Genomic DNA, 53060 nt, shown 5'->3' on the forward strand with positions numbered 1-53060 from the left:
TTAGTGGTTAAAACCCTCTACCCACTTTCCCTAAAAATGTGGGAACTTCTTTCCACTCCCTCAATCTGGTTAACAACCTGATTCTCTTATCACTTTTTACTCTAACTAATTACTATTTTCGAATTAAATAAATGTATATAGTTTTTTTATTATTAGAACCAGTTTATGAGTATTTATATAAAAATAATAATTCTTATTGCAAAATAAATAAATAAATAAATAAATAAATAACCTACAATATTAATATATGTACATAGATAGGGTGATGACTAAGATAGTGATGACTTGATGGTTAAACTTAAAGGTCCAAATTCTAGCCCATCAAGCTTTTTACGAACAAACTTGAACATCATACTTAGCAATATTTCACAAAATAACTCTAATATACACTAGAGTCTATTCTAAATGTTGAACAATGGACCGGACAAAAGTGAGTATTCACAGCTGCCTCTCTTTACTTGTTGCTTACCTGATAACAAACAAACTGATGTTAGTGAGATATCACGGTAAGTAACTCGTAAAGAAATGAATGCTAATTTTGTCAAGGACCATATAAATTTCCTTGACGACATCTCATTGCTTGAAAGTGCTTATCATATTGAAAGCAAAGTTATTTTGGAAGGTGTGACAAAGTTGGATGTGGACCAAAGACATAGGTCGGTGTAATGCTAGAATTTGGAATGAAAATGTGAAACCAAAGACGCATGTTTGTGTACTGCTAGAATTTGGGTTGAAAAGGTGAAATCAAAGACGTAGGTTGGTGTACTGCCAGAATTCGGAGACATAAGGGTTAAAGCCAAGAATGTAGGTTAGTGTACATCCAGAACCTGGAGTGACAAGTTAAAACCAAAGACGCGGGTTGGTGTACTGCTAGAATTTGGAGACATAAGGGTCAAAGTCAAGAACGCAGGTTAGTGTACTGCTAGAACCTGGAGTGATAAGTTAAAACCAAAGACGCAGGTTGGTGTATTGCCAGAATTTGGGTTAAAAAGGTGAAACCAAAGACGCAAGTTGGTGTACTGCCAGAATTTGGTGACATAAGGGTCAAAGCCAAGAACGCAGGTTGGTGTGCTGCCAGAATTTGGTGACATAAGGGTCAAAGCCAAGAACGCAGGTTGGTGTGCTGCCAGAATTTGGTGACATAAGGGTCAAAGCCAAGAACGCAGGTTGGTGTTGTTAGGTATCAGTGGTTACAATACACCTAGAAGGGGGGGTTGAATAGGTGTCGCGGTTAGAATTACCGCTTTTCGCAAATCAACACTTAATGCTGAATCAACCCTACTTAATCGATTAAGGAAAGGAAGATAATCGATTATATGCACAATCTTAATCGATTAACAAAAAGAACAGTTTTAAACAGAAACAGTTTTAATCGATTAACAGAAACAGGATAATCGATTAACACAGCAATATTAATCGATTAAACAGAACCAGTAAGCAATTACAGAAACGATTAAATGCGAAACAGATAACCGATAACAGAACGAATACAGAGCTTACAAATTTGTATATCAGAATAGCTTGCAATACAACAAAAGAACAGAATGTATTAGTTGAATCAAATATACAAATTAATCGATTGAAAACAGTAAAGAGAGAGAGAGAAACAAATCCTGCAACTCGAATTTTTATCCTGGTTCGTTTGCTGTCCACTGCAAACTACATCCAGGCCTCCCGGCTGACTTGGGAGATTTCCTTCACTATAATCGAATCAATGTAATTTACAAACACATTATCCAATTACAACACTTAGCAAATGACAAGAAATCAAAGAAACTATTCAATGGTTTGACTCCCTTCCTACCGACAAAGAAAACGTTTCTTTCGGCGTAGCCCCAGCCAAAGAATCTCTCGTTCTTTCCTTTTCTTACACTCTAAGCTATGAAGAAACACTCAATCTCTAACGGTGATAAGACACCACGAGATTCCCTTTACAACAATTATACAACAATTACAAGAGTAAAATAAAGCTATTTCTAAGCTCAAATATAACAAGAAGGCTTTACTCTAATGCACATCTAACACAAACTCATGTGAAATGACAAGTATTAGTTATGAAAACAGAAGTTACAGAATCATAAAACTTCATGAAAAAGCATCAAAATATGCATGAACATGTGAGGGAAAACATGAGAGATTATAACATGAAATGCACTCAATCCTAAAGCAAGGAATCTCTCATTTCTAAACTCACTAATGCACTTAACAAATAGATGCAACAATTAACACGTAAAATGCTCTAACTCTCTAATAAATGCAACATGCAACTTATGAGATTAATTCTGAAAACGCAGTTTATAAAGAATCAGTCCAGAACCCCAGATAATCGATTAACAGACAATTTTAATCGATTAACGGGACTAAAAATTATAACTGATTCTGTTTTTCAGTTTTTCAGTTCCAACAACTTAACAAACATTTAGGTTAATCGATTTACGTAAAGCCTTAATCGATTAACAGCATTTAAAAACGTGTTTCCAGTAGCAACCACTTTTCACAGCAGTTGGGCTAGTCGATTAAAGGTATGGTTAATCGATTAACAGTAAATAAAATGTGTATTTTCAAATAGAAAACATCGAATATGTTATGCACTTAGATAATACATGTTTAACACTTAGTTTTATGCCTAGAATGCACATATACATGTATTTATGTAATGCATGAACATATTATGAAATGACATATCTCATGGATGAAATGATTTAAAAGATATATGCATATGAGACATGTATTAGGTGCCCTAAGCCTTCGACTCAACTTAAACTAGAATCTAGTCTAAGCCTAGTACCAAACAAAGACTTAAGCACGTTGATTTGTTGGTGATCTTCAAGCTCTTTTAGGCACAAGTTGTCCTCATCAAAACCATGACATTCAAGGAGAGCTTTCCAAAGTGTTCCTCTTGACATGCACACTTTCAATTACATCATGCATGACCTCACTTGACTAGGCCCCTGAGCACTTTTCAGAATAGCCCACAATAGCCTGGTCAAGTAGCTCACAATTTGCTTTGGTGAGTCAACAACAAGCAGCTAACTTAGCTTCTTGGCCAAGGACCAAACCCATGTTGAAGGGTTTGGTGCGCCCATCGTGGACAAAAAGAGGGTTAGGCGGTTACCTGGTTGCCTATAAATAAAGTTCCTCTTCCACCATTTCACAGGAGATAACACACATTCTACATTCCATTCTTCACTTCTTTTCTCCACAAAAACTTCTCTCTAGGATTCTGGTATTTGGGGCCAAAGTTCCAAGCTAGTTTTTAGGTAAATTCTTATAATTTTCTCTTTGAATTCAAGAGGAGAAAGGAGTTGGAAAATGTGATACAAAAGTTAATTTGGTAATCTCATTTGGGTCCAAAAGCATCTCATCCTTTGATAGATGGCTCATGCTCCTACACATTGATTTGGATTATGGTGAAATGTTATTTCTTTTCTTCATTTGTATCACCTTTTGATTTCAAAATATTTAAGTTATTACTTTTGGTTAAGTTTTGATTCTTTAAGAAGTCCATAATGCGGTTTTAGTTTGATCACCTAAAACTTGATTTAAAGATCCAAAAATGCTTCTTCTTAAATTGCTGACAAGTGAACTAAAAAGTATAACCTACACCTTTGTTCACTTTACATATCAAAGCATCTATTTTAAGCAACTTATGTTCAAAGCTAAATAATGTTAACGGAGCTTGAAGTAGTGTGTGACAACCTACTCTGACGAGTGGCAGTTAATTATTATTTACTGTATTACATAATATTTGAAAATCATCTTATCATAATAGACTTATCTTGATTACTCATGTTTAAACCCCAACTTATAACACACTTTTTAGATAAATTTTGTGTGTTTAAATATTATGAATTTTGATTACCTCGGTTCCAAGTTTTCTCTGAATTTTGTAGGAAAAAGAATTAAAAAGAATTAATTCAATGATTGCCAATAATTCAATCCAAAAGATCAAAAAGAATTGGTCAAAGCAAACAAGCTAAGCATGACATAATATGTGCTTAACTTATTGCCAAAAGATTGTTTCAGCTTGAAGAGAGGTAGCTTAACTTCTCTTGAAGGAACCCAATGGAAGGTGTGCCAAGTAACTTGCATAAATTAAAGCTTACATTGCCTTGAAGAAATCATGTTAAAAGTGTCAAGTAACCAGATAAATTAAATTCAAGAACCAAGGAAATAAGGTTGCTTAGGCTTGAATAAAGGTAGGTTATCTTCACTTGAAGGAACCTTGGGGAAGCTAGGAATGACCAAAAATGGGCTTAGCCCTTGGCTAGCCACCAAAAACTCATCATGAAGAAAACTTAGCCAATGTCACTATGCAACTAGCCTTTACGTGAAAACCAAGCTTATGACCTCATGGATGACTCAAGCATGACAAGGCAAGTATGAGGTGACATCTTGCATGAAGCTTAGCCCATAATAGGTTGTCCAAGTTGGAGAAATAAAACCGCCTAGCCAGCTGCATGGTGGGCATTGGGCGCATTAAATGAGCATGGTGTAATAGTTCTTCTCTTTATGTTAATTCTGATTTTATTATTCAAGTTATGTGTTTCTACTCTATTATTTCATTTAATCTACTCCTAATTCTTTTTTAGATTGATCACCTAAAATATGTTTTCAAAGATCCAAAAGTCTTTTGTTGGATGAAATAACAAATATTCGCATGCTACATTGGTAGATTTAAATATTTACCATTTCCAAGCATCCATTATAAGCAACTTGTTTTCTAGATGATCAACATATGGGAATCCAGAATAAGTGGTGACAGCCTTATTTCTTTTAGAGGATACTTGATGGGTGATAATGTATTAAGCAAGGTTTGAAAATCATCCACCTGATCTAAGAGGAATGGTGAGTTAAGAAATGATGTAGGGTGGATGGAATCATACCAAAATAACTTGTGTACATTAAAATCATGTTGAAACTTAAGAGTTAAGAAACTTTACATTCTAACCATAATTTCCTCTTGAATTTGTAAATAGTTAGTTACTTTACTTTTCCATGTTTGTTACCTTATAAAATCACAAAAACATATTTATTTGCTAATTTTAACTTTTGATAATAGATACAAAGTATGATTATATTTATATTAGGTAATTCTCTATGGTTCGTCATAACCCTATACTATACTACAATTGAATCTTAAAAGAGGTCCAAAAGTAATATAGTAAATAGACGTATAAATATTTTTGTTGAAAAGTTAATATATTCCTAAAACAAAAGTGCAATATAATTAATGGATTTTAAGTTTGTGAATAGGAACAACATACAAAATTGCAATTCAATCAATGAATTGTAACTTTGTGAAAGAGTGATATAATTGACAATAACATCTAACTGCTAACTTTTAGTCATCTAATTTCTGCTACTTACTCTTTCTTTTCTTTATTTACTTACTGTCATTTAAATTTCACTACTAAATATTAACTCTTTATTTTTATTTATTTACTTTCTGTCATTTAATTTATGCACATACTAACAATTTATTCATTCTTTTATCATTCTACTTCATTCTTGATACCAACCTTTCGTAAGAAATGATATGGTTAAATTTATTCTTTATACCGACCTTTCATAAGAAATGGTATGGTTAATGGAAATCATATATGGAGTTAAAATAAATTTAAATAAATCACTCTAATTTTGGAAACTGCATAGTCAGATAAAAACCACAAATTAAACTGTGTGCGTAGAACTCTCTCAACAATATCAAAGACAATATTACTTTTATTGTAGTTCTATCTTCAAAAAATATATTTTACTCTTGGATTTGGGAGGCTAATGTTATAGGGTGTTACACTAAAAATTTAGGCCACTCGTGGATATGAAGTGATGTTGATGTTGTGCCCCTATCACTCACTAGAATTCGTTGTGGTGACTTCATATCCTAGAAAAGGTGAAGTTTCTATGTTGGCTCTCTACTCACCATTCTTTGCCAACAAATTACCTCTGCTTCAGGAGGAATTTGACGGATTCACCTATAAGTAGTCAGTATAATAATGCTACTCAAGATCTTTGTCACACTTTTAGAGATTGCAAGAACTTTGGTATCTTATGGTGTCGTTTGGGATTTATTGCTCCAAGTTCTTAAGCTAAACATTCATTTATTTATTGGTTGTTGTAGAATATGAAAATGCGGAACAAAAGGCTCTTTTTGGCAGGTTTATGGTGGATATGGCGGTGGAGTAATAATAATATATTTGTCACTTCTTCTTGGAACATATCCTTTGTTGTTAGAAATGTCCATCATGATTTTAGAGATTTGTGTTCTACTCAATCTTTTTCGCATGAAGTTTCTTTGCCTAGTATCCAATGGTGTCGTCCACCACCAGAGAGAGTGAAACTATAAGTGGATGGAAGTTGTGGGATACATGCTCAAACCATTGGAGGTGGAGGGATTATCTGAAACCCGAATAGATAGTGGCTTTCAGGTTTCTCTAGTAATTTTGGTATTGAGTCTTTTTTACTTGTAGAACTTCTAGCTATAGAATATGGTCTTCAATTGGCTTGGAATCAAGGTCCTCGTTCTGTTAACTTGGAAAGTGATTGTCTTAAGACGATTCACATCATTTCTGATAGGACAATGATTAGTTTGCAGTATCTTACTCAAGTTATTCAGAACCTCAATGATTTACTTAAAAGATATTCGGATGCTCAAGTGAAACATATCTTTCGAGAGGATACTAACATATTGGCAGACTATATGGCCAAACTCAGTTTAAGCCCTAATGATACAATTACATTTTGGGATATCTTGCCAACATGAACTCTAACCATCTTGCAGATAGACCTATCCCCTGCTCTTTAATTTCTATATTTATTTCCATTCTACCAAAAAACTAAAAAAATTGTTAGTTTTGTTTGAATTATAAAAAAAACATTATTTTTACAAGGTAAATTTGAAAAAAAAAGTATAAAAATTATTTATGCATGAAGATTTGAGTTCTTCTGTATACAATATTTTTTTATAAATATACTTCATTTTAACATATCATTTACTTTCTTTTTACAAGATTAGAATCAATTTGATAATAAATTTTTTTTCGTAACAATATAAAATTATAATATAGATACAAATAAAAAATTGTTATAAACAACATTGCACAATTTCCAAACCTTGTCTTAGGAGCTCAAAAGTAAAAGCAGCTTATAAGGATCTCATTGGAAATAATTTGTGAATTGTTGAACCGACTTAACATTTGTTCGAAACTTGACTCGCTATTTAACTTGATAATCTTAGTTTATGAAAAAATGAGTTGAACTTGAACAAAAAACATAGGTCATTAAATATAGTGCTGAACTTAAACAAAATACAATTTGTTTCGTTATGCTCATGAGTTGACTCGATTATATTCATATATATACACGAATGTGACTCAAATGAGAATTATTTTCATATAAAAATTATGATAACAATAAATCATTGCCAAACAAATATACACGGATTAACGGTCATGTGATCACTTAAAAAAGAATATATGCATTTATCTTTTAATCTTAACAATTCTCATATTATAAGTTATTCTCGAGTAAGTCACTATCTATATATATGGACAATGTTCAATACATGAAATTTAATTCGTAACTACATTTTTCTACATATATTTGTATAATTCATCGACACCTTATAGACCCTTTAAATTTATGCTAATGAGAAACATAAATTTGAGTTTGTTAACTCACTTGATAGTTCATGAACTTTAATTAAGTCGAACTTGAGCTGAAAAGTTGTATGACGTTGAACTCGACTCGAAACCAACTCGAGCCAAACCTTAACCGGTGGAACTGAACTAAGTCAAGTTTGACTTGACTCGTTTCCACCCCTAACCAAATGATTCATAACCTTCTAACACCTCACACATGAAAGAACATGAAACCAAAAAGAAATATATATTAAGGCTTTCATGTTTCCACCCCTAACCAAATGATTCATAACATTCTAACACCTCACACTTGAAAGAACAGGAAACCATAAAGAAATGTATATCAAGGCTTTCATATAACACTACTACATTTTTTGCCTACAAAATGTCTCCGCTTTCGAAAGATTTAAAATTGTTGTCTTAAAGTATAATAGGCTACAATTTTTTATATTGTTCTCATACTTATTAATTTTTTTACGTTTTTGGTCTATGATAACACCTCCATTGTCAACGATTTCAAAACTGTGGTTTTAAATTACAATAAGTCATAATTTCTAATACTATTGTCTATTTGTTATATTGAACCATGATATTTATGTGTGACCCTACCATTTATAAAAAGTTGTTGCTCATTCATTGCATTTGACCACAATTATTTTGTGTAACCATATCATTGATAAAAATTCATTGATTATTAAATTTAATACATTTGATTTGCTCAAAGTGCTATAGTTCATTTTATTGGACCGTGATTTTTTATGCATGACCCTATAATTAAAAAAACCATTGTCTATTGAATTTTATCATTTAAATAAAAGAAAACTTATTTGTGATTATTCCTCTCATCCTCCTATGGATCCTTTGTCCCCAAATGTTGTGGTTGTTCCTATCTCAACCAATTAACTTATTCCAAGTCAATTAAAAGTTATACATCATTCTCATGACTATTCCAAACAAATATAACGGCGTTTTCACAATCCCATTCCATCCTCTCATGGTCGTTCTCTATCTCACTCTTCCATTCCAATTTATTCTTTTTCAATGCCATTCCCCTTCTATACACTATTCAAGAGGTGTCAAACAATTAATTTGATATTTCAGTGGACTAAGGGTCAAGCTTTGCAGGTAGAAGTGAATACAAATATTCACATGAAGGGTTCCTCTTTATATTAAGCTTGGGCTTGTGATGGTTATTAGGGGTGGCAAAGTTATCCATAATCCAAAATCCATCCAAATTCATCCGTTAGAACTAATGGATTTAAATGGATATAATCCAATGGATGGTGTTGATAATGGATAGATTCAAATCCATCCATTATATCCAATGGATATCCATGGTTATATCCATTTGGATGGATAATCAATCCATCCAAAAAAATAAAAATAAAAACAATTTTTTTTTCCAATTAATTCAATATTAATATAAAAAATCTCTCACATTTCTAAGCATAATCTCACACACATTACAAAAGTTGAAAATTGCAATTGTGATTTTAAAAAGTGCTTATCAAAAAAGTATAAAGATTTCAGCCTTAGTGCTTTACCCCAACATCTTAATGCAAAGTATAAATATATCATTTTGGTTATTGACTAATGTGATAATATAATAACAAAATTAAATATTTCAGGATGATGAACTGTTGCATACAACTTATGGAAGTCCCAATTATTAGGGGTGTAAGCGGTTCTGGTTTAAACCGTAAAACTGATGAAACGGAACCGAACCATAAAATGCAGTTCGGTTCAGTTTTTTTTATTTTGAACCATTTAAGTTCAGTTCGGTTCACGGTTTTGTAAATTTTGGAACTGTTAGAACCGAATCGAATCGCATATTAAAAAATAATTTATTTTATATTTGGATGATTAAGCTTTAAAGTTAGGAATAAAATATGATTAAGAATTTATGATTATTAATAAAATAGTCTATAAATAAGAGGCAAATAGAAAAAATAAATTAGTAAACAAACCTAAATATCTATTATCTCTATTATTCATTGAGAAGATAGAAAGAAAACTAAAAACACTAGTATACATTTTGTCACTATTCAGAGATGAAATTAATCAAATAAAGAAATTAAAGAACTAAAATAAAATAAAGAAAGAACTCGAGGATATTACTAATGATGTGGAGTATTAGGTCTTACTGTTGGATTAAAATATTGGTACCAAGTTTGTCATTCTTAAATTTTGTTGAACATTTTAGAAGATTTTGTGGACTAAAATTTCAAGTTTGTAGTGCGTTGAGTTGTTGAATTATTATTGTTTTACTAGAAAAAGTATTAAATATTTTATCATTGACGTGTTTAGTATTCATTTAGTTGACTTTATACTTTGCAAATTATGTTCAACTATTTCTTAAATGATTTTCTTTAAATAAGTTAAAAAATTGCGGAACCGAACACTAATGACGGTTCGATTCCTAAATAAAATTTGCGGTTAATCGAACCGAACCATATCTTTGTGTTCGGTTCGGTCATTAAATTGCGTCAAAAAAAACCGAACCAGATTTTTACACCCCTACCAATTATGTTGCACTAGAGATTCTGGCTACTAAGAGTGCTTATAAATGTTTTTCACAAATTCACCTTTTTAAAATTGCTTATCAAAAAAACACTTTTTAAAACTTAAAAGTGTTTGTTAAGAAAAATATTTTTTAAAATTGATATTTAAAAATGTTTTATTAAATAATATTAAAATAATTTTTTTTCGTTAAATTGTTTTATTAAAATGTTTTGTTCAAATTAAAAAAAAAAAGTGGGTTGGATATCCATCCATCCAATCCATTAAAATGGATACATGGATAGAATGGATGAATTGAAATTCATTGAATATTAATGGATTGGATAATTTAAAAATGTGATGTAATGGATTTATTTGGATTGATGGATAGTTTTTTATCCATCCATTAGGATCCAAATCCAAACTCATCCAATTGCCACCCCTATTTGTGAGTTATGAGTTATGACTTATTTTTATGATATAACATAAAATTTAGTGAATTGGCTGTGCTATTTTAAATTTTGATCTTCTATGCTTAGAAAATGATATGAACCAAAGTCAATCTGAAAAGGGCTACTTTCTCGATTGGATAATCTTTGCTCAATATTCACAATAAAAAATAGTATATAAATGATTGATGAGTTTCAATTAACCACTGATTCAAAAAAATATTAATCATTATTTCCTATTTATTAACCAAATATAATAATTATTTATTAAAAAACATAATGTGTTGCACTCGTTTTATTATTTGTAATCATTATTTATTATTTGTTATTAAAAAATCCTAACAAAATTATCAAAACGATACATAAAATTAATTTTTTATTAGTTATTTAATTATTATTAGAAAAGACAAATTATTTTTTATCATTATAAAATAAAGCAAATTTGAAATAGTATAAATAAGAAAAGTGAATATTTCGATGAATATATAATTAAATAAATAAAATGGAATAAAAATGGAAGAACAAACCTCCTGAAATACAAGAAGGTGGAAGAACATACCTCGTGCAACACATTCTCCTAAATCAATGTAGAGTACATAAAACTGAGAAAGAGGATACAAAGATAGTTTTGCGGATGAGTGTGATGGTTATAGTTGGGGCTTCGAGGACATGAGAGTGACGATAACATGAGTGGAGTGGCGTGACGAGCTTGAATGGAGCGGCAAGACGAGCTTTAATCAAGTGGTACCGCTAGTCTACAACAACACTTTAGGCTATGTTTGAGAATTACGAGGGAAAGAGAATGAGGGTTATCAAGGGACAAGGATTTGGGGGGTTTATGGGAGGAGACTAAAGTAATGATAATATAAGAATATTTTTTATTTTCCTTTAAACATCTAATACAAATGAGAAATGTAAAAAATATAATTATGAAATTTTACTAAAGACATCTAAGTACTTTGATATATTTGTCTCTAAAAATATCACAAATTAGGGAAACATGAAAATGAGTATGATGAAAGTTGTAAAGCGCTTCAGAAAACCACCAAAACTCTTCCATCTCTTTCCCCAACTCCCAAACAAAGAAGTCTCTTTCTAAAATCATTCCTTCCCTTTATTCCCTCCCTTCATTCCCTCTCTAAAAGTAGATTCCCACATTAGGAGTTATAGACTTTTGGTATATGAAAAGAATTTTAGGAATTCAGATCATCTCTAATATTGGAGAATGGATTGGGAAGATAACACATGCAGTGTCCTTCAAAAAATGTAGCTCTATAGATTTAAAATTATTTTTGAATAAAAAATTATAAATTTCCAAACTTATTATAACATTATGTTTGAGTAATGAACTCTCCAATATTCTAGAGAATTCATGCCTGAATTTAGACATTTTAGTAGGCAAATGTTTGTGTTATGGGACTAATAAGTCTGACTCTTATGCCCAAAAGCCCAAGTACTCAACTTAGGGGTGCATATGACTCGGTCGAAGTCATGTAAGACTTATCTCTTATCGATTCTAAATATTGGTCAAATTATTTTTCAACTTGTTATTGACCTTAGATCCAAAAGCTAAGCTGACTCTACATATTGATTGAGCTAACTTTTGAAACTGAACCGACCTTAGACCCGATTAAATATAATGTATTCCTTATTTATATGATCTCTTGTCAATATTACTTACTATTATGAATATATAATTTGCCGTATATGGTATGTATATATATATATATATATTTATTGTTAATCATTTACATATGTATATCTAATGAAAATATTAGAGAATCAATAACATATAAAATGATATATACATTGTGACAATAAATCATTCAGAAAAGAGTTTCCTAAATAACTAGCAAATTGAGAAAATTCAATTAAAAATATGAATTACAACAAAAAATGCATTCTCAATTTTGAGTTAAAGAAATGTCATTATTTTGCATACAGTTGAAAACACATGTACAAATAGAAGTTAGTGGTGACCATGAGACGAGTTAGCTCGGAGAGAAAAACTTTTGTGGAGACATATCTAACACGTCATATTTAGAGACAAGTGTATCTATGTTTTTTGGTGGTGTCATTTATGACTAAGTTTTAATTAAAATTAATCTTTTAATGTGTTGTTAATAGTTTATTGGTTGTCTCTACATATATATGTCTTCACACAAGTTTTTCTTTAGGTCGAATAGTACATGTCCCTTACCCGATCCTACATACTGATCGAGTCTAATTTTTGAACTTCAATCTAAATTCATTGATACTGATCATATGCAAGCCCAATTATGATTTGGCCAAACCAATTAAGTAAAAGTGAGATATGTCTTACTTTACATAACCATAGAATATACCTAAAATAATTAATGTAAATAACAAAACTTCATAAGCCTACTTAAATTAAATAGGAAGTTTTTAAAGAAGAGAGTCATATTTTATTAAAAAGCTTTTTTTAATATTATCAAATGTATCTTCTCATCTTACGGATAAATAATTAATTTTTTTTAATATGTGTGGTTATCTCTTTTAACAAGGTTGAATTCTTAATATTTGCATAACTTTGTACCACTATTTGAAGGTTAAGAACCAACATATTATAAGTTAGGCAGTAGGACTCTTATAAATCACATGGTCTCTTTCCAGGACTGTACAAAATCAACAATATTTCCGTATGAAATTAAAACCAATGTACTTATACTTCCATCTTTCGTACCACGCAGAGTTTTTGTGAAATTTTTCTAACAATCAATCAACGCAACTTCAGTTCCGTCCCGTGACTGTCTAAAAATCTCAGCTCAACTTCGCCATGGGAGACTTCAAAAAAGTGACTGTTATGCGGAATCAAAACGCCGCCGTTCAGGCCGTGCCAAGTCCCATGATCTCGCCAACCATCAGATGCATCCAACGGTCATTGTTCTGAGTTCATGACCCGTTTTGTTCCCGCCAAGATGACTTTGTCTAACTATAAATACCCACTCTCTCATGCTTCCTTACCCCTAAATTTGAAATTTAAAAATCTATCTCCACTTTCTTACTCTTTCAGGTTTCTCTCTCTCTCTCTCTATACGCATTGAAACACGCTTGAATTTGAGGAATCTAATTCAAGACTCGTATCAGTTTTTTCCTCACAAATTTAAATTTCTCCTGAATATGTATCGAAATTCCGTTTTCTATTTTCGTTTCACGTCATAGTTTGTGTACTGCTGCATTTCACGATTTAGAGTAAAACTTGGAGAAATTTTCTGCAGCCAAATGTTGTTGTTATTATTATTATTATTATTATTATTATTATTATTATTATTATTATTATTATTATTATTATTATTATTATTATTATTATTATTATTATTATTATTATTATTATTATTATTATTATTATTATTATTATTATTATTATTATTATTATTATTATTATTATTATTATTATTATTATTATTATTATTATTATTATTATTATTATTATTATTATTATTATTATTATTATCATTTTTGTTCAAATTAGGATTACGATAAACTTCGTAATCTACTTAGTTCTTAAGACTGGGATGGAACATTTATGAATTTCAGCGCATGAATTAGAATTCTCAATTTCTCTGATTCATTCTTAATTCCTTTGTTTCCGTTCCATTGAATATGAGTTGTATCTGATGATCTTTATTTATTTCGTTAGTTATCAACTAATAAGTTATATTTTTTCATGGTTAGCAGATAATTGCTGAAAGTGTTGGATGGGTCGCTTTTCAATTTATATTTTTAATTTTTGGAATTTTTTTATTTGCTTTTCATTTATGAAATTGAGTTTTACTCCACCATTTTGTCAAGATTTTTCTATGTTTATCACTATTGTCCGAAAATTAGTCAGAATAAGCAGCAGTTATCCACCATGTTATACATTACAATTTTGGCTTGATTATGTTACCATAATTATGTTCAATTTGGCGCTTTAGAATTAGAACTTATGTTCTCTTTTAATTTCTGTTTTAGTTAATTCAGTATCCTGGCTATGGATTCATATTCTTTGAAGTCTGTATTCGATTTGCCAATGCCATTTCGTTCATGTTTTAGTTTCAGGTACTCTGCTTCTTTATGTACAAAGTTATACAAATTTTATGCCATGTTTAGTTGCTCTTAAGCCTTTTGTCTGTATTATATTATCTCCTATAAGAAAGCATTCGAATAATTGCGCGATGATTACTATTTGTGGAAATGTTTTTTTTGTATACACTCAGTAGGGACACTGTATGTTGTCATCAGTGTGAGTGGAATTTGAGGTATATTTATCTGGAGTTGAGTTGTAAGATCCTGGGTGTTGAAATAAGGTGATCATAACAGTTATGAATTATGACTTATCTTTGTTAGATAACATAAAATTTAGTTATTTGCCTGTGCTATATCAAATCCCTGATCTTCTATGTTTACAAAATGATCTTAACCTACGTCAATCTCAAAAGGGATACTATCTTGACTACCATATTGAGCTCTCTGTGATTAATGGTGTGCAGATATTTTAACTCACTTCAGAGTGAATGTTTTCCAATATGTTTCCATTCTGATGTAAACATGGTCATCTCTGCACCGACTGGGAGTGGTAAAACAGTACTTTTTGAGCTTTGCATTTTGAGGCTTCTCTCCAGGTTCATCAATGCAGAAGGGAGATTTGTTCATGTCAAGGGATCTCTTAAAACAGTAAGTCCATTCCCAAAAGAAATCAACATGAAAACTTTTCTCATAGTAATCCTTCTTAAGATTGTAATTGGTTGAAGTTCAAGAAAAGATTTCTGCAATCAGGTTCTCTTTCATCTAGTGTCAAAGTGATAAATGCAATAATTTAATTCTTATAAAAATTACTTATAATGTGTTGTCTCATATACCCAGTGAACGGTTAATCACATAAAGCTCACAGTTTAATAAGTATTTCTGTCATCATGTCTCAGTATCTAATTATCACTACATTGATTTTCCACATGGTGTCAGATCTATGTAGCTCCATCTAAGGCTTTAGTGCAGGAGAAATTCCGTGATTGGAATCAGAAGTTTGGGACATGGGGTATAAATTGCCTTGAGCTAACAGGTGATAATGGAACTTACAATTCAAGGAATATGCATGATGTGGATATTATTCTGACCACTCCTGAGGTCAGTATGCTAATGCAATTTATGTAAACATAAGTCGGCCAAGACCACTTAGTCTTTAATAGATTTTTCTTCTAAATAATTAATGGATATAGAATTTCAATATTATCTTGTTATGAATATTTTCATCTGCATATGCTATCCAAAACCTCAAAAACAAATATTTTTGTTAAAAAATTAACCTATACTAGGTAACTTTTATGTGATAAGTTAGAACTCGCTTGCTGGCCTCCTAGAATAGTATCCTTTTGTTGAACTGCTTCTTTCTCTTGTATCAATGATAGGGATCCTTGCATACCGGCATGTGCAAGCACTAAGTTAGTATAAGCTGGCTCATCTATTGATAATATAAATGGTTAAACTTGTTCTTTTTTGTTTTTTGAATAGAAATTTGATGCAGTGTCACGGTATGGTGTAGAAGGTGGTGGCTTGAGTTTTTTCAGTGGCATAGCACTTGTACTTATTGACGAAGTTCATCTGTTGAATGATCCACGTGGAGCTTCTCTGGAAGCAATTGTTAGTAGAATAAAAATTGTGGCTTGCAATCCAAAATTGAAATTAAATCCTATTGCTCAGGTCCGGTTCCTTGCTGTGTCTGCGACAATTCCAAATATTGAGGATCTAGGTAGTAAGTTTTACAGTAACCAATGCTGTCATGAATCATGGAAATTAAAATAACATGTAATCATGGGAAGATTTTCACACAATATATGCTCTATTTCAGCTGAGTGGCTTAAGGTTCCTGATAATGGGATTAAAAGGTAGTTTTCAACCCCCACGTCAATAAGATAACTGTGCTATAATGCTGAAAGTCAATATCCATAAAAAATATGCTTTTCATCTTTTCATTATTGACAGATTTGGTGAAGAAATGAGGCCAGTAAAGCTGACAACTAAGGTTTTTGGTATGAAACAATCAAACATAACTGTCTTAAAGTTCGTTTCATATAAATTCTCATTAATTGCTTCCTAATAAAAATTCTATACAACCGAGTTGGATCCTTTTGTAAGAAAAAAAAGTATCGAATCTAGAAAAGATCCTGATTTGAATTTGTGAATTTTTATTCTAAATTGGTAACAGTCTTGGGAGTAATTTAGAGATGTTTGGTTATCAGCTTACTCCAAAATTTATGTAGGCTATGCCCCAGCCAAGAATGACTTTCTATTTGAGAAGGTTGGTTTTAAGTTTTCAAAATTTAGATTATATTAATCATCTTTGTTTGGTCAAGTATGTACTACTTTCAAATTACACAAGCAGTTAAACTTCTATTTTGTTATTGTTTATGCTATGCTACCATTGCAGCGCCTTCAAAACTATATTTTCGGTAAGCAAGGATACTTCAGCTTTATACTTTGTAGCTTTTGCTCTTCTCTTGACATCTCTACACAATTATAAGTTGAAAGTCATCATTCTATTGTAAAAATGTTTCAGATATTCTCATGCAATTCTCAAGAGGGAAATCTGCGCTTATATTTTGCTCAACTCGGAAAGGAGCACAAGAAGCAGCTCAGCGACTCTGTCAAATAGTTATGACTTTTGGTCAATCAAATCCATTCATTAAGAGTAGAGAACAGCAAGATCGGCTGAGGGAAGCTTCTCTATCATGCAGTGACAAGCAAATGCAATCATATATTCTTTATGGTGGTATGCTAGAAACCTATGTCGTGTTTTGGCTAAACAACATTGATTACTGGGAAGTGATGCAAGTCCATTCATGCAAACTAGAATTTCAAGTTGGCAGGTTTGTGACTTTTCAAAAATGGGCTTGCTTGCAGTTGCTTATCACAATGGTGGGCTTTGCCTCAAAGATCGGAATCTTGTGGAAGGCCTTTTTCTCAAGGGTGACATTCAAGTACTCTGCACCACAAATACGCTAGCTCATGGAATCAACCTCCCAGCACATACAGTGGTTATTAAGTCAACACAACACTTGTATGTTATTTTCTTGGTTAAATTTATATGCCTTTCATAGTCACCTTTTAAAAAACCTTTTTCTACTAACTTGTAATATAAACTATGTCCAGCAACAAGGAAAAAGGTCTCTATATGGAATATGACCGCTCCACAATATTGCAGGTTTGTTTTAAGTTTGTGTAGTTTATATGTATATAATATTGCAAAATGACTAATGATATAAGCAACTAGAATTTCAGCAGTGTAGGTTGTCTGTAATTTGAATCTAATATCAGTATGTGTATCATCTGCCTAGAAGTATGTCATTTACAGTTAACACAAGCAATTGAGGATTTGTTTTGTGATTTTAAAGATTTTATTTAATTACTACGATTTGATAACAAAGATGTGGGTAGAGTTTCATTGACTTTCGTTTTGGACCGAATTTAGGAAAATTGTAAAACAATAATGTTATAGAGATTGAGGTTTGTAAACTCTTGAGGTGTTTAATAATGATGTGATGGAAGGACTCCGAGTGGCATGACAGAGCGGTGAACAAGTGAAATGGCGGTCATCCCTAACAGAGGATGAAGGGAGCAATAGGAAACCCTCTGGTATCAGAACTTATCTTAGATGCTGTTGTTTTTGGTGTTTCAGGTTTCGTGGATGTTTTTTATGTCTGTCTCCTTGTGCATGGAGATGTTTATATTCTTAGGTTTAATCAAATGGGACAATTGCATTAAATGAAAGAGCTGACCTTTTAGGTTGTTGGGATACAGGTTTCAGATGATTCGGCTAGGTTTAGATGTTACTAGGCTTTGTGTATTTATGCCTAAAAAAAGGGAGTCAGCCTCAAAGGTATTAAGTGCGAAAAGATTAGGTGCTATTTTGGTGAAATGCAAAGGCGTGGTTTCTGAAAGGAAAGGCTCGAGGGTGTCAATGTTAGCTGTGATATGAAAATGATCCTGTTATTAGTGCCTTTCCATGGTCTTTATGCAGCCTCCTGCTTTGAGACCTGAAATGCCTTGGGGAGCGTCTCCACTCAAACCCTGCCAAACCAGACCTGTGCACAGAGTTTTCTATCCATACTGCCTTCTTAGGATCAGGTGGCATCCCCAAATTCCCCACTATTAGCCTCATACCGAAGGTGGCCCTAACATTCTTTACTTACACAAGAGTTAAGGGCATTGATGTCCCCTGATATCTTTATGAAAAAGGGTCCAAATAAACTTTGTTCTGAAGCTCGAATAGTGGGTAGATTTCAATATCCAAGTGAATTACATATTTATTGTTGGCTGTAGTTGTCAACTGGTTGTTTGTTTTCAGAAAATCGTTCCTGTTAGAGACTTCTTCTATACAGTCATAAAAGTTGCATTTAAAAGACAACCATAAGATGTGTTTCCTTTTTCTATTCCTTCAGTTGCACTATAAGTATGACTACCGGAAATGGAGGGGGCAGAAATCAATTTTTGAAGACTTTCCATGTTATTTAGTTTGACTATTGGATTGTTAATATATCATTTGGGTAAACTTTTTGTATTACAGATGTCTGGAAGGGCAGGCCGACCACCATTTGATGATACGGGCATGGTTATAATCATGACAAGGAGAGAAACGGTGAAATAAGTTACTTGCATATTTCCTGCTCTCATTTCTCTCTCTAGTGTGTGTTTGTTGTTTGGTATGGGCTATCATATTATTTTTGACTTTTACACTACAAAATTTCTTCAATTATGATCACTAACTCTATTATTTCAAAATATGTGCTCTTATCTACTCATATTACAGGTTCATTTGTATGAGAATCTGTTAAGCGGGTGTGAAGTGGTAGAATCGCAGTAAGATACATCATTCTATGTTCCACAATGGAAACAATTCCTCCAAATGTTGCTCATATTCTGCAAACATTGTGAACTTACTATGATTAGCTAATCAAGGTTTGCTTACCATAGATTGCTCTCGTGCATGAGGGAGCATTTACTTGCGGAAATAGTTCAACTGACTGTTTCTGACATTTCAAAAGCGATTGAGTGGATTCAATACTCATACTTGTACGTAAGAATGAAAAGGGTATGTGCATAAGGATGTTTGTTTGATTTTGTCTAAAGCTTGTGTTGTAATATTAGGAGATTCACTTTATTATTAGAAAATATGCTCCTATTATTATTTTTGTTTCATAGTATCAATAAGGAGATTTTATATCAATTAGGAGATTTTGTGCAGGTTTACTTATTTTCTTAAATTAGGTCATTTTTAGGAATAAGGTTATTATTCTTCTCCTTTGAAGTGCTGGTCTTATTCAATATTATGAAATTTTTTATTCAAAGCAGAACCCTGAGCACTATACAATTAAAAAAGGAATTTCTGGTGGTCGTTTAGAGAAGCATGTGCAAGGTACATTGCATAAGCTGGTTGTCTTTAATAGCTTTCTATTTTTATTTTTGTCACTCTCTTTTTCTCCCAGAGTTTTCTCTTCCTTTCCCCCATTTCCCTAAATTAATAAGCTGTTTTCAGAGATTTGTGTTCAGAAAGTTAATGAGTTGTCACAGCATCAAATGGTCTGGATTGATGAAGATGGTTTCCTCTTGAGACCATTATGTATGGATATAGTCAAGTCTAAATAATGTTTTGCTGCCGTTTTTTCTGAAAAAATAAAAATGTAAATGGTTTGCTGATATATTTCCTTTGGCTGTCTTAGACCCTGGAAGGTTAATGACAAAGTACTATTTGAGATTTGACACTATGAAAAAGATAATGCAGACGCCTGAAAACTGCAGTTTAGAAGATGGACTTCGTGTTGTTTGCTGTGCAGAGGAAATTGCTTGTGCGGATATATTTATGATAAAATTTTAATATATTAGGAAAGAATGTGCAAGCATTAAGAGTTAATACTATTTTGTACTGGAAAATGAAGGGATACAGCTCAGACGCAATGAGAAGAAGGTCTTAAATGAGATCAATTTGGATAAAGATGGCCGGCTTCGCTTTCACATCCTTGGAAATAAGGAGAAAAAGAAAAAGCGCATTCAAACAAGAGAAGAGAAGATATTTATTTTGGCAAATGACTGCTTAACTGGAAATCCTTCAGTTCATGACCTATCTCTAATTCAGGTGTAGTACTGTAGCATCAGTATTTTGTGCTACAGATCAACGGGAGCACATCTGCTGTACCACAAAGTGTGCCACTCCCTGTGTAACGGCTTATGATTGGTTGAAAAAATATATTTAAATTAAAATTTTAATAATTAATTATTTTTTTGACCAATCAGAAGCCGTGACACATGGAGTGGTACACTATTTTGGGACAGCAGATGTCCACCCCAGATCAACATACTTAACTATTAATGATTGTGTAAACTTGATGTGCAGGACATGAATTCTATATGCTCAAATGGAAGTAGAATTTCAAAATGCATGAAAGACTATTTTGTTCACAAAAGGAATTACAGAGGAGCTGTGAATTCAGCCCTTCTAGCCAAATCATTAGACCAAAAACTTTGGGATGACAGTCCGTACCTGCTGAAACAGTTGCCTGGAATTGGGATGGTTACAGCAAAGGTAATATTTACCCGTGTTTACTGTCGTTTAATTGCATGACATTTTTATTCTGATGTATTTTCCAGGCACTGCATTCAATGAACGTTAAATCATTTGAGGCACTTGCTGAAGCTGATCCGAGGAGAATAGAGATAGTGACTGGTCGAAAATACCCGTTTGGTAACCATATTAAGGACTCTCTACTATCCCTACCTCCAAAAGTTGATGTGAAGCTTGTAGAAACTGAAAACCAGAGACAAGGAAATTCAAAGCTAGCATTAACATTGACTAGGATATCACAGTCAGGCCAGTCAGTTACACGACATTATGCCGATATGGTATGTCACCTGAATGTATTATTTAGAGACTTTTAAGAACTTAATAATTAAATTAAGCGCCAAAATTTCTTTGTCACAGATCGTTGGTTCAGAGGAAGACAACACTGTTCTCTTTCATGAAAAAATAAGGTTATGATGATTTAATAATTCACATTTAACCAGTTGTTAGTGTACAGGGATTAAAGAGTTTCTATCAAAAACAAGTCTCGTAATGATGGATAGGTATCATGATAAGTTATGTGTACAAATTTCTCTTCATCTAATCACAATTTTATCTTCTCCAAATTGTTGTTGCAGGGTGGATCAGTTCTGCAGGTACATGAACTTAACCTTTGCTTTTTGTTTTTCCAGTTAAAAGTTAATATGTTATTGAGCATTCCAGACTAAAAGAGTGTTAAAAATAAATAATGGAGAATCCTAATAAGTTCCCTAAGGGTATTGTTTAATTCAAGAAAAAAAAAGAAACTCTTAAAGTTATGATTTCCAATGCAAATTTTCTATTGCTTGAATCGTTAATCAATGCCGTAGGACACATGTTAGCAGGATCCATAAATAAATTATTCATCTCTTACTGAGTTACTGCCAGATAGTCAACTTTTCTTCTACTACCTATGTGTTAAGGTCCTACGGAAATTTTAGGCCGATACTCTGAGAACATTATATATTTCATATTGCAGCCCATACAGTGCAACAGTTCTGGTTCCCATCGGACAAGGGAGGCAGACTATCAAAGCTGATTTTATATTTGAGGAATACAGTAAGATGTGGCTAAATATGTTTAAGTTTTAAGTCCCGTCCAAAATATGAAGTTTAAACTGTAGAATTATATAACTAAGTTCTTCACTTTTGTCGATACAGTTGGTATTGATGTCCACCAAAAGCTTCCCTTGATCAAAGAGAGCAATTCAAATGTGCTTATTACAAGAAACAGGAAGCAGGCTTCTTTTAATCCACCCAAAGAGGTATATGTCATAGAAGATGACGAAACAACTGCACCTCATAAAACAACAAAAGAGCTACACACCTTGTGCAAGGACAATGAGAAAAGTGATTCTATGTTAGTTATATCCCATGACTTTTCAGTATCTAGTATTGTTTTCGAGGACCTGAAAATTTTGATAGAAATCCGTTTTCTTGCAGTCCAAGTTTCAACCTGTTGGATGAAATGTTAGAGGAAGGTAGCACTCCAGAGATGACCTTATATTCTTTTACGAATTCAAAATGCATTTTTTTTCACCTGCTAACTAGTTGTCTCCGGAAGGTGGGCATGCTCTTGAGGTTGGAGACGACGAATGCAAAATCATCACCGAGAAAACGGTATTTGAGCACATACGGGAGAAGGCCAAAAACTTTTCTCTCCTGTCTGCATTTGATAATATTCGCTGCCCATCACTAGAGGTCCTTCTTAAAAGAAATCATTCCCGTGAGAAGAGGCCAGACCTCCGTTATGAGGTAGTTGACCTGGATGATGCAGACAGACTCGAAGTTCCTCAACAAACACATGTCAATTCGCCAACAGAACTCAGCAAGATAGAACACAATGATATCAATCCATATGCGACTTTAAATGATCATAATAGTAATACAGCTGGAAACTCAAATAGCATGAGCAGTATAGTTGATACAGGTACACCTTATTAGAAGCAATTAATTTAGCAATCAGATTTTGCTTCTTATGTTATCATCATTTTTCTTTTATTTCTTAAGATGTTTTCGTCCCCGAACCTGAAGTAGGACCTCATGAAAAATCAACTGAAGAAATGGTTTTTGACCATATAAGGAGAAAGTCCAAGGATTTTCCACTGATTAGTAAGGTTGATTGTGGGGAGTCAATAGTCCAGAAAACAGAATTGTTCTCCAATATTCATCCAAGTTCTCTCAGTTCTTTGAACACTGATTTTCTTAAGATAACAAAGACAAATTCACCCGACATGATCACTGATACTAGGCTTACATCATTTACGGAAACTGCTGAAATGGAAAAATATTCATCCAGTATTCAAGGTGGTACTGAGGTGCAATGTAACATATTTGAAGGTTTCTGTGGAACTGCCATTGATGGAGTACTAAATATTTCTAAGGGAGTGTTTAGCTCCAATTCTGTTGAATCATCCATGCATTTACCAAATTTTAGTGCTTCAATACTGAAGGAGAAAAAACGGACATCAGATACTGACAGCTTTGCCAAGACCAGCAAGAAGCAGCATTGTTTTTCTAGAGAATCAAAAGAAGAGAAATCTGGTTTAAGTGAAATAAGACAGTGTTGCTCTCTGGAAACTACAGACAAAATCAAGGAAATAGAGTCATATCCTAGGTTTAAGAGTGTATTTTCCTTTCTCTGTTTTCTTTGACATGGATGACATGTGATAATACTGCTGTAACTCATGCAACTAACTACTGTGGTCCTGTGATAAGCAGGTAGCACTTGTCAATGCAAGATTGCAGTTATAGGCATGTCTGTGAACCTTGTTATGAGGGACTTCTCCGAATCGGGTTGCATGATCTTGAGATGTCTTCATGATTATGCTTTTTAAACATCAAAATGAAATATTATAGGGGACACTACAACTGTTTTTCCAAAATTTTCTCTATCCCCCTTTGTCTCAACCGGTTTTTGTTTTCTCCTTCCCCTGGCAGACATTGTTTTTTCCCCTAACTTCGCAGTTCTGGATCACCAGGCATGCGTTTATAGACACAGGACAAAGTGCATCTTACAGAAATATAGTCCTCCTTTCCTTCTCATATCAAGTGGTGATAGTGGCATTAGCAACTATATTTGCTAATAATGGTTATACTATACATAATTACAAACACAGTTGTTGGTAACTTTGTGGTAATCTGCTTGTAACACAGTGGTAGACGAAAGAGCCGAAAGAACACGCACAAAAAATCAGTAGATCCAATGTGCTCCCTCTATGACATACGACGGCCAAAACTTTAAGTTAAAGAAGTGACAAAAATGCATTAATGCCATGAAAACTTCTAAAACACAAATCTTTGCCAAAAGAATTTAAACCAGAAATTCACACTTCATTGATAGAAAAGCTGAAGGGTAAAGGACTGAGCATAATATAATTGTTGAAATTGGCAACCCACTATTCTATTCAAACTATATTCAGGACATTGGTCTCATTTATTCCAAAACATGCAATTAAGTCCAACATGATCAACAAAACAGAAACACCCAACACTGAGCAACAAGTAAATCCATAATTCTTCTGAAGTCTAAAATTGTAATATCTATATACTCATTTATACATAGTCATTACATATTTATATCATTCATTTGTATTATTTTTTGTAAAAAACATTTTTATGAAAAGCTAATGATGATAAAACATGAAGATCAATCCAGTTTTACTTTCTTTCTCCTGCTTTAGTTCCTCTTTATAGGTACCCGTAAGTCCTGCTTGCGGAGGTCATTACGGTGATAGAAATATGATTATGGATTTGGATAGAGGCGACAATAATGGTGATTCGTCAAGAAGCTTTGATGGATTGCTTAGGTGGGACAGCCCAGTGAGGATCTATGTTCATTACCTGTATAACCAGGATAGTCTTACATGCAAACTAAGCGGTCTCTAACAACCCCTTGCGCATTTCATGATCGGTAGAGAAAATTCCTGAAAATACTAGGCTTACCTTGTAAGCACCTCAAATAGAGGTACTGGATAACAATTAATATTTTTATTTGTCCCGTTGTCAAGGATATTTATACTCTCGGTTACTTTCCCACTAGGATCTTAGCTTTCGGGCATTTTGATGGAGATTGGTTGGTGGACATGCATTTATATAAACAATGGAAAGTAACTGACCAATCTTTATGTAAGTGCATGTCAACCAACCAATCTCCATCAAAATGTCTAAAGGCCAAGATCCCAGTAGGAAAGTAACCGAGAGTACATATATCTTTAACAACGACAAATAATAATATCAATTGTTTTCAATTACCTCTATGAGGGGTACTTATGTGGTAAGCCCCGTCCGTTTCAGGAATCCTCTCCACCCAAACAACCAAGCAAGGCTTGTTGACGAATCACCGTCATTGTCGCCCATATCCAAATCTGCAAAGATATTTCTATCATCATATCTTTCTGTTTTCTCTAACTCCAACTAGTTTCCAAGTTTCCAAGTTTTATTTCCCATAATTGAGTCTATTTCCTCTTGGATAGCTTCTTTCCAAAAGGCATAATCTTGAGACTTTATTGCCTCATCATATGTTTCTGGATCACTTTCTAAATTATAGCAAATTGGTCCATAACTATTGATGGAATCGTTTGTTCCTTCAACGAGGAACATAAAGAAGTCTGATCCATAATTTTTCTCTTTTCGGATTCTTTTACTTCTTCTAGTTTCTGAGCTTTCTAATGTATCTTTATTGGATACATTATTTTCTAGACTTTTCATATTATAATGAATAATGTCTTTGGGATTTTGAATTAAGGTAAATCTATTTTCTTGAAAAATTGCATCTCTTGACTCAATCATTGTGTTAATAGGATATGAGTCATTCGATTCAATAACCATGAATCTGTATGCTTTGCTATTTCAGCATAGCCCAGAAATACACATTCAATTCCTCTTTCACCCAATTGTCTTTCTCTTTGATTCAGGAACTTTTACAATTGCTCTACAACCCCAAACTTTTAAATAGTTTAGATTGGGCTTTCTTTTCTTCCGGAGTTCATATGGGGTTACCTTGTTCCTTTTATTATAAACTCTATTTAATATATAACATGCAGTTAACATGGCTTCACCCTAATAACCTTTTGATAAACCAGTATATGATAACATGGTATTTACCATTTCTTCTAATACTCTATTTTTTCTTTTTGCTATTCCATTCTGTTGTGGGGAGTATGGTGCAGTTGTTTGATGCATAATACCAGTAGACTCAAAATAATTAGGATGATAAAACTCTCCTCCCCTATCACTTCTAAAACATTTAATGAGAGTTTCATGTTGAAGTTCTACTTGTGTTTTTAAATTTGTCTAAAACTTCATCCTTAGAGTGCGTTTGACAAACATAACAGAATCTAGTGTAATCATCAATGAATGTAACAAAATACTTTCTACCACCAATAGTGGGCCAACCATGTAAATCACATACATTAGAATGAATTAAATCTAGCACCTTAGAACTTCTTTCTATTCTTTTAAAAGGTTGTCTTGTGATTTTAGTTAACATGCAAATAGTACATGAATTTAAATTTTTGCCAAGAGTAGGAACTAATTTTGATTTCATCATATCATTCAATTTTCTAAAATTAACATGTCCTAGTCGCATATGCCATAAATCACACGACTCAACAATATAAGCAGATAACATATCATCATTATTATTAACAACATTATTCTTGAATATATTCTCACAAAAGTTACCCTTCTTTTTCTTTCTTTTGTTGTCATTACCATTGTGATTATCATAAGACTTATCAAAATCTCGATTTCTTTTCTTGGAAATTTTGTTTGAATTTCCTTCCTCCATTACATGGACTTTTTCATGAGCAATTTGATTTTTAGTATCATCTTGTTTTCGATACCCTTCTTCTAAACGAAGGTGATTACCCAATTGCTCAAGAGATATGTCCTCTTTCTTATGCTTCATGGCTCTTTTGAAATCTTTCCATGAATGAGGGAGTTTGTCTATTATGGAGGATACAATAATGATTTTATCCATATGCATATTATGTTGTTTGTAGTTATTGAGAATACGTTCAATTTATGCATTTGTTCCATAACAGGTCTATTATCTACCATTTTATAATTATTAAAATGAGAAACAAGAAACTTCTTACTTGTTGCGTCCTCGTGCATGTACCTTGATTTTAATTTCTCCCGTAGATCTTTTGCAGAATGACAACTTTGATAAATATCAAATAATGAGTTTGACATACCGTTGAGGATGTGGCCCCTGCATATATAGTCATCATTGTCCCATTTTTGTCTCTCTCTTGTTTCTGCAATTGTTTCTTCTTCACTCACTAATGGTCTGGTAGTATTAAGAACATATACCACTTTTAAAGTAGTAAGAAGAAATTTCATATTCTTTTGCCAACGGATAAAATTGTCTCCATCAAATTTTTCTAATTTCACAAAATCAGAAGTCATTTCCTTGAGTGATGCAGCCATCATTACAGAATCGAACCTAAAGATTGTGAGGAAACTTGAATTCTTGGGAAGATGTTGCAACACTTGAACAAACAAATGGTTGATGGATATGCCCGTAAAACCTACAATGCGTGTGTTACCACACTAACATTTAGGTTTGATTCGCCCCCATCAATTTAAGTATATTGGATGCAAATGGAATGAACAGTGAATCCCCTTCAGGATACTTTGGAAAACCTTGATATGTTTTGCACAAACACAACAAATGTATCTTTTAACAATAGTTTACAAACTTATGTTTCCTACACTTCTCTCATGCATTAGAGAAATAGAGGATGATTTCTTGGATGAGAAAATTCGGATGGTGATTATGTTTTCAAGTGTCTCTATTTATAGAGAAGTTCGTGCCTTTAGAGTTCTGTACGCGTTAACGAAAGGTTATCTAGTGTAACGGTTCAATAAATAACTAAATAGGTGTGATAGCCTAGTGGCAGCTACAATGCTTGCTAAAATAGGTAGGTGTGATTGTTCATTTTTATTTATACGCATTATAAAAATATGAACAAAAATCACGAAACAGGATCGAACACACAACTATTACACCAAACAACACTTTGTTTCATAAATTATCAACAACATTTATATAAGTAACCGTGAATTCTGATATTTTGTAAATATCATTCACATACAGTGGTACGAGAATGCATAAATGCATTATGCTCATTTTTTAATTTTTGAAAAACTAATCATGTAAATTCATCAATATACATATTAGACGAAAAATGCTCAAGATTTAAACAAGATAATTAGTTTTGAAACCCCCAATATAAAAATAAAATTCAAATGTATAGAAAAAACTGGAAAATAAGATCTTAATGAGTTTAGATGCTATATTATATACCAAGAAACCTTTTTAAAAAGACAAAAACTTCCCAGGTAAAGCAAATCCTTTCTCAGACCCCTATAATTGAAGGTCCTGGTTGCATTAGGGAGTGTAATGAAAAAAAATTAAAGACTTAATGAACTAAAACGAAATATAAAGAGGATGAAATATTACCTAGGAATCCTAAGTGAAGTACCGAGTAAATGGGGTGAACTAAAAGTGTTCAGCATTCCCTTGGTAAATATGCTAGGTTATGTGCACAAGAGGAAAATGGTAAAGAGGATTTTGAGAAGCAGGTAGAGGCTGCTGTTGAAGAATGGAAAAGTGAATTATGGTTCTATTATTCTATATGACAAGGAATATAAATATAGAGTGTTATATATTAAATAGAATAATGTAATTATAATATATATATATATATATATATATATATATATATATAAAAAAGATAGAAAGTAGTGTAGGCTTATAGGATTTTGTTTTGTATTGTAATTATATTTATAATAATTATAAAGATAATTGATATATATTAATAATATGATAAGTGTTGTATAATTATGGATAAAATAATTAAAAGAAAAAGTGTGATAATCTAATCAAAATATTTTTGTATAAATATTATGATGAACATAACTATTCAAATCAAAATAAGATATTCTTATCAAAATAAATAATATTAGTTATGTTATTCTGTAAATTATTTACCAAATTAAAAGATAAGTACTTATAAAATATGTTTAATACAAATTCATTATACATTCCAACAATATGTGAGTACTTTAATAATGTAATAAAATGTTATTTCTATCTTAAAATATATTTTTCAAACAAATCTATCAAAATCATTCAAAGATTGATCAATCATACCAAAATCATAAACTTATTGGATAATTATTCAAAGATTGATTGATCCTATCAAAATTATATTTATTTTTAGATGAATTTACTATAGTAAATTGAGATTTTATACTCACATATTAAAAATATAAAATTGTGGTTGTTACACATATCCATTGGGGTTTATCCTTTTCAGGCACATAAAATTTAAACTATACCATAATATTCATATTATGGTTAATCAAGTAGTGTGTACCCAAAAATAAGGTAGTATCTAATGTCATAATTATATTCTATTTGAACCCTTTAATAATAGCCTCATACTGTAGACCTCTAGGAGCCTAAGTGGCTCTTTGGGGTTCCTATATCCAGACTGCTCACAGGTTGTTATCCAGTTCAGGTCATTATTGAGGATACCGGTCCAGAACAATACCCAATCATACAATCTAAGTGCCACCTTCGTTCCACCACCAACTACAACAGCAAGTCACATTTGGAAAGAACACCAACTTCCACAACTTATAATTGGCGTGAGATATCTATTTCGGAAGAAGATTTAGTTTGGAGGCTAAGATGGGTTTCTAGCATCTGTATTGTTTTTCAGTTATGAAGTATGACTAGTACTTATGTGATTAAAAACTCTATATATAACACCAATGGAGAGTTATGTATGATATGGTAAGTCTCTTGATAAAAACTCTATATATTGATAGGAAATCAGGTTTGATAGAAGTACTATAATTATTAAAAAAAGACTTAAAACATTGTCTTTATCTCTGCCAAGAAAGATTGTCTCTATTTGGCATCAATCAAGGAAGAACATAGAACAAAAGTGACAATGATAGAAGAGTTTTTCTATTGACGAAGAACAACCCATAACATCTTCGGAGACCGATCGTCATAGAAATAAGTTAGTAATCTATAACCATTTTTTATTATGGGAAAACTATAAATTTTTAAGATTCATTTACACATTTACAAGATAAAACTTAATATCAGAGTATTGTATTTAAGAACTTATAGTTTTCCATAAATGATATTAAAACATGTTATTAAATGTTTAAAAAATTTATATAATTATTTCAGTTACATCATAGTAATAAACATAGTACAGAAAGAGAATATATCACTTTTCAAATCACATTAAAATAAAATAATACATAAATGAACATAGCACTATTTATATCACTATTCATAGAATGATGCTCCTATGGCTGATAACTTTGTATTTCTGGCACAACCTGAAAGTGCAAAGTGTCAAGGATTGCACTAACAACGTTTGCCTATGTTTTGATGAAGATAAGGAATTAATTAAAGCTTGAAGATGGCTCAACAATCAACATACCTAGAACTCATTGGTCATATCTAGACTAGGTTATATTAATAGAGTTATATTTCTAAGTAGTCTGGGATGTGTGCCTTAGTTCGTGAGTATAGGTGAGGTAAACCTAGTTGCAAGTCTCACATGCCATTATAATTGTCATATTATATTCATGAGGCATATCATCTAGTTTATTATATGTTCATGCATTAATTAGACATGTTATATGTGCATAACATGTTATATGTGCATATTATGCATAATATAATTGTTAAAACATGTATAGGAGTCAAGCATAACATATAAGTAGTTTACCATTTAATCATGTTTTGATATATGCTGGTTAATCGATTAATGTGGTGACTTAATCGATTAACGTGTCTGTTTTCTGTTATAACTATTTTCTGTTTTAACTACGTAACTGAATGCAACGGTTTGACGGGTCAAATCTATTTTGTATAAGTTCTGACAAATTGCAAAAATGTGTAGCATTGCATACTATTATTTAGAATTGATTAGAGAGCATATTTTCGTGATTTAATGTGTAATAGGCAGAAGAGATATGCATGTGTGAGGAAGAGAGATTAACATGCTTCGTTGATGTTGTTCATGGTGTATTGCATGATGTTTTCATATGCTTAATCTCATCCATTCTTTATTGCATGTTCATGCATTCTTATTAGAGATTTTAAGAGAAATATTTTGTGTTTACTGTTTTGTATTAATTCACATATGCATGATGGCTTATGTTACTTGAGAGTGGGTTAATCTTTGAGTTTTTCATTGTTGTAAATTGAGCATTTTAGTGCTTGGTAAAACTTGTTTTTTGTAAACTGTTTTTGTACTTTGGGTTTAGTCTCTTGGTGTCTTACCACCATTGAGATAGAGTGAATCTTCACAAGACTAGGAGGTCTTGAATTTAGAGCGAGGATCTTGGCTAGGGCTGGATCGGGAGAAAGGTTTTCTCAGGCGATAAGGATAGTCAAACCAAGGTTAGAGGTTCTTGAAATTCAAGAAAGAAGCGTCTAGAGTCTTGTAATTGAATTGGTGTATGTGACAATACAAAGTGTTCAATATAGTGAAGAAAAATCTCCCGAGATCAGAAGGGGAGGCCTAGATGTAGTTTGCAAGTGGACCCGCAAATGAACCAAGATAAAAGTCCATTTGTGCAAGCTATTCTCTCTTAATCTCTTTTATAATTCTCACTGTTTTAATTTGTGACTGAATCTGATATTTTGCATACTAATTCTTTGTTATATCCTTGTTAATATTGCATAAAAATATATGTTGTATCTCTGCTTATTTGTTGGTAAATAACTGTGTAAGAAGCTGATCTGGTAATTTTGTTTCTGTTGCAAGTTAATCGATTAAGCCCACTGGTTAATCAATTACCTGGGCTGTTTTCTAGAACTGGGTTTTGGTGCGAGAAGCGGTAATTGATAATCGCTACACCTATTCAACCCCCGTTCTAGGTGTGTTTAGGCCACTGATACCTAACACAACCAAACTCTGAACAAGTGCGGTCCCCAGACAAACCTCTTGGTAAGGATAGTACAATTTCCTTAGATGTTCCAAGGGTGTCATTTCGGGATAAGGTGTTGGCCGATAGACAGCCAGTTCCGGCTCGTGAGGACAAGGACTTCTTATCGGAGGGTTTGGCATGGGTGGAATTGATAAGGGGTAATCATCTCCTCCCAACTATCTCTTTCTCCAAAAGCATAATTCAAGAGTACAACAAGGATTGACAGGATTCTTTAATTGTCTCTCTCATTGGCAAGAGGTTGGGCTTCAAGATTATGTGAGATAGGCTGAAATATGCATGGAAAGTATCCGGTGAGTTTGACATGATGGGCATTGACAATGGTTATTTCTTGGTTAAGTTTGATCAACCTTAGGATAGAGATATGGTGCTACAGGGAGGTTTGTGGATGATTTTTGACCACTATGTGGCCATTACTACATGGTCCCCAGATTTCGAGATAGAAAAAGTATCCAAAGCCCTAGTTTGGATTCCTCTATCAGGCTTGAACATGTTATTTTATGACAAGAATTTTCTTATTCATATTGCCTCAGCCATTGGTCGACCATTTAAAATAGATAATAACACCTTGCGTTTTGCTAGAGGAAGGTTTGCAAGAATTTGTGTTGTGATTGATTTCAACCAACCTGTTGTTGTTAAGGTTTGTGTGTAGGGCAACTGGCATAAGGTGGAGTATGAAGGTCCCATATTATTTGTAGCCATTGTGGTTGCTATGGGCATGTGGCCGGTAATTGTTTAGAGTTGAAATTTGTCCCATCTCAGCCATCGGTTTCTGGGTTAGTGTCTAGGAACTCAGGTGAGGCTACTCACGTGGAGGGGCTGAGTTCAGACATGCCCTCTTCAATAGCCATTCATGATGAATTAATCACTCCAACTCACTCTCCAACGGTTGCTGGGGACCTTTATGGAGGCTGGTTAACCGTTACAAGAAGAAGAAGGAATGGGAAATCAAGCAAGGGAGTTAATGGTGTGACTGGAACAGACATGTTGACTTCAAGAAACAATAAATTTGGTGTTCTCAATATGGCTGGAACATTTCTTATTGTTTCAGAAATTATAGGGATTCAAAACCCTAGTAATGACACATTAATGAGTGGGCCCTCCTCTATAAGAAAAGAATTTGGTTGGAGAGTAATAGCAGCACAGATCATGAAATTCATTTGGTGGACGGTTACGTGATTCAAAAGGGGTCATTCAATGAAATTCCGAAAATTGTGGTTGGTTTTAATGCTCAGGAATATGATGGCACAAATTTGCATGGAGTTAATGCAGCAATTTCCCCTCATGGTGTGAAGTTTGGCACAGTTATTAGTGATAAATTTAAGGCAATTACTAATGATGGAATGAATCAGAGAATTCCTAGGGAGGAGTTTAATGCACGTGGGAATTCGGTGCAGAGCTTTTTTGTTGTTAATGAGGGTGATAAATCTCCCCAAACTCCCTCTCTCATGAATTCAATTCCTCCATCTAATTATTCCGGTGGACTCAAGGGAATTATTCAGCCCTTTATTCACACAAAAAACGTGGGAATTCATTCCCACAAGGTCTCAACGTCGAAGGAAGGGTCTAGCTTCACAACCCATAATGAAGTGCATAAAGGTCAAACAATACACTATGATATCAATGTTCTGGATGCTCAGCCCCAACTGTCAAATGCTACTAATATTATTAAATCTCATATCTCTAATGAGTCTCCTAATGATGAGGATGATGTCGTTTGCCATACAATCAACTCAAGTCTTATGAATGAGGCCGAGAGGGCCATTCGAGTTGATGGAGAGGGTGAAACTCCTATGAATTGTGGACTCTTGTTCTCATGCCATTACTATAAAGCTACATCTTGGCTCGAAAAATTGGCTCTATACATTGGTGTATGTCAGTCCTTCATGTCGGGATCACCATATTTTGTGGGGTCACCTAGTCTCATTACGTCCTCTTTGAATCTCCTCTGGCTTCTTTTCGGGGATTTTATGAAATACTACTTCCTTCAGAAGTCAGAGGTGGTTTGTTCAATAACTCTGGGGATCAATTGTTTGCTATGGTTCTTGATGCTTGTGGCCTTATGAATATGGGTGCTATTGGTAGTCGCTTCACTTGGTTTAGAAGGAAGGCTACTGGCAGGAGTATTTCCAAGAGGTTGGATCGTGGTCTTTCTTATACCTCTTGACGCATGGAGTTTCCGAGAGCCTATGTTGAAAATCTCACTAGAATGCATTATGATCATAGCCCTTTGTTGGTGAGGTATGAGGGTCTGGTGGAATCTTATGTTAATCGTCCATTCAGCTTCCAAGCGGCTTGGACTACCCATTCTGATTACTTATAGGTGGTCCAGGAGTCATGGGTTGAGGGTGATCATGATGTGGTGGATGGGCTTTCTAGGGTAAGAGAAAACTCTGTTGTTTTCAATAAATCCATCTTTGTCAATATTTTTCGCAGGAAGAGGAGAGTTGAAGCGAGAATCAAGGGTGTTCAAAGGTTCCTAGAGGAGTGTGATGATTGTCATCTGACTGTTTTGGATATTCAGCTTAGGTGTGAATATAATCTCATTTTGAAGCAGGAAGAGTTTCTCTGGTTTCATAAGTCTAGAGAGTAGTGGGTAAAGTTTGGTGACAAAAATACTAGTTTCTTCCACACGCATACAATTATTCGTCGGAAAAGAAATAAATTTATGGCCTTTTCTTAGAGGATGGTAGATGGTGCACGGATCCAGAGTTGATGATGGAGGAGGCCAAAAGGTATATCATGAACCTTTTTTGTAAGAATGTTCATATTACTAATGATAGTTGCATTGTTGATACTCCTTGTCTCTCTCAATTGGGGGTTGATGCTCTTATAGCCCCTGTGACTAAGGAGGAGGTGGCTAATGTTGTTATGAGTATGAAGTCCTATAAAGCTCCTGGTCCAGATGGTTTCCAACCTATATTTTATAAAAAGTACTCGCAGCTGCTAGGTGATGATATTTGGAAGCTTGTCGATGATGCTTTCAAATTTGGCTACTGAGACCCTCGCATTGTTGAGACTCTTGTTATCCTAATTCCGAAAGTGAATAACCCAACATCTTTGAAGGAGTTGAGGTCGATTGCTCTTTTTAATGTCACCTGTAAAATTATTACCAAAGTCTTGGTGAATAGATTGAGACCCTTTCTGGATGAGTTGGTTGGTCCTCTGCAGATCAGCTTCATTCCGGGGAGGGGTACCACATATAACATTATTCTTCAAGGTGGACTTGGAGAAGGCTTTATGACAGAGTTAACTGGGATTTCCTTCAGAGAACCCTTCTTCAGTTTGTCTTTCCTGATATAACAATTTCTCTTATTATGTGGTGCATATGTTTTGGGAAGGTTTCCCTTTTGTGGAATGGGTCTAAGGTGGAGGCGTTTAGTCCATCTAGGGAGCTTCGACATGGGGATCCTTGTCACTTTACCTATTTGTATTGAGCATGGAGAAGTTGTCTCTTCTTCTCTCTCATAAGGTGGACATTGGTTTATGGCATCCGCTTGAGCTCTCTTGGGGTGGTCCTAATATTTCTTATCTTCTCTTTGATGATGATGTCTTGTTGTTTTGCAAGGCTACTAATTCCCAAGTTAGGGTGGTTACCGCAACACTTCAGGATTTTTGCTATTCTTCGGGTTTGAAAGTGAATGTGGAGAAATCTAAGTTTACTTGCTCATGGTTAGTGACCAACAGGAGGAAGAATAGCCTTATGAATATTTGTGCCATGAGGGTGGTTGAAAATCTTGGTAATTATTGGGGGATTCCTATCATTCATGGAAGGGTAGGTAGAGTTTTTTTTTGACCCGATTCTTGAGAAGATTCAACAGTGTATGGCTTCTTGGAAGGCTAACCTCCTAAACAAAGCAGGGCATTTGTGTCTAGCTAATTATCTCATCTCCTCTATTTCTGTTTATTCTATGCAGGTCTTGTGGTTTCCTAATGCTGTGTGCAACAAAATTAATAAAATGATGATGAACTTCATTTGGAGTGGAGATACTAATGGTCGGGGTCTCCATCTGGTGAGTTGGGATGTTCTAAAGAGGAGCAAACGTGATAGTGGGTTAGGCATTAAAGATGCCAGAATATCGAATATATCCCTCCTTGGTAAGTTGTGTTGGAATTTAATTAATAAATAACAATGATAAATTTTGGTGTACTTTTTTTAGAGACAAATACCTAGGAGGGAGGCCCTTATCTCTTGCCCCTCCCAAAATTGCATCGTCTTATATCTGGCGGAGTATTTTGAGAGCCTTTGAGAAACTCATATTGAGTTTCATTTTGCATCTGGGAACTGGAGAAGAATCTTTGTGGTATGATAATTGGTCGGGGTTGGGGTTGCTTTGCACTTATATTAACTTTGCCCACATATCGGATACTCAACTAAAAGTGAAGGACCTCTGGATGGCAGGTGATTGGAACTTTTCTAGGCTTTATACTATTGTCCCGTTGCAAGTGAAGGATTTTATCTCTGCTAATTACACTCTTGGCTCTCCCTCTGCTTCCATTGGGAGGATTTGGGAGGGACATGCCTCAGGCTCTTATACAGTTAGATTGGCCTATGGGTGTCTCATGGAAGTAGAAGGGTCTAATGGGGATGTAACAGGTGTGTGGAGGATAATTCAGAGACTTTGGGTCCCTGAAAAGGTTAAGTTTATATGTTGGCTTGGTCTTCATGAGGCTCTCCCTTCTAATGTCCTAGATTTCAAGAGGCATATGGCTTCCAATTCTGTTTGTGCCAGGTGTCATGCTATTGATGAAGATCTAATGCATCTCTTTAGGGATTGCCATCACTCCTCTTCCTTGTAGGCTCATCTTGGATTCATGTCTTCTAACTTTTGGGCATCTCAAACCTTTCGTGATTGGCTCATGGAAAACTATAATGGAAGGCATGGCCTTCTATTTTTGGCTGGTATCTAGTGGGTGTAGAGATGGAGAAATAATTCTATCCTAGGGGATTCCTCTTGGAATGTAAATTTTATGGCTCGCTTTACGCACCAGGATCTTTGGGAGTAGCATAACTACGGATATTCCCTGTTTTTGGAGGGGGTTCTCCCGTTGACCCATTGGAGTCACCCGCTTTTGGGTCAGGGCAAGTTGAATGTCGATGGTAGCTGCATCAAAAACTCATGGATTATGGAAGGGGGTGGTGTCCTTTGTGATAATTTAGGAAATTGGATGTCTGGTTTTTCTGCAAGCTTGGGTGTTGGATCTTCTATTTTAGCGGAGGTTTTGGCCATGGAGTAGGGGTTGTCTCTAGCTTGGAGCCTTGGTTTCACAAGTGTGGCTTTGGAAAGTGACCGCTTCGAAGTTGTTCAGATTATTTCTGAGCAAATTCAGATTAGGATTGCTCGCACTTTAGCTGTGGTCAACATTGTTAGATCCTGGTTGGCTCATGCTTAGGTCGTCAAAATATTTTTTGTGTAGAAATGCTAATATTGTAACTGACTTCATGGCGAAGAAAGACTCTCACTCACCAACTGAGTTGAAGTTCTAGGAGTCCCCCCAGCTAATTGTCAACCTCTACTGCTTCTTGATCTCAATTTGTAGGCTTAGTTTTGTTTCTTATATTCCAACTAGCAAGTTACTCGTGTGAATGCACAGGGCAGTATTTTCTACCACATGATTAAAAACATATATATATATATTGTTTTGAAATTGATATACCTTTCAAAATTCAATATCCTTCATTGTTGAACCTCACAAATATTAAATTTACATAATATCATATTATGGAAAAATTTGATTATATCATCAGGAAGACCAAAAATTGTAAATGCATTTAAAAATTGATGAATTAATAATTTGAATTTTGGTCCTCATTAGTATTATATGTATCAATAGAATCAGAACTATTGTATTCATTTTTATCACCTAATATTATGATGTTTAGAAATATTTGCTTCAACTTAATAACTGATTTAATTGAATTATAAAAAAATTTAGTTGGAATTAAACTTAAAAAAATCATTTATTTGTTCAATAATTTCAATAGTTGATGCAAGTATTATCCTTGGTTATAAAAACTCTTCATTTTTTTAGCGATCTTATAGATCTGGATAAGTACTTTGAACCATGACATCTATTGGATTATCAAAACTAACAAACGTATATGTCATTAGGTAGGGAATGATGTAGTTATGAGAATTATAAAAAAAAAAAAATAATATAATTTAACTAATACATGCTAATGTTATTATATTTTTTGTCTTAGCAATTATATATAATTACAATAGTTTATTATAATATTTTAAAATTGTATCATTGTCTTGATTATATGTTTTCATCCATACAATTTTTATACAATAATATTTTAATGATATGTAGGGAATGATAGATGACACATAAAATGAATAGATGATATTAATTGAGAATGTTTTAAGATCTATTTAAATGTATAATTACTACATATTCCATTTACTACAATTAAAATTTCCTAACAACTTTAATACACAATTTTAAAATAGAAACTAATTCATCATAATTAAGAGGATGGATCCTCTTACTGCAAGAGTAAGTTTTTTAAACTTACTCCTCATCCTAGCCATTAATTATAGGGAAATCCAATGGTTGGAATTAGTGAGTAGATCTAAATCATTAGTTATACTTATAATTGATGGCTAGGATGAGGAGTAAGTGTAAAAAACTTACCCTTGGGGTAAGTGTAAAAAATGTACCCTTGGAGTAAGTTTAAAAAAGTAAGTGGATCCCCACTCCATAATTAGTGCCCCATCCTTAATTATAGGAAAAAGAACATTTAGGAATTATCAATTTTTCTTCTAATTAATATTAAAAATAATTATTTTTATGAAATAAATTAAATATCAAGAGATCTCTTTATTAATTCTAATATCATAGTTCACTCAATTAATAATAAGATTGGATTTTTGATATTAAAGTTTTTAAAAATAATTAAATGAGAATGTTTTAAAATCTATTTAAATAATTAGTATTAAAAATTGTTATTTTTAAGAAATAAATTCAATGTCTATTACTTTTATGTCAGACATAATAACAAAAGATTTTCTTATTAACTGTAATATGATAACACATTCTTTCAATTAATAAAAACCAGTATGTTAGTATTTATTGTGGGTGATGATCGAACCATAAATCTCCTTCACTCCACCCCTAACAATCAAACCACATTGTAACTCATTTTTTATTGTTTTAAGTTTGCTATGGGTGAGGCTTGAACCCACAACTTCATCCACATTATTTCTTAAACTCTTTCACCTTAACCATCATATCATCTTACGACTCTCAAACATTGTTATTATTGTTACAAATTCTTTATTTCGTTATTAATGCCCCAAATTCCTTAATTCCAGGAACGTAAGGGAACTATCTACATTTCTTCTAATTAGTATTAAAAATTATTATTTCTATAATATAAATTCATTGTCTATCATTTTTATGTGAATAAAAATTTCAACAGATTTTCATATTAATTATAATATCATAGTTTATTCTTTCTTTTAGTAATAAGATTGATTTTCTACTATTTATGTTTTAAAAATGATTAAATGACCTTAATTGATAACATTTTAAGATCTATTTAAATGTGTAATTACAACATATTCCATTTAATGTATTGAAAATATTTTTCAAAATTTCATAACAATTTCAATATATAATTTTAAAGTAGAAACTAAATCATAATTAATGCATGTTTATAACGAATGATTCACGTTATATTACATTATAATTTATAATAATTGTTCTTTTCTAATATGTTTTGATTTATGTTGGTAATTAATTGTTTCCATTTTATAACTTATTCGCAAATTTATATTCTATTTCTGTAACTTATACAAAAAATTTAAACTATTCTATTTCTTCGTGAGTTTTGAATCATATGTTATATTATTTATGACGTTCAAACAAAATAAAATATAAATGAAATTAATTATTAATAGACAAATTTATTAGTTATAACTCTACAAATTTATCTACATAATTAGCATTGCCTAAAATTTAGAAATCATAAATAATTTAAACAAAATATAAATCAAATCAATTGATTATCACAATCAAAATTTATTAGTTATAATTCTGCAAATTTATGTTCATAATGAGGATTGCTTAAAAGTTGGAAATCATAAATAAATTTAAAAAAATATAAATAAAATAAAAATGAAGACATTATTCTTCTTCATATATAGGAATGCTAAAAATCGAGAAACAAAGAACAAAGACATGATATTGTATTGTTGATAACCCAAAAAATACAAATTTCTAAGCAAACAATTAAATAAGGTAATGAAGTTTAAGTAAAATTTCCAAGGGCAAAAATATTGAGCCAAAATGAGTGTATTAAACAACATATATATTAAAAATCATCGAATAGAGAAAATAAAATACGAAACTCATAAGTGAGTGAATAACTAATGATGAAGTCAAAAACGAAGGTAACTAACCATGATCTTTACCTTATTTTAGAGGATGATGTTAGGTATCAGTGGTCTAGACACACCTAGAAGGGGTTGAATAGGTGTAGTGGTTATCAATTACCGCTTTTCGCACCAAAACCCGGTTCTGGAAAACAGCCCAGGTAATCGATTAACCTGTGGGCTTAATCGATTAAAACGTATCAGAAACAGAATGACAGATTGGCTTCTTGCACAACAAGTTACCAACAAACAAGCAGAGATACAACATATATTTTTATGCACAATTAAGAAGGATATAGGAAAGTAGCAGTATGCAAAATATCAGCTTAATACACGAATTAAAATAACTTGAATTATAAAAGAGATTGAGAGAGAACAACTATCACAATAGGATTTTTATCCTAGTTCGTTTGCGGGTCCACTTGCAAACTACATCCAGGCCTCCCCTTTCGATCTTGGGAGATTTTCCTTCTTCACTATAGAAGACAATGTATTGTTACATACACCAATTCAATTACAAGACTCTAGACGCTTCTTTCTTGAATTTTAAGAACCTCTAACCTTGGTTTGACTATCCCTATCGCCCAAGAAAACCTTTCTCGCGATCCAGCTCTAGTCAAGATTCTCGCTCTAAATTCAAGACCTTCAAGACTTGGTGAAGATTCACTAAATCTCAATGGTGGTAAGACACCAAGAGACAAAACCTCATCTACAAAACAGTATACAAAAACAGAGTTTTACTAAGCACTAATATGCTCAAAATACAACAATGAAAACTCAAAGATTAACCCACACTCAAGTAACACAAGTCATCATGAATGTATGCGAGTTAATACAAAACATATAACGCATAATCTTTCTCTTAAAATATCTAAACAGAATGCACGTACATGTAAGAAAGAATGAATGAGATTAAGCACATGAAAACTACATGCAATACATCATGAACAATATCAACTAAGTATGTTAATCTCTCTTTTCACACATGCATCTCTCTTCTTCCTATAATGTAGTAAATCACGAAAATATGCTCTCTAATAGTTTCTCAACAATAATATGCAATGCTGCATGTTTCTGCAATTTACCAGAATTTATACAAAACGAATTTGGCTCCACAAACCGTTATTTTCGGTTACACGGTTAAAACAGAAAACAGATACGTTAATCGATTAAGACTCCACGTTAATCGATTAACCATCATATTTTAATACGTGATTAAATGGTAAACTACTTATATGTTATGCTTGACCCCTATACATGTTTTAGCAATTATGTTACGCCTAATATGCACATATAACATGTATGATTAATGTATGAACACATAATAAACTAGATGATATGCCTCATGAATATGATATATCAACATTTGTGGCTTGTGAGACTTGCATCAAGGTTTACCTACCCTAGATTCACTAAGGCACGCATCCCAGACTACTTAGAAATATAACTCTATTGATATAAGCTAGTCTAGATATGATCTTTGAGTTCTAGACATGTTCATTGTTGAGTCATCTTCAAGCTTTTACTAACTCCTTGTCTTCATCAAAACATCGACAAAACATTGCTAGTACAATCATTGACACTTTGCACTTTCAGATGATACACTCTAGGTGTTTCTGAAACATACAAAACAAAAAAATTAAAATATGATTCTTTGAATAAAAATGTGTATAAGTAAAATAAGAGATGCGGATAGAGAAAATTAACTTGTGGAGATGTTTCAGGAGAGAACCAAACTATAAATAAAGAGAGAAAATGATAACAATGAGATAAGATGAGGAGATAAATATATTATTAACAAAGATAAATAGACAAATAAATGTAATATTGTAAGTGAATGTATAATATAATGGAGATTTGGTACATACCATAGGTTTTGAAGGTTTGATCTTCCTTAAAGAATATACCTTTGCTTATCAGACGATAAATGAGAAAATTGTCGGAGGAATATATCTACAAAATAATGAAATTAGTGAGAACACATCTATAAAATAACGAAATCAATGAAAGTTTATACAAAAAATCAATGATAAAATAAGAACAGATCTACAAAATAAGCCAAAAAATTAATGAAAAATGTACTAAAGATCATATCTATAAAATAAATAATAAAAAATACACTTTAAAGAAGATGATTGAAAGAGAAAAAAGAAAGGATGATAATGAAAGACATGATGAAATGAAATGAAACTGGGGAAAAAGAAGATTGTTGAGAGAAAAAGAATGTTGGAAGAGAAAGAGAGTCATAAACCTCAATAACAATTCAAATGCGATTTAATTGTAACCATAAAAAATGCAATAATTATTTATTAAATGCAATAATTGTCAAAAAATGACAAATATAGTGTGGGAAGGTACTTATGATTACCATGGAACCATTTATTAGGAGGGGAAAAATGAAGGAGGATATTGCATGTGATAATTGATGAGGTGGCATGAAGGAGGAGATGACATGTGGCAATTGATGAGGTGGTGAGAGTTTATTTTGTTATCTAGTAAATAGATAGATGTACCAAAAAAATATATCACTGTTTTCTATTTTTTAATATATATACTATATATAAAGCCAAAACTTGAAATAACTTTTATCATGGTGTAATTTTCACTTCATGTTTTGCCCTTAATATTATTTAATTTTTACAAAAAATCATATAATTCTAACAACCACCACCACCATATTAATTAATCACATATCTCACCTTAAATTAAACATTATCATAATCACACACAAAAATATAATATAAAGTACACTGAATAGAACAAATACATTCTAATTCTAGAAAATTCTAGAAATGAAATATATAAAAAATGAATATAGAATATACAGTATCACGTTATATTCACCAACAAGCACGAAATGACTGTACACACTAGAATAACGAAACATATATATTATTTTAGAGAGACTAACCATATATATCTATTCAATTCTATTCTGCAGATTTATATGTGTTTCTCTTTACATGCTTATATATATTTTTCTCTATCCCATATATAAATAAATAAAGTATGCTTTTCTATTCTATTTATATTATATTTTGTATATATAAGATATATATATATATATATATATATAAAACATGAATTATTCTAAAATATATATAAGGGCTCATGTTATATCTATACTACTTATAATGGGAAAATCCAAAATAACCATCACCATGGTGTAATTTGTGGTTCTCCCTATTTTGCCCTCACTATATTTTATTTTTTACAAAAGAAATCATATATAACCTAGTGTTCCTCTCCACCTAATATATACTCATATTATTTGGTTGATTATTTTTTATTCTTACATTATGACATACAACCGTAGATTACAAATAAATTCAACCGTAGAACATTACATCAATCAAATAAATTCACTGTAGATTACAAATATTTAACACAAAATATTATGTTAATATTTATGACATACAAACTATATATTGTAAAAGATAGAAAAACGGGTTGACAGACACAATAGTGATTGTCAACACGCTAGTATATATATAAACGAAAACAAAACTAAAGAAATAAAACAGAGTAAAAACACTATTATATATATAACGATAACATATGTTTTAAACGATAACATATGTTTTATGTAACATGAAAAATTATATAACAGTGAATATATATATATATATATATATATATATATATTAATTTGACCAATTCGATAATTAACAAATCTCTCATAGTTTTAAATATCTAATAAGTTATACTATTCATATATATATATATATGAGTCCTAACTTACATACAAATCTCTCATATAATAGTTTTGTTCATCTTTATGTTTTATGATATATATATATAACATGAATTATTCTAAAATATATATAAGGGCTCATGTTATATATATATATATAAACGAAAACAAACAGAGCAATAGAACATAAACAAAACTAAAGAAATAAATATATATATATATATATATATATGAGTCCTAACTTACATACAAATTATAAAATCACATACATATTCATGAAAACATTTACATCATCTTATTAATTGATTCAACTATGAAAATCTTTCTGGTTCTATTTCACCAAGAATAATAGAATTAATTTTATTAATTCTTTGCCCCTTCCTCTTCTATGCACTTTAAAGGTGTTTCTTAATACATTTCTTGTATCTTGTTTCCTTACCTTAGATCAGTGATATTATAAACTGATTTATTATTTTCATAGTAGATTATACTAACACACCCTAAGTTTGTTTTTTTATACCTATACAAATCACCTCTTATTTTTTTTTTGCACATACACAAATCACCCCTAATTTATATAAGCATATTATACTTACTACATGTGCCCTTAAATGAAACTGTCATGATGTCGGTTAATGAAATATATTGACCAAAATACTCTTTTATTCATTTATATATTTTATTTTAAACCCTAAACAAGTATAACAGATATAAAACAAACTTGTTTCATCTCACAACTAAAACTTGGTTGAATTTAAATTTATCATACAAGCTCCGTTCATTTTTTCCTCTCTTATTGCACCTACATTGGCACATAATATATAAATCATTTTTTTATCCGCACATAATATATAAATCATATATTAACGTAGTGTGAGTAGATAATAAGTTATAATATCAAACCCAGTTATTCATATTAATATTAAACTTGTAGTTGTGCTATTTTTTCATTAGTTGTGTTTTTTCTTATTATTGTTTAAATAAACGTATATTCACTATAAAAAATGTATTCATATAAATTTTTTTTTTCTTATTCAGCATTTGGTGGCATGTTCTTAACTTTTATACCATCCTTGACTACTTTAATAAGCAGAAATTGTAGCGCCTCCAAAACCAATTTATTATTGTCGAGGTCCATAATATCATGATTCATGATATTGATCATATCAAAACTAATCTAATCCAACAAATGTATTTATTTAAAATTTCATTAAATTTGTAAACTAAAACCATGTTAAACACAAATCACCAAATGTATTTAGTTAAAAAATCAGTTGATAATGGATACCGTCCAAACATATATTGACAGTAGTTCTTTCAAACATTTTATCAAGTAGGCTGTGAGCAATCAAGTAAGCATAATATTCAAGGCTCTAGTCTTAATGTGAAAACCTCAAAACCCCCTATCAATTCCATTTTTAGGAGGTCACGACCATTGCTGCTCTTAAGCTCACCACCATAGCCACCAAAGGTGAAATGCACAATATGAAGGTAAGTGACTTTTAAGTATAAAAAATTAAGGGAAAAGTGTACAGAACCACTAAAATAGGAGCCACATGCTTTAATTTCATCATAATTAAACCTTGAACTTCTGTCATCTATAAATTAGATCATTCTGTTAAGTCTATGTTAGGTTATGTGAAATGTATGCAACATCTTAAAATTTATATAATTTTTAAATAGGAATCACATGCTTCAGTCCTCAAACTAACCTTAAATTTCTACTGTTCATAAAATAATAGATCTTTTTGTGAAGTTTGTGTTAGAAATAGAGCAAACCAAATATATAGTGAAATAGAAAATAAAGATAGTTAACCAGAAAATAACGATAAAATCATTCCATTGCAAAAATACTATTTTTAATAAGAAATTAGCATGATAGTGTCACCGCATATTTTTATGAGATTTCTTAGTTTTGGTGGGGAGATAGCTATGACAGATTTCTTATTTTTGTTAGGGAGGAGGCTATGACAGAGCTAAAGGGCTGAGGGGATTATTAAAGGGGAGAGGAGGATTGCATGCTTAAAACTCAGGAGCCAGTGTCTTCTCAGTTGACATTTCTCTCTCAGGAATAGATTGGATAGCGTGACTTTGTTGAAATGGAAGATGAATGGTCACGTTGCTTTTTTATTATAATTTTAAAAGAATAAATCAATGGTGGAGTTTAAATAAAATGAAATGTTAGATTTTACTGTTAAATAATCTAATAGAAATTTAATAGAATTGTCTATTTTATGAATAAGAAAAGTTGAAGGATTGACTTAGATGAAATTAAAGTTAGTGTATCGTTGCTCAGCGTTCGCTACAAACAATTAAATAATGTGCATAGAATAAATAGAAGAGAAGAAACAAAAGAATTTGTTAATGAGGTTCTGCGCTTACGTCCCCGGGAGCGCTGAGCGGCTACCAAAATATTATTAGAGAATAAGGATTACAAACCCTAGCACACCCATGGGCCCACCTGCCCATGGGATGTTTCTATTTGATGCTTATATCTGGTGCACATTATAACAAAGGATTTGAGTCCAATATATAACATTGATATTCTACTCTATTATAATTTTAGGCAACGTGAAACTTCATATAATAACATATTTCAAACATCCCCAACAATCTCAACATTGATTGAAATAGACAAATATCTCGCTCCTTAGGAAATCTACACATGAATATCCACCTTAGCGAATATATGACTCCACTTTGTTCAAAGTCTAATTCTCTTTAATTGCTCCCCTACAACATAGACCTTATGAGTATCCTTGACGATGTTACCAAGAGCCTAGCTCTTGACGATGTTACCAAGAGCCTAGCTCTCTAAACTTGTAGTGCAGCTTCCCGTACCGCCATCAAATGGAACACGCCGCCTAGCCACCTATTGCTAGGAAGTCTTTCGATATAATGGAACTTCTACACAAAAGTTCACCAACAATCGTCCTCTCTTCAATACTCAGTCAAACTGAACCTTGGAGCTTTCTTAGAAAACCTCAAACGCTACCACCATTGTCTACTACGACAATCCTAGTTCAAAAGGACTATCATACTCCACCATAAGGAGTATACCCCTAGCACACACCTTGTGTCAATGCTAACTAATGTCTGTCTCACATCCTTGCATCCAAGCCAATGCCCATGTCACACCCCTAGATCTCTAACAACGCTCGTGTTACGACTTGCATCAAAGTCAATGCCCATGTCATACCCTACATCAAAGTCAGCCATCGCCCTTTTGCTTTTGTGGATCTGCTAACAATTAATATCTTTCACTATGACGTCTCACACACGCCATTACGATATTCTCTTTCTCATCCCCAATGAGAATATTCACTCAACATCTAGAGAGATATTGTCAGCATGTAACTCAACACCTTTGTCTCTATCTCCACCTTGATCCTAACCCAATACATGAACTTAGGGGGTTCTGGATCAACACATGCATCGCCCACACCACAATTCCGCCATGTTTCTTTCTCCTTCAACTCATCTACTCTATCTTTGTCACTACTTTGACACACCTTGTCTAGCCATCACGCCTTCACCCTCTTTCTGACATTTGGGTTAAGATCCATGTACCAATTGGCTCTGATACCAATTGTTAGTGCAGCGGAAGCGATTGTTGCGCAGCGTTGGCCACAAGCAATCAAATAAAGGCATAGAATAAATATATGAGAAGAAACAAGAGAATTTGTTAATGGGGTTAAGCCAATTGTGCCTACGTCCCCGGGAGCGCTGAGCGACTACCAAGATATTATTAGAGAATAAGGATTGCCCACCTGCCCATGAGGTGTTTCTATTTGGTGCTTATATATGGTGCACATTACAACAAGGGACTTGAGTCCAAGTCCAATATATAACATTGATATTCTACTCTATTCTAATGTTAGGCAATGTAGGACTTCCTATAATAACATATTTCAAACATCCCCAACAATCTCCACCTTGATTGAAATAGACGAATATCTCGCTTCTTAGGAAATCTACACAAGAATCTCCACCTTAGCGAATATATGACTCCACCTTGTTCAATGTTTAATTCTCTTTATCTGCTCCCCTACAGCATAGACCTTCTGAGTATCCTTGATGATGTTATAAGAGCTTAGCTCTCCAAACTTATAGGCAGCTTCCCGTACCACCATCAAATGGAATACACCGCCTAGCCACCTATTGCTAGGAAGTCTTTCGATATATTGGAACTTCTACATAAAAGTTCACCAACAATCGTCCTCTTCAATACTCAGTCAAACTGAATCTTGGAGCTTCCTTGGAAAGCCGCAACCGCTATCATCATTATCTACTCCGACAATCCTAGTTCAAAAGAACTATCATACTCCACCATGAGAAGTATACCCATAACACACACCTTGCGTCAATGCTAACAAATGTTTGTGTCACATCCTTGCATCTAAGTCAATGTCCATGTCACACCCCTACATCTCTACCAATGATCATGTTACAACCTGCATCAAAGCCAATGCTCATGTTACGCCCTACATCAAAGTCAGTGAGCGCCATTGTGCTTTTGTGGATCTGCTAACAATTAACATCCTTCACTATGACGTCTCAGACACGCCATTAGGATATTCCACTTCTCATCTCAAATGAGAACATTCTCTCAACATCTAGAGAGATATTGTCAGCACCTGTCTACATACATCACCCCACCATAGCTACGCCATATGTCCTTCTCCTTCAACTCATTCATTCTATCTTTGCCACTACCTTTGACACACCTTGTCTAGCCATCACGCCTTCACCCTCTTTCTGATGTTTGGGTTAAGAGCCATCTACCAATTGGCTCTGATACCACTTGTTGGTGCAGCGGAAGCGATCGTTGCGCAACGTTGGCCACAAGCAATCAAATAATGTGCATAGAATAAATAGAAGAGAAGAAACAAAAGAATTTGTTAACGGGGTTTGGCCAATTGTGCCTACGTCCCCGGGAGAACTGAGCGACTACCAATATATTATTAGAGAATAAGGATTACAAACTCTAGCACACCCATGGGCCCACCTACCCATGAGATGTTTCTATTTGGTGCTTATATCTGGTGCACATTATAACAAGGGACCCGAGTCCAATATATAACATTGATATTATACTATATTCTAATTTTAGGCAATGTGGGACTTCATATAATAACACATTTCAAACATCCCCAACATGTCCTATTTACAATAGAGGTAAAGTTTAAGGGGTCCGTATACACTTTTCCCAAAAATTTAACATGAAAGGGTATTCATTTTGTGTGGGCTACAAAGGTCATCGTGACCTAGGTGGGTTGCATGGAAGCTAATACATCATTTTCGTGATGTCTTCAAAGACGATGAAAATCAAGTTCTTATCCATCATGAACACATATATAAAATAACACAGTAAATAAAATATGGAAAATACATAAGGAAGAAAGTGGCCCCCTAAGTCAGGCAAAGATGAAAATAAAAGTCTTGTTTTATGTAAATAGAATGCACGAATTTAGTTATAAGAATGATGAAGTAAAAATGAAAATAATATAAAATCATATTTGAGTTGGTGAAGATGGTAGATTTGTGGAAACAAAATTGAAAAAAAGAAATAGAGAATGATTAAGTAAAAATGAGAAAACACTTCCAAGTAGTAATTACCAATATGTTTACATATACCAATAGAATGTACAAATTTAGTTATATGAATGATGAAATGAAAATGAAAAGAGTAGAAAAACCTATTTATGAGTTGCTTTGACATTTGAAAAGGAAGAACTAAAAAAATGAAAACAAAAGAAAATGATACATTTGAGTTGATTTAGGTTGAAGAAGAAGATTTGTTGAACAAAATTTGGAAGAAATGTGTAAGTTGTGTAGAGAGAATGCGAATAAGAAGATATTTTCAGAATTTTAAAGTCATTTATGAAAGATATCATCTTCTTTGGACACTTATCACAAATGAAGAGTGCCTAGTTTAAAAATTTCAACCACCCATCAATTTTACAAAAAACTCTCTACTTTGTACACTTATCACAAATAAAGAGTGTCTAATTTTGTAATTTCAGCAACCTTTCAAATTGAGAAAAATATTATTTTCTTTGTATACTTGTCACACATATAGCGTATCTACTTTAATATTTTCAATAGCTGATTCTTTTCATATATAGAAGTACAAGAAGTAGGTACAAGTAGGAAAAAAAAACAAATTTCTCTCACCTCCACCTCACTCAAATTGTATCTTTCCTTCCCAATCTAAACATTTTTTACTCACCCTCATTTTCTAGGCTCCATGGCTATCCAACCTCAAAATTTCTTACTAACTGTTTGGGCTGTTAAAATCTTATTTTTGTATAGATTGTGCATTCTCACATAACCCACAAATAATGTGCTTCAGGCGACACTGTTTCTCGTCGGCATTTTATTGAAAACTTTGCGAGCATCCTCCATGTTCCCAATTCTTCCTCACTATTGTATCACTTATATATTGAATATAGATTCTTGTTTGTTTTTAAAAACTCAATCCTCATCATTATTGTCTTTATCACTTAATGGGAGAGAAATGAGGAGGAAGAAGATACAAGAAGAGAGGACTAAACAACCTAAATAACTTAAGAATAAAAAGTTTTGAGTTTCATCTAACCCAAATAAATTGAGAACAAATAAAAAATCTTTACAAAAATAGGATTTTAATAGCCATGGAACTTAGAAATTTTGAGCTTGGACAACCATGGAACCTAGAAGATGAGCAGTGAGTAAATAATGATGAGGTTGGGAAGGAAAGATAGAATTTGAGTTAGGGGGAGGCCAGAAAATTTTGTTTTTGTTTTTTATTTTATTAAAAAACAACAAATTACTAAAACAACCTTGTTAACATAGTTAAGTAAAAAATTAAGAAAGGGTGTTTTTGTCCATAATAATTGGGTACATGATGCTAACACAATCCTTCACAAAATAAGGTGTACTTATATTAGCAAACTCCTTTATACATAAATAAATAAAGTATGTTTTTCTTTTATGTTTTTTCACCTATGGGTGACCGATAGAGGTGATGGAAGAAAAAATAGGAATTTTAGATGACTTTTTTTAAGTTTCATCCTCATAGTATGTTGAATTTAAAAAATAAATAGATAAGATTGAATATAAATAGTGTAACGTAATTTAAGTGTAAACATATTCTTACCCATATATATATGACATGAATATTATAAAATATATAAAGACTCATTCTTATATATATATTACTAGAAAATAAAAATATCGTGTTGATATGCACTTCGTGTCTACCGACCTATATTCTTATTTATTGTATTAAGTATTCATTTTTATTTTGATGATTACATTACTCGGTTAACATTTCATGAATGTAAATGACATATTACAAACAATAGGAAAATAGATTGACAAGTACGGAGTAAACCTAGAGGTGATCTTGAATAATCAAATCAGTTTAAATTAATATGATTGCATCAACAAAAATTATATTTTGATATATCCAAAAGTTTTGGATTTAATTTCTCAATATTAATTTATATTACTTACATAATCTACCTTTAAAACTTATTAACAAAAGTACGGAAATTCAGAAAGATGGTGTCCAAAACATTGTTTAAGAGTAAAAGAGATTCCATTAGTAAAAGTCAAAAGGAGAGAGATTTCATATAATAACTAGCAAGTTACCCGTGCATTTGCACGGGCCGTAATTTTTGCCGCATAGTTAAGAATGTACATATTACATGTGCATTCATATGATTAAGAACATATATGTTATTTGTGCATTCATATTGTTAAGAACAAACATGCGACTCATAATTTTATTGGTTCAAATCGTAAATTCACATTGCTAAGAATACATATATTAATCGCACATTTGTATAATTGAAATACACATATTAGCCGTACATTCACATTATTAAGATAACATGTTTCACCCATATTACTGATGCAAGTCCAATTTTATAAAATGATTACATTTTTATCAATAAAAGTACTGAACTTCAATGAACGATATTAATTATATTTCTCAGACAAAATAAAAGATAATATTTTGAAACAGACCCAAATGAGAAAATAAAAATATATAAGTTTAAAGAACATTGTCAACCTCTATTATGTTATATTTTACTAAACTTTTCAACATGCTTTGAAAGAAATTAAACACAATTCATAATCAAAAAATATATACATGATGAGCATTGTCTCAAATTTATATCCATAATGAGTATGACGTGAAATTAAGTAATCGAAAATAAATCAAGAAATAAATATAAAATAAATCCATTCATTATCATAATCAAATCAAATCAAATCAAATATATTATAATTAAGCCATAAATAAATTTTGGACAATGTAACTCTTTTATTATCACAATAAAATTAATTCTAAAAAATATTACTATTTAGGCAATTCTCTCTTTTCTTTGTGATATGAACAAATTCATAAATAAAAATATAAAAAAGTATTAATATACATAGTTGCAATAATAATAACAAATAATCATATAATGGATATAATATTATTATTTTTAGTTCTATTCAGTAATTTTATTTTTAAGTCAGACAGAATATCAACATATTTCTTTATAAATTGTAACATTATAGCTCATTTATTAGTAATAGGATTGAATTCCTAATATTTAAGTTATAAAAATAATTAAATAATATTAATCGAGAACATTTTAACATCTATTTAAGTAATTATCAGTATTACAAATAATTCTTTTGAAATAAATTTATTGTTTATCATTTTCCACGCAGCAATGTAGAATATCAATGAAATTGATTATTAATTGTGATATCATATCTCATTCTATTAATAATAACAATGAATTCCTACTACTTAAGTTTTAAA

At 32.4% G+C, this 53060-nt stretch overlaps 1 protein-coding gene across 1 annotated transcript; it reads left to right on the top strand.

The window, feature by feature from the left end:
• Window positions 13233–35173, top strand: LOC109327679 (DExH-box ATP-dependent RNA helicase DExH17). The gene is made up of 35 exons (XM_019560845.1): window positions 13233–13622; window positions 14564–14650; window positions 15082–15265; window positions 15554–15715; window positions 16100–16337; window positions 16437–16473; window positions 16571–16617; window positions 16849–16886; window positions 17016–17037; window positions 17145–17357; window positions 17489–17645; window positions 17738–17789; window positions 19152–19223; window positions 19395–19444; window positions 19559–19676; window positions 19937–20000; window positions 20121–20204; window positions 20305–20430; window positions 20521–20717; window positions 20976–21164; window positions 21230–21481; window positions 21561–21610; window positions 21779–21796; window positions 22159–22238; window positions 22340–22538; window positions 22622–22659; window positions 22743–23108; window positions 23189–23805; window positions 24875–25000; window positions 32229–32313; window positions 32707–32813; window positions 32936–33304; window positions 33409–34176; window positions 34497–34744; window positions 34957–35173. The coding sequence occupies exons 2-35, from the start codon at window positions 14583–14585 to the stop codon at window positions 35171–35173; spliced, it is 5658 nt and encodes a 1885-aa protein (XP_019416390.1). The 5' UTR covers window positions 13233–13622; window positions 14564–14582.

The sequence above is a fragment of the Lupinus angustifolius genome, chromosome LG15 (assembly GCF_001865875.1).
Source record: "Lupinus angustifolius cultivar Tanjil chromosome LG15, LupAngTanjil_v1.0, whole genome shotgun sequence".
Taxonomy (NCBI): domain Eukaryota; kingdom Viridiplantae; phylum Streptophyta; class Magnoliopsida; order Fabales; family Fabaceae; genus Lupinus; species Lupinus angustifolius.

Coding starts and splice junctions, on each gene's coding strand:
- LOC109327679 (XM_019560845.1), top strand. CDS start 14,583: ATGGATTCATATTCTTTGAAGTCTGTATTCGATTTGCCAATGCCATTT. Junction 17,038..17,144: donor CCTTCAAAACTATATTTTCG/GTAAGCAAGGAT, acceptor AAAATGTTTCAG/ATATTCTCATGCAATTCTCA. Junction 34,177..34,496: donor TCCTTCAGAAGTCAGAGGTG/GTTTGTTCAATA, acceptor GATTACTTATAG/GTGGTCCAGGAGTCATGGGT.